This window comes from Delphinus delphis, chromosome 15 (genome assembly GCF_949987515.2).
Source record: "Delphinus delphis chromosome 15, mDelDel1.2, whole genome shotgun sequence".
NCBI lineage: Eukaryota > Metazoa > Chordata > Mammalia > Artiodactyla > Delphinidae > Delphinus > Delphinus delphis.
Window position 1 is genome coordinate 87,906,555 of NC_082697.1, and position 69,401 is coordinate 87,975,955.

A 69,401-nucleotide genomic window follows, 5' to 3' on the forward strand; every position below is an offset into this window, starting at 1 on the left:
ATAAAAAGAAAGATGTATAATGACCAGTGGAGTTCATCCCAGGAATGCAGGGAAGATTTAACATTTGCAGTCAATGCAATCAACCATATTAACAACATAAATTTGACGAAATCCAATATCCATTCCCAGTAAGACCTTTCAGCAAACTAGGAAAAAAAAGGAACTTCTCAACCTGATAAACAATATCTATTTACAAAATAAATGTAAATAAATTTACAGCTGGGTTCACACATCACAGTGGAAGGTGGAATTCTTTCCCCTCAAGGATACCCACTCGTGCCACTTCCATTCAACGTTGCACTGGAGGTTCTACCCAGTGCAAAAGAGCAAGGAAATAAGGCACATCCAGATTGCAAGCCACGAGACAAAACTCGTAATTTATTCACCGAAGGCATGGCCATCCACGCAGAAGATCTGATGGAAACTACAAAAAGCTAGTAAGTGAGTTTAGCAAGGTTTTGGAATTCAAGATCAATATACGAGAATTAATTGTATTTCTGTAGACTACCGACAAGCAATCAGACCTTTAAAATTTAAAAATACAATTCGTAGTAGTATCAAAAATATGAACTACTGAAGATGTCGATTTTCCCGCAATTGATCTATGGCTTCAACACTATACTAATCCCTCCCAGCAGGTTTCTCGTAGCAATTCACAAACTGATTCTAAAATTTATTTGGCATTTCAAAGGCTCTAGAATAGCCCAACCAACTTTGAAAAAGAAAAGCAAAGTTGTGAGACTAACACTCCACACCTTCCATATGTATTTTAAAGCTATAGCCATAGATACAGTGTGGTATTTGTGCCGAATAGACGAGCAGATCAATGGAACAGAACGAGAGTTTAGAAATAGACCCATACACGGACAACTGATTTCCAACAGAGACATCAAAATAATCCCACAGGGAGAGGGAATTAATGGTGCTGAAATGACCCTATGGGGAAAATAAACTTTAACACATTCCTGATGCCATACCCAAAGCTTTATTCAAGATGGAGCGTATAACTATGTGTAAAGTATAATACTGTGAGCTTCCAGACCAAAGTGTAATATAAGACGTTTATAACCTGGGGTTACAGGATGGGCAGTGGGGAAGGTTCCTGGATGAGGCAGCCTGGGCACAAGCATGAGTTAGCAAGGCTGAGAGCAAAGGCGCCCAAGGGGAGGGCCTGACGTTTGGCCCTTCACGGGGAGCGGAGAGCCGGGCAGCCAGGCGCACTCAGCTCGGAAGCTGGCCCTCGGCTCTGGGTGGGCGGGCAGGACGCGGTCATGGTCTCTTGAGGCAGAGAGAGGGGAAGGGGCCTCTTTTATTTACTGCAGTTGTAGAAATGCTAAAAAATGAAGAATTATTTTTTTAAAATGGAGTAACTGGCCAAACAGGGCTGTGAGTTTTAAGAGTAGTTTTAATGCTTACATTTAACAATGTTAAATACCGACTGCAAAGCATCATCTCATTTGGAGATAATATAGAAAGTGTACCTGCAGCCCTTTGCAGACGTAAGGCCTGAAGCCCCGACATCCCGCCATGGCTCAGGCCCTGCGCTCGATCCTGCCTGTCAGAGGCTGCCTGGAAGCCCTGGGGAGGGTCTTGGCCCCATTTGGAGCGTCCTGCGTGAGGCTGGCAGCCACAGGCAGACAGAAGGCACTGGGGCCTCGACCGAGCGGGGCAGGAAACAGGCTGCGTGGGGAGGTCTTGGGGAGGAAGGCGTCTGCTGAGCTTTCTGTCAGGCTCCTCAGGGACGATCCCAGGATGCACGTGCTCTCGGGCCATTTGGAAAGTTCTCGTGGCCTGACCCCGTGTTTGTGACGCGTCCTGGATGTCCTCAGCACCAGCAGACCCGCGCCTGAGCGCTGGGCACACGCTCCCACCTGGGAGGCAGCAGAGACTTGCGTCTGGAGTGAGGGGCCATCAGTCTGGGGATGTTACGGACATGATTTTCCTGAGGTTCCGTGAGCAAGTGCCCAGTGCTTGGTCCTGCTCCAAGTTATGCCTCCACCAGTGTTAGAAGGCATTTGACATTTCCTTTTGATTTATGCACTAACCTTTACAACCATCAGCTCTGATCATGTTCATCAGCTGTGGCTGCCCCTCCTCTGAGAGCACGTCTCACCTCGTCCCGCTGAGCGGCTCCAGCAAATGGGGCTCACCACGGAGACCCCAGTGGGACCCCCACCAGCCACCCCACAGAGGAGCTGGTCCTGCAAGACCTGGGGAGCTCCCAGGCACCTTTGCTTTGCATACACGTTTCCTGGCACAAAAAGGACCGGAAAAGATGTTGATGTGACACACACTCACGAGTGTACACTGGAATGTGCACACACAGTGTACACTCGTTCACACCCACACGTGCACACTCACCAGGGCTCACAGAAGCGCAGCTGAGAAACACACACACATGGCCCGTGCACGCCCAGCGTTCAGACACACACAGAGCACCCCAGGTGGGGAACCCTCTCTGCTCCCAGTGGCCAGGGCCCAGGGCAGACAGGACTTCCCATCACACCTGGTGGACGCAGCGATCCCACTGACGGTGCCCTTGGCCTGGACCAGTATCTGAGGGAGGCGACGTGCTGAGCCCCTGACCTGCCCCCGCAAATTGCACCAGGCCTTCCTCCCGTGTCCCTCCTCTGGCTGAAATGCCAGGCTCCCTGCGTGTGGATGGAGTCCAGGCTCCAGTGCCCCAGAACCAGTGGCGTGGCCTCCTCAGGCTTCTCGCGGGGAGCAGGCCCTCCTGTCCCCGTCACCTGAGTGAGGCTCTGTAATCCAGGATGCCCGTAGTGGGTGGGGCGGGGGCAGGCGGTGTCACCCTCAGGAGCCTGGCCTCTCGTGCCTCGGGCTTTGCTGTGCCCGCCACGTCTCCCGCACCGAGAGGCCCCGGGACTTGCGGTCTGTGGCTCCCCATCTACATTTGAAGGGATGGAGACGGGTGTGAAGCAATTAATGGCAGGAGTGGTTACGGATCCCCTCACCCTCTGGAGCCCAGTGCTTTTCGTGAGCGTCTGAAGAGACAGCTGGTCTGAACTCTCTCTTCTTGCCCCCAGTTCAGGGATGAACAGTGTGGTCTCTTGGATCGTGGGGCCCTGGGCTTGGCAGGGCGGGGGGCACACGTCGGCTGCCCCAGTGGACGGCGGGCTCCTGGGCGAGAAGTGTGGACGGAAAACCACCACCTGATGGGCAACAGGGTGAGGGCCGGGCAGGAGCCCGGGAAGGGAGCGCCCGTCCTCCCACCTCCCCACTCGCATCCCACACAGAGCCAAGCAAAGTCGGACGGGGAGCTCCAAAGTTCCCACCCCATTTCCGCTTTTTGAAAACGGCACAGCCGCGCAACCTCTCTCAGTTTATTATAAATCTAATACTGTGAGTTTCAGCTGAGTGAACTCACGTCTCGTTTGGACTCTGGGCCTGAAGTCACCTAAAGCTGGGGAAACGTAATTGCACAGCCGCACGTGAGGACAGTTAATTTGTCCTCAGCGGCAGCCTGACGAGCTGTGTCTTCGGTTCTGGGGAACCGGCTTCTCCAGAAAGGCAAGGCCCATTTACATAAGATGCGCTTGGTATTTTTAACGGGATGAAAACAGCAGTTTTGCAAATGTTTATGGACTGTTAATTTGTCCTTCCTGGGTTCCTCCTGAAGCCACGCCTGGGCGCCTCACACCAGGCTGGCCCCGTGGTGGGGGCGAGAGCAGTGCTGACGCCCCCTGGCGGGGGGCGGAAGGTTGGTCGGCTCGGGGTGGGCAGTGCTGACGCCCCCGACGGGGGTGGGGGGGGGGTGGGGGGTGGGGGAGGTTAGTCTGCTCGGGGCGGGCAGTGCTGACGCCTCCTGGCGGGGGGCGGAAGGTTGGTCTGCTCGAGGCCACGCCCTCGAAGTCCCAGATTCGGGTCCCTGGCACTTGCTCAGGCCTCGAACGCTAGTGGACGCAGTGAGTGGCTGGAGGGGGCCCGGAGTGTGGTTACCTCTAACCTCCTGGCCAGAGGGCGTTACCTCCTCCTCAGCCAGGCATCCTGGGCACTTGGAGTGGGGAGGGGGTCCCAGGACCTGCCCCCCTGAACCTCAGTTTCCCATCTGTGAAATAGAGCTGTGTGTCTGCCTGTCCCTGCTCACAGGGCTGCTGGAGCTGGCAGGACAAGGCCACTCGTGTTTCCATGTAGGCTTGGCAGTCGAGGGCCCTGGAGAGGGGAGCCACCCCTGTGGGGTGGCCCTGTGGGGATGAGGGGATGCTGCCAGAGGGGGCATCCACCCTCCCCTTGGTTGTCATTACCCTGTCCTCCCCTCACCCCTGCAGCACCCAGCTTGGGTGGAGGCCCCTCGCTCGGCCGGCTGCTCTGAACAGGGACACCCCACGGTCTGTGGGCGGGAGGCCGCACAGCCCGGGTACCTGCTCTGCACAGTGGCAGTTCGCACGCGTCGCCCACACGCGGGCCCCCGACTTCGCTAATGGAAACCTGGTGATCCATGACGCGTGTGGCAGACATCTGCTTGGGGTAATGTGCTGGTGATGTACGTATCGGTGGTCAATCAGCGGATTTGCAAGAGAGGCATAAAGTGTTTAATTATAATTGCGTTGGGCAGGTGTGGCTGGTGGAGGCGACATTTGAATAGGTCAGGCCAGCCCTCGCCCCGCTGTGTTGTTGGGGATTAAATGCCATTCACTCTGAGGGCTGGGAGGCTTTCTGAAGTCGCAAGGTGTCACACGCTGGCAAATTGAAAATGTCCCTTTGCTTCTAAAAACGTGATTGATATCCTTTGCAAAACAAATGCTACACCTCACAGTACCCAGGTCTCGCGGCCCGCTGCCGCCCCGTGGCTGCGGCCGCCGTGGGCCTTTGCCCAGGAACGTGTGCAGGGAGGCCGACCCGAGGCCTCCTTCCTCTCCAAGGCTGGTGCGTCCTGCTCAGGGCAAAGGGTCTTTCCATCTCCGTGAGGCTTGATCTCTGGAGTCAGGGCTCGGCACCTCACACGAGTAACCCCCCTCTTCTCAAAACCACCCAGAAGGAACACGTGGGGTTTCTATTCACAGGGCCGGTGAAGGAAGGAATTCTGTGATTTAATGAAATGCCCAGCCTTCTCTGAATCAGCGTGTATTTTGCGTGATTCGGCCTGTCTAGCTGCTGCCTGCCTTCATCTACCCCCAGCCCCAGTTTCTCCGAGTCCAATAAAGCAAGACTTTCGTTCCCGGTCGAGACAGCCGGCCTCCTTGGGTGTGTTTTTGCCGTTTACAAAATTAGCCAATCATTGTCACCTAGTGAATCAGATTGGGTGTAATCCATACTAATGTTCAAATTAAGTCATGGAAAGCAATTAACTCTGCAGAAAAGGGCTGGTGAAAAATGATAAGGTTGGTCAAATAGTTGCACTGCACATAATTGTGCTTTTTAAATGCCCATCTCTACACGGTAATTAAATCATTTACATTTCAGATGGGTGCACCCACCTCCATTGCTTGTAATTGTGCAGCCCCTAACCATACACCTCACAGTGCAGCAGGAATTTACCAGCCGCCTGCCTCGGAATGTCTGCTTTCTCGGGAAACCAGCTGGATGGAACATGCCAGAACAGGGCTTACTCCGTGCTCAGAAGAATCAAGAAAAGTGCGCTTTGCCCCCATGCTGTCCCAGATTTGGACCTCCCTCCCTTCGCCCTCCCGCCCTTCCTTCCTTCCTTCTTTCGTTTATAAAAAAAGTACACAGAAGTTTTAAAACAATCATCAAATATTCTGCCCACAACACGAGATGCATTTGTCACTTCCAATCACATTACCCATAACAGGGACGCAGTCAAAAGCCTTGGGCAACATTCACGGGATTGATTAATAGCTGACTCGACCATCTGCACTGTATTATTATTGCTTTCAGCTCTGAAGGAAGATGCCCACCAGCTTCACTGACTGGACACTTAGCTCATCGGCAGCTTCGTGCGCATCCGTCTATGAAGCAAACGCTCCAACGTTACCTTGACTCTAAGTGAATGTGACCCTGAACCCACGTTCTTCGTCCTCAAGCAGGATCACCGGGTGAGTCTAGAGCAAACCCTTAAGTCGACAAACGGGAACCCGATGGGTTTCATCTGAAGGGATAAAGCCACAATATGGAAATGAGTGCCTTTCATCAGATCGCCTTCTTTCCCTCCAACCTAGGCTGGTTTCAGCGTTGAGCCTGAGTCTGTGGAAGTTTGTGGGATGTGGCAGACCCTCACTTCTCCACTTGAGGTGGGCCCAAACCACTCAGAAGACCCCAGACTGATTGGCTGCCAGCCCCGGAGGCGGAGCAGCCTCAGCCCCTCTCACATCGTCCAAAGGTGAAGGTTCATTTGCTGGGCCTCCAGCCGAGGGTATCTGCCCTCCTGCGCGTAGGGCGACCTGAGCCCGGGAAAGGGGTCGGGGATGGAGAGGATGTAGTCGATGCTGAACTTGATGTCCCTGTGTGCCTCCCTCCCCAGGGCGGCGGGGCTGGCTGGGGTTGGGGCCTCGCGGCGGGGGACGGGGTTCCCCCTCGCAGTGGCCGGCTCAGGGGGACCCCGGGGCGCTTCCGCTTCTGCCGCGCGCGTCCCCCTCGCCTCCTCGAGTTTGGGGCCGCGCCGCCGCCGCCTCCGCCTGTAGTTGCCGTTCTCGAAAAGGTCCAGTAGCGACTCGCAGCCGCCGGCGAAGGTCCAGTAGTTGCCTTTGCCCTTCTCGTGGCCATGGGTCCGCGGCACCTGTGCGAGCGAGGGGCTCAGCGCCCGGCTGGCTCCCAGATGCGACCCGCCCGCCGCGAGCGCTCACTTAGGGCCGCTTAGGGTGAGCCCTGGGCAGCCCTGGAACGACGCGCCCGGACCTGGGGCTTGGGGGTGTCGCCCGGTGAGCCGGTACACCCCCGCTCCCCCCGCCAATCAGGGATGACTTGGTCCAGGTGTCGCAAGACCTGGGACCCTCAGGGGCCGCTCGGGCGCGGGGGAGGGAAGGGGCTCACCTTGACGAAGCAGCTGTTGAGGGACAGGTTGTGGCGGATGGAGTTCTGCCAGGCGCGCTGGTTGGCGCGGTAATAGGGGAACTTGCGCATGATGAAGTCGTAGATGCCCGACAGGGTCACCTTGCCTGTCGGGCTCTGCTGAATGGCCATGGCGATCAGCGCGATGTAGCTGCAAACAGGGGCGCTCAGGCCAGGCGGGCGCCGGAGGGGGGACCCCGGAGCGAGTCTGGAGCCTCCCCCGCCTGCCCTTCCCGGCCGGACCCGCTCTGCTCTGCCTTCCCCCAGGGCGCTGAGAACTCCCAGCGCCGCTCTGCGCAGACCCCAGAAGCTCTGCCTCACACCTGGGGGTTCCCCGGGGAGGGTGGAGAACCTTCCCGTCTACCTCCAGACGTGCGGAGGAGAAGAGACCCCTCCCTCATCCCAGGCGGGTCTTGGCCCCCTCGCGGAGGAAGGCCGATGTCCCCTGCGGCCCCGCCCCGGCTCCGCGGTCACCTGTACGCCGGCCTCGTGAGCCGCTTCTCCTCGTCCGAGCTGCCCGCGGGGTAGTCGTCGGCGTCGTAATTGAAGCAATTGTAGGGATACTGCGAGCTGTCAAACATCGTGGTGCGCCGGACGCCTGCGGGGCCGCCGCTGCTGCCGCCTCCTCCGCGCCGCGCTCCAGGTCTGCGCGGAGGTTCTCGCTGGCGCGGCGCAGCAGCGTCTGAACTGCCGGCTGCTCTCCTCCTGAGCTGGGAGCCCGGGTTTCTGGGGTCCCCCCGCCCGCCCCCACCCCGTCCTCTCGCATCCAATCCCGGAGCGGGGGAGGCCCCAGTCACCGGTAGAGCGTCCGAGGGGAGCGGAGTGGGCTCGCGGTGGGCCTCTGACCGGCGGCAGGAGGAGGGAGCCGCGCGCTGGGTGGACCGACGGGCGGGGCGCCCACCGTCACCACTCTGGCCTGATGCACCTCGCGCTTCCCGCGCTGGCCCCAGACTTCAGGGCAGAGCTCGCTGGGTCCCCCAAGCCTGGGCGCACCCCGAGGCATGTAGGTTCTTCCCTGGCTCCTGGATCCCCATAGTGGGTGGGCTCCTGCGCTGCCAGGAGCCAGGCCACAGAGAGGGCGGGGGCTATCGCCCCTCCCCACCAGGCTCTGCACCTCCAGCCTGCAGCCCCAGAGCAGCAGTGGTCCAGGGTGTGTCCTGCCTGGACACTGGATCAGAGCCAGGCCAGAGACACAGGGTCCAACACATCCTCCAGCGCCCTGTGTCCCCGACGCACTGTCTCTCACTGTCCCCTCCTCCAGGGGCCCGGTGCGGGGCTCTGAGCCCAGTGACCACCTGCCCTGTACCCGGCACCTGCGGCCTGGGGTGAAGAGCTTGCTCTTCTCATCAGCCAAGCCTCTGCGTCACCGGCCCCTTCTGGGGGGAGTGGGCCGCTGGTGGGCGCACGTGGGAGAGAAGACGGGGAGGACGCTTTAGGAAGAAGTGAGGTGGGATCTTAAGGGGGCCCCTTTGTTTCAAGTTGGACGTGCCACCCAAAGGCATTTCCGTGAATAATCTGCAAAATTCCGGCCATGAGCCCTGTCTGTGAGTCTGCCCAAGGCCAGGACACCTGGATCGTCTTCCAGAAGATTTCGCCTTCAAAGCTGCACCTGTAGCTCTGAAATGACCTGTGCTCAGTCCAGCCCATTGGCCCAGGAGGGCCTGCTGCTGCCCACCTTGCTGAAGAAGAGTGGTCGCCTGCTGGGGTGGGGCGTGTCCAGGACCTGGGGCCACCGGGGCAGCTACACCAGCGCCCTTCCTGCTCTGGCTCCTGTCCGGGTGGGATCTGAGGTGCACTCGGGCTCAGATGCATTCATTGGCTCCAGCTTCCTCTCTGCCAGGTGTCAAAATTTAAAATGCTGGAACGTGGGAACGTAAACCGGTACAGCCTTTGGGAAAACATTTTGGTTGTTTCTTTAAAAACTAAACTTGCAACTACCATGTGACCCAGCAGTTGCACTCTTGGGCGTTTATCCCAAGTGAAGACTCAACTTCACACAAGCACTTGTGACACGTGTTCATAGTGGCTTTATTCCTCTTTTCCCCAAACTGGAATCAGCCCAGATGTCCTTCAACAGGGAAGCATTGGACAAGCTGCGGTCCAGCCACATCACGGACACCGCCAGCAGCACAGAGGGACCAGCGGCTGATATAGCTGAGACCTGGGTGAAGCTCTGACAGAGGCAGGTCTGCACAGTGAAAGTAGCAGGACTCCTACCCTCACAGCAGTAAAACCAGCGCTCTGCACAATCATGACACTACTTGAATCTGTCAGAGAACTAAGGTTTCAGGGCAACCGGCTCAAGCCCAGGGGAACAGGCCCGGCAGAGGAGAGCGGGTCTGAACGCCCACTTACCTGCAGCAGGTGGGGGGACAGGATGGTGAGTTGCTGAAGCCATGCGAGTGCTGGCGGGAGAGCCCAGAGCCCTGGACAGGACAGGTGGAAGCACGTTCTGCTCTCTCGTGGACCGGCTCTCTCGCGGACCTCACTGGATGCACGGGAGGAAGAGAGCGAGCAGGGGACCGTCTGGAAAGGTCTCCTGCGGGCCAGGCCTGGGGGTGTGGAATCGCACAGCTCCCTCCCGGAACAAAACAGAGTCTGCCCAGGGAAGGTGGCAGCCAGCTGTCGCCCTGTCCCAGAGGTGCTGCAGGTCCTGAGACAGGGAGGGGCCTCTGAAGCATTGAGGAGCGGATGGTGGAGGAAACAGCTCCATTTGTTCACTGGTTTAATTGAATAGAAAATGAAGTCTGGTTGGTTAGAAAACCTTCCGAACATGTTTTGGTTTCTCAGGCTTCTGAAGCCTGCTTGACTTACTTCTGAAAATAACATTAATTTGGGGCCCGGCAGTGAGAAGGAAGGTTTCTCTGGTCTTTAAGCCAAAAATTCCCTCCCAATACCACTAATACTGGCGGCACCAGCTGCAGTCATAGGCCAGCAGTGTTCTAAGGTTCTTTTCGCTTTTTATGCTCACTCACTTCTCAGGGCCATCCTGTGAGTCAGGCCTTTTGTTTAGTCCCCTTTACCCAGACGGAGAGGGCAAACAGCTCACCCGAAATCACAGCACTCGTGTGGGGTAGAGCAGGATTTGAACCCAGGCCCTTCAGGAAAGGATGTGACCGCAGTTCCAGGGCTCGGGAGGTGGCCTGCGGGAGCTCGCACGCCTGTCCACCGGGAGGCCTATACGCAAACGTGGGAGACCAGCCAGAGGGGGCTGCAGCCTCTTTGGGGACAGTCCTGGACCCCAGCAGCCCTCACGCAGCATGTCTGATGCAGAAACATCACAAACGGTACAAGAGGAGGGTGTGGGGGCAGACGGGACTCACGTGATCGCTATAGTGTCTTATAAGTTACTCATACGCTTTTTTTTGGTTACATCTTTATTGGCGTATAATTGCTTTACAATGGTGTGTTAGTTTCTGCTTTATAGCAAAGTGAATCAGTTATACATGTACATATGTCCCCATGTCTCTTGCCTCTTGCGTCTCCCTCCCTCCCAACTCATACGCTTTTGTGTTTTGTAGTTAAAAGCTGTGTTTGTTAGAGAAAGTTTATAAAGTAGAGAAAGGTGAAAAAATAAAAATCCTCACACGTGGCAGCTCTCCCCCTTCATAATAGGCCCAGAGAGAGGGGCAGGAGCCCAGGGTGTCCTGTAGACCAGGTTTGGCCGTGACCGGCTACCACTCACGTATCCTATTGGCCTCAAAGAGAATTTGGGCACCAGGCGGCGGGGGCTCACCCGGCGTGAATAGCAGGGAACCCTCGACCCCAACGGCGGGACTGCGTGGGGTCTGCAGAGGTTCAGAAAGGCTGGAACGATGGACCGGGCCAGCCTGGATGCAGGGCCGGGAGGGCTGTGCCTCTGTGGAAGCTGACCGTTTCCGTGTCAGGGGAGCAGGCCAGGGCGGAGGGGGCCGAACCAGGCAGAGCTGCCGGCCCGTACGTGCTGGAGCTGTGCTCCTTTGTGTCCTCACGTGGCTCCCAGTCTAGTGAGAAGTGGACACTGGCCAGATGACCTCAGAAACACATGATCTGACATGGGGGGGGGGCGTCCATGGGAGAACGCACTTCAGTCACCCAGGCTAAAGGCTAGGAAACCTTCCAGGATGAGATGTTTCTGCAGCACTTGGAATAAGAATGAGTGAAGTAAGGGTGGAGCGGGGGCAGACAGCTCCAGGGTGGAAGGCTGCGCCAAGACCCAGGGGCACCATGGAGATGGTGCTTCTAGAAGCTTCCGGAAGGCCAGAGCACTTCAACCCTCCACATGAATTCCATATTCTTCTTCTCTGGTGTTGGAAGTATGTATCAGTGTACAGAACTTGTATTCAGCACTCACTGAAGAACGACCCACTGACTCTATAGGTATTTTGGGGCCCAGGCACTGTGCTAGGTCCTGGAAAACAGGGGACCAAGGTCGACAGCCCCCTCACCCGGGCTCCGAGCCTGGCCTGGGGGGGCTGGTGGGGCCACCCTGAGCCCCTGGACCCTGAAAGGACAGGCTGGCCTGGTTGGGGCCCGGGTAGCCACTGGCAGGCCTTGCTGCTGCTCTCGCTGGCTGAGGGACCCATCTGCCAGGCAGCTGAGGGTCTTCGTACCCCCTCTGCTTCTGAGGTGTTGGACTCCGATCCTGAGGACCTAGGGGGCTTCTGAGGCCACACTCTGGTCATCTCTGCCCTGGGGAGGCTGGTCTTGCTTTTCTCAGGTTCTCCTCTAGATGGTGCAAGGGGACCAGACATGGGCTGTGTCCCCAGCGCAGGCCTCCCAGGGGCCCCCAGGACGGCAGTGACCACAGGAATACATGCAGCTGAGTGTAGCTGGGGTGCTGCGACCTACAGCAGGGACGGGACCGAGCACAGGCCTTGGGCAGGGCTGGCTGCCTGGAGCCGCCACAGCAGCCCAGCGGGGCTGCCCTGGGCCTGGTGTGCACCCCACAGACGCTGCACTGCAGCCGGCCCCGAGGCCCCCCCAGCCGGTGTCCTCTCCCCGCTTATCCCATCAAAGCCGAGAGGCCAGGAGCTGCCCCTCCCCTTGGGGACGGGATGGACACTGTTCCCAGGCCCCGGCCAGCCCACACCCCGGTTCCCGAAAGCCAGCTCCGAGAAGAGTAAGAAAGACCCCTCTGTGCGGGTGGGGACCCCTCCCACAGGGGCTTTGGAGCTCTGCTCTCCTGATGAAGGTGAGGTTCCTTCAAGCTCCCTCCGGTCCCCCAGGCCAAGGCTCCTGAGGCGTCTCTGCTCACCTGCTTTTGTCATGGTCCCTCTGGGTGGGGAGGACATTGACTTGAGGGAGAGTTTCCTGCGAGGGCTGAGCAGGACCTCGGAGGGTGGCCTGGGGGCCGCTGCGTCGGCCTCCTAGGGAGCCTGCGCCTCTGGGCGTGGCGTCTGGGGGACTGGCCCCAGGAGTGTGCACATCTGATTTGCTCCCAGGTGGGGAGGCGGCGGGGAGGGCCAGGGCCCTCTGCCAGCCCCCTCCTCGGGCCTCCCTGCCCTCCATCCGTCTCAGGCTTGTGGGTGGGGCCCGGAGTGAGGGTGAGCCCACCACCTGAATCCCCAGAGCCCCACTGACACACTCCGTCCCTCGGGCCCACAGGGCAGGGGTCGTGCACGCGCCCCCATCTATATAGTGATTTATTTGTTCATTTACTTGTTTGAATTCAGGAAGTGGTCTCTGCCCTCAGAGGGGCTGCCTCCTGCCTCTTGATTCTCCACAACCAGGCCCCAGGCCGACTGAAGGAGGATTTTTGTTTTGATTTCCCCCCAGTTTGTCTTTTTAATCATGTTTGAATTCTTAACCCTTTCTCCTCAGCCCTGTGGCAGGTGCTGTCCTACTGTGGACCAAGCAGGCTGCCTAACTCTTGTGGGGAAGCAGCCTTTCACCTGGAGGAATTTAACCGAAAACCTTTTCTTTCGTCCTGTTCCAGGCTTCCTCCACCACCCTCGCCCCCTCAGCCCCTCCCTCTGCAGATCTGGGTCCCGAACACCACACGCTCCTGCGTTCATTCAGGAAAGTCCCTTTACCTGTCTGGGCCTCGGTTTAGATGGTGAAAACGGGCACAATGGAATTCGGATTTTACGGCACAGCTGTCGTGAGCAGCACACGGGACAAGGCAGGAGGGCCCTGGGCTGGTGGCGTGCGGTCTCGCGGGGCTCACAGCTCAGGCCCTGGCCCCATCTCTCCTCCCATCCAGCCCCTTTACCTGCTGTTTGAATTTGTATCAAAGTAATAGATAAACACAGTTTTAAAAGTCAAACAACAGGTCAGATCATGGACAAGAGCAGACCCCTGCCCACCTCACCCCTGCTCCCGAAGCAAAGACCCAGAGAAATCACTTCTGTAAGTCTCCCTGGCTGTGCTGTCTCTTGTCTCGTTTGCGCATCACCTCCGTGTTTCTAAATGACAGGCTTTTTCAGTTTTACAAAATCCCTGCCAACTTCCTACCTGAGAGAGGACCAGCCCCTCCCAGTTCAGCTGCATCACATTTTCCTTTGGGGAAACACGCTGACTGCTGACGGCCATGTCTGTGAACCTCATCCCGGCCGAGCCAGACTGTGCTGGACTGCGCTTCCTTCCTTGTGTGACTGTCTCCCGGAGGTAGCCTGTCTCACAGCTGCCGCTCTAGGCCTGTCCTCACCCTGACGAGGCCACGGCCTTCCCCACAGAAGGACCGGCTCCTCTTGGCTTCCGTTTCCCTGGGGACTCTGTACTCCGCGCCGTTTGGCAACTTTCATCATCACGCCAGGGGTCCCACCCCCCCTCCCATTTTCCCTTTTCTGGACTCATTCCTGGTCCCACACCCCGCGGCAGCGTCCTTGGGGCCTCGAGGTGTGCGTGCACAGTCTGTTTGCTTCATGTCTGTCTGTCTCTCCCAGGCTCACCTCCCGGCTTCCCACTGGTGTCTCAGCCGCTGCCCCAGCTCTGGAGCCTCTGAGAGCACTGCTTGCTGTGTGCTAGGGGGACGAGACCCTGTGCTACCCGAGAGGTGTCAGTCAGGCTCCTCCGAAGCCCCTCCCAGCGAGGCCTTGACTCCCGTGTCTGGCTTTGCATCACCCAATTTTAGCAAGAATCCTGTTAGCTCAGTTGGACGAGAGACCCCTGGCCCGCCATCACCGAGAACCCTGGTTTAGCCAGAACCCCGATGCAGTGATTTCCCATCCCCCACCTCACCTGCTCCTTGGCTGTCAATCCCTACCTTCCAGGCTGCATTGGGAATTCGGCCAGTTCTGTACTGAGGCCTTTTTTTGTCCCCATTGCAATGGTGCTGAACGAACCTGTCTCCATGGCTTTAACTGCTGTCCAGCTCCGGGCCTCTTGGGCAGCTCTGCAGAGCTCGGAACCTCCTTTGTGACACTGCTTGGCCTTTGAGGGGAAGCCGATGTCACCTAACGTGTGCCTCTTTGGCGTAACGATTATTTTGAGGAAAAATAGAGCAGAAATTGCCCTTTTGGGAGGGACGTTCGCACTGTTAAGGAAATCTCCCCCTGTACGTGTCTCTCTCTCTGTACCTGAACGGGGATGGCTCTGGATCAGGAGAGACTCTTACTGGGGAGAAGCCCAGATTGAAATCCACGTAACCACCACACCCCGCTTTCTGCTCTTCTTCGTCACCCCCATAACTGGCTTCCCCCACATCCTTCTTCTTTTGTCTTTAGCTCAGGGAATTCGGAGGGACTGAGAAGCTCTGTGTCAGCAACGCGGGGCAAAGACCACATGTGTGTTTCTGATCGTGCCCTGGGTGCCGCACCAGGACGCCACAGACGGCGCAGCTGAAACACAGACTCTTCTCTCTGTTCTGGGGTTGTATCTGGTGAGGCCTCTCTCCCGGCTTGCAGACGGCCGTGTCCTCCCTGCATCCGCACGTGGTCTCCCCTCCTGTGCGCACGGGGAGATCTGTGGGGTGACAGCTGAGGGAACCCCCAGTAAAAGGCACAGGGGCTGTGATTTCTCTGCTTCATGAACCGGGGTTCACGCGAGTCCTCACGTGAGTCCTCCAGGGTCGGGCCCCGCCCACAAGCCCCAGCCTCCGGGCCAGGAGGAGGCCAGTGTCCCCTCCCTCCAGCAGGGCGTTGGGGGGCTGGCTCTCCCAGGCCACCCCTGGCTCAGCCCCTCCCTCGCCGTCCCTGTGGCCAGTCCAGCCACCACTGTCCTGGCTCCTGCTGGGTAAACACGGTGCCCACGTGATGCCAGGCCTGTAGAGACTCTGGGGCGCACCTTCAGGGATCTCCACTCAGCTCCCCGGGAGCAGCTGCAGCAGCAGCGGGACAGGCCACACCAAGGCCCACCTCAGGCCTTGCGTCAAGCCCCTCCTTCCAGCCCGGACGCCGGGCCACGCCTGGTTCTGGGACTCACTCTTTTGGAGGGCGGGTGGGCAAGCAGCTAAGCACCACGGAGTGAGGGACCCAGACCCCAGCGAGGCCCCAGCACACACTTGCTGAATCTTTATTGCACCTTTACCACATTGCAAACTCTTCCACGAAGATGCCGTGAAAGTAACCAGCTGCCCGGCCACATGACTGTGTCACACACGTGCACAGGCTTCCGAAGCAAGTCAGAAGGTGCCCCGAGGCAGCCTGGGCAGCCAGGTAACGATTGGTCCTTCACGTCGCCCGAAAGCTACGCGGTGTTCATCTGTCGACGGGAGTCCGTGACAGCCTCAGGAGCCCCAGACACCTCAGCCCCGGGCAGGGAGGAGAGTTTTTACTGTACGTTCGGTCCAGAGGGGGAGCCCTTCGCAGGGGCACTTGGCCCTGCCGGGTGGCCCTCCGTGTGACTTGCTGGGTGGTCGGGGTCTGCATAGATGTCTCTATTTATGTACATTTACACCAGGTATAAATACAAAATAGTAAGTAAAGGCTTCCTTTCCATACAAAAGGGTGGTGGGCCGCCGCCAGGCCGCCTCTGTCCACGGGGGCGGAGTGCGCTCCCGCCGGCCCGCCCTGGTCTGGAAAGTGAGGACACGCGTCCCCGGGCAGCCCGTCCGCTCCTGCGTTGGCCCGTGTGCCCCGGCAGCTGGCCTGGCCACGGCTCGCGGTCACTACCTCCCGGCAGAGGCTCTGTGCTCGGGGCTGAGGTCGTCCTCCACGACACCGGGCAGCCCGTTCTTCTCCACGCAGTCCCTGACCGCCTGCAGCACGACGCGCAGCCGCCGGTCCAGAGCCTCCAGGTGCGGCCGGTACAGGACGGGGGCCACGCGGTCCCTACGCAGGGACTCGGCCATCAGCAGACTCAGCTTGTACTCCTCCTTAGCCAGGAGCTGCAGCCGCAGGTACGTGGACCTCCTGATCCTGCGGGGAGAATGACGTCAGGCCGGCACCGGGAGGAAGAGCCTGGCCATCGCTGCAGCCGCCCCGAGCGCGGTGCCGGCCCAGCCCCTGGCCCACTCCAGCCCCGGCCTCTCAGAAGCACGTGGTGAGGGTCCTGCCTCCAGGAGGGGCCCGGGTGGGCCCAGCGGTGTCCAACGGGCCCCGTTACTCCCAGCAGACGGTAGCGGGGAGGGAGGCAGCCCCGGCTTGGCCTGCTCGTTGTCTGGGCCAGGCGACACAGAGCTGCCCTGGGGCCGAGCAGGTGTTTAGCCCCACAGCCTGTTTCCCCATCTGCTAAAGGAGGGGCCGGGCTGGGAGCCCCGAGAAAGGTGGCAGAGTGGGAGCCCGGGGCTTCGGTGTCTCCCGCTGCAAGGTGGGCTATTACGGTGACACGGAGCTGGGTCCCGGGAGGAGCTCTGGGAACTGCCGGGGTGGGGACAGGAAGGCTCGGCCTGATCTGCGGCCGCGGCTGCGGCAGCATCCGGCCTCCTGTGCAGTGACAGGGCCAGCCCAGGGGTGGGGCCCTCGGGGAGGGGCAGAGCCGCACCTGCAGCACTGCTGTAAAGGCACCAGGATGGAAAGCTCGTCGTGGGAGTATTTTCCAAACCTGCGGGAAGAAGAACAGAGCTGTGGAGAGGCCACTCGCAGGGGGACACCGTGCGCAGAGCCCAGGCACTGGGACGGGAGCATCAGAGCAGGCGGTGCCCGCGTGGGCCCTGCCTGGTGTTGCGGGGGCCTGGCCCCTGCTGTCCAGCCCCGGGTGCAGGGCCTGGGACGAGGCAGGTGCCTGAAAGCGGCCTGACCTTCTGGCCACTGGACTGAGCAGAGGTTCGAAGGGGTGAGTCCGGGCAGGCTGAGCGGAGAAGGCTCGAGGGCGGGTCAGCCAGAGTCTAGCTGCAGGGGCGTCTTCTACAGCTGGGAACGCGTGACCCACAGACGTAACTGCCCAGGTGCCCAGAGCTGATTCCCTGAGGCGTCTGAGAACTTGCAGCTCTGAGCGCTGGAGTGGTCTGTCCCCTGCACACACACCCACTGCAGGCCTCAGTCTCCCCAGCTCACAGGCTCACGGGAGTCCTGGCCAGAACCCTGTGTCACATAGGGGGGCCTTTGGGGGCTAGGCCGTCCCTCCCCACAGAGCGCCTGCTCCCCCAGGTCTGGGTGGGGACACGGCCAGCCCTTCGCTGCGTCTGGAAGGACTCACCCTCTCCCATTGTCCAAGTGGATGATAAACGTTTTGTTCCCAAACTTCTCGAAGGTCTCGTAGTGATGGCGGTCCATGTTTCCTGTAGGGACAAGCCTGCTGGGAGCCTGTGTGCAGCTCAGAGGCGTCCCCTCCCTCCCCCGTCTGGCCTCCAAGCTGGCAGAACCGAGTACAAGCAGGACCACGGTGGCTGGATCTGTGTCAGGCGTTCCCAGGGCAGGCCGGTGGCCCCGGACATACCCATGAGGAAGTCGAAGATGGTCATGTCCATGACGTCCAGGATGCGGTGGCTACTGTCGTAGGGGGGCGTCTGCTTCACCTCCTCGCAGTAGTCAGGGTCTACTTCCCACCTGCAGGGGAGCCGGCATGAGAAGGGCGGGCTCCCCAGTAGACAGGAGGACCCAACCAACCTCTGGGGCTGTCCAGCTCAGTACACCGGGTTCACGGGGCAGCAACAGGCACCGGGTGAGAAAAGGTGTCACCGCAGAACAGAGTGTGGGCAGATGATACCGACCAGCGGCGGGCTGAGGCTACATTAACAGGAGCATGGGGCTGGGAGGTGATGGAGCTATAGCACGCGGATGCCACGTATTGGGGGGGCCTGGACAGCACACTTGCAAGGACGTCTCCGTGGCTGTAGGGACTGTGTCTCTCTTGCAAGAAGAGCAGAGGTCTGAAGCCTCGTCTTAACACGGACAGATCCCAGCGGCCAGTGAGCACCCAGTTCCCAAGTGAGGGGCCCTTTCTGATCATCTGCTCCCACACACTTGGCCCTGCCATTCCTCACACCGAGCTTGTTCCCTGCTGCAGGTCGGGCGGAAGCCAGCCCTCTGGAGACCCCGGGGAGTCAGGATCCTGGAGCCCCCGCCCAACGTGCCCCCGACTCACTCTGCCTTCTTGCGCTTGTGGTATGAGCGTCGCCAGGGGTTCCGCCAGGTCTTCCTCTTGGCCAGGGCCAGGTCAGGCAGAAAGGCGGCCAGCGAGCCCTCGATCTGGTCTGGCCGCCCGCACAGGGCGTGCTCCGTGGAGCAGTAGTAAGAGCACTCCCCGTAGAAGCAGATGTTGTTGGCTGTGGGTGGGGGACACGCAGGCAGTGGGGCCACTCGGGCAGCGTCCCCGTGCCGGCCCCTCCCGGACATCCACCCTGGGCCTGCGTGTCTGCGCCACATCCGACTCGTCCCTCCCCTGGGCAGGGCTCACCCACACTCTCACACCTGACCTCAGCCGCCTGCTCCAACCCCGCATCACAGACCCTGGGGCCACACAGCTCGGGACTCAGAGCTCGGACCTGAACCCGAGCTCTTCCTCGTTACCCTCGAAACTAAGTCTGGAGTCTGTGGGGATTCTGTCCAGTGGCTTGAAAAAGGCCCTCATACCAAGAAAAAAAAGTGAGACTCAGCCGGCGGGGAGAGGCTTGCAAACCGTAAGCTAGTAAGCATCCAGTATTTGCACACAGAAGAGTTCTTACGTCTCAGTAATGAGAAGATGAACAGCCCCATCAATAAATGGGCAAAGGAGTTTGAAGGGTATTTCTCCAAAGAAAATATAGAAATGGCCAACAAGGACACGAAAAGATGCTCGACAGCGTTAGTCACCAGGGAAATGCAAACCAAGTCCACAGTTTCTCAACCAGGAGGATAGTTTTGATCAAACGAACAGATAATAACTAGCGTGCTGAGGGTGTGGAGAAGCTGGATCCCTAACACAGTGCTGGTGGGAATGTCAAATGGTGCAGCTGCTGCGAGAAACAGTCAGAAAGTTGGACCCAGAACTACCGCATGACCCGGCCATCCCACTCCCAGGCACACGCCCGAGAGGAATGAAGACACATCCACACACACACTTGCACACAGATGTTCACAGCAGGCCACTCCGGCAGTCAGAGCGGAACCAAGCCACGTGCTCGTCAAGGGATGGGCGGATAAACACAGCGCGGTTCATCCATGAAGTGGAGCAGTATTGAGCCACAGAAGGAATGAAGTGCAACACCCGCTGCCACGTGGATGAACCGTGAGCGTTACGCCCAGCGGATGAAGCCAGACACCGCTCACGTGAAACGCCGGGAACAGGCAAACCCACGGGGAGACACTGGCAGCTGTCGGGCAGAGCGGGGGTGACTTTGAATAGGGACGGGGTTTCTGCGGGGTGAGCAAATGTCCTGGAATCAGATAGTAGGGACTTGCACAGCACTGAGAACGGTACTAAAAACCACTGAGCGGCACACTTCAAATGCTGGCTTGACGACGTGTGGATTATACCCCCATAGAGAAGAGTGATTTGAGAAGCATTGGGCGGGGAGCAGGCTGCAGCCACTCCTCAGTGCTGGGCGCGGTGGGTCTGTCCATGCAGTTACCGACCGAACCATGTCCTCAGGGTCAACCACTTCCTTCCTTTGCTGGGGAAACAAACCCTGAGCCTGGGGTGTGCAGACATACAGGGCCAGGGCCCCAGGCACCACTGCAGGCCCCCTTCCCTCCAGGGCCAGGGGTCCCCCCTTCTGCTGCACAGCCTGCCCGAGTGACACTTGTGACCTTCTCTGGCTACAGACAGCAGTCACACCCCCTGGAATGGAAGCGCAGGCTCGGTGGCTCCTCCGAACACGCAGAGTCCCAGGCAGGTCGGGACACGGGGATGGGAGACAGCTCCCACACACCCCCTGCTTCCCACCCCCCAGGATCTCGCAGCTGCTGCTGAGTCATGACTGTCAGGCGATCAGAGAAAGATCAGCCTGAGATCTCGTCTGTGGAGACACAGTTCAATCTCAGCCCATTGTCAGGAGGAAAATACTTTTCTGAGCCCTGGAATCGGTCCCTCTAACAGCCTAGACTGGCTTTAGATGGACTCATGTGAAAAGACAGGCAGTCCCTTGGGCCCACGGCCTCTTCTTCATCAGAGACCCAAATCCAGTCTCTAAAGGGACGTGCAGGGTGGGGCTCCGATAGCCCGTAGCCTCTAGCTTCTCAGCTGTGCAGCCTCGGGGGAGGCCCTTCACCTCTCTGTGCCTCGGTCTCCCCTGAACGGGGGCTGCAGCAGTTTTGAGGCTGAGTGTTAAGCTTGTGACCCGAGGGAGGAGTGAGGGGCCGGTCATGGCAGTGCCCTGTGTGTGGAGAGGAGGGCGCTCGAGGAGGCAGTCCTGGCTCATCTTATAATGACACTCCAGACAGACAGCTGGGGGTGGCCGGGGCCAGATAGCCAGGAGGGCCTGCCTGCTCCAGCCCCAGAGGACTTGGATGAGATGCACTGCCTGTGCAGGGAGCCTCGTCTCTGCGAGGATCAGTGTCGATCGGAGGACCAACACCCGCCAGCCTGAGGGTCCCGGACGGTCCAGGTGCGCCGTTCTCTGAATGTTTCAGGGGTTTGCCGGCTGGAGGCTGCCAAGATGTCACGTGGGGCAGGGCTTCTGGGGGGGGGGGGCGCTGAGGATGCCCGGGTGCAGTTCTGGGAACCCCTCTGGCCCTCAGTGGGACTCTGAGTGGGCACTGACCACAGTGTGTGGACAGAGGCCCAGTGACCACCCAGCCAGACCGCAGCCGGCATGGCAGGGAAAGTGCCGATTTAAAAGTGGGGCTGAGTGGCTGGAAGGGGGCAGGAGAGGCTCCTGGGGGGTTCACACGGGGCCCCTGTGAACAGAACTTGCACAGGAGGACGCGGGCTGATCTCAGGATATGAGGCACGTCCATAGGAATCTGCCAGGAAAGCACGAGGAACGTGTTCCGTAGAAGACGTGGGCTCCAGCCGCTGGCCTCCGCGCAGCCCCACGGTGGCAGGCACTCGGCTGTCCCACAGTCCAACGTAGCCCTGCACCTCCGGCCGCACACTGCTGCCCCGGGCCTGCCGGCAGGAGGGCCGCCTCCACCTCTCACCCCGCGGGCTCCCTGCCCCCACTCAGGCCCCTGGAGGCGGAAGGGAGCTGGCGTGGATTAAAGTCTACAGGGAAGCTCGGCATCTACGGTGAGTTTGGCCTCCGATGGGTGCAGAAGTGCAAGCAGAGCCAGAGTGGTCCAAATGAATCCCGACAGATTTCATTTTCCAAGACGAGGTCAAAGCTGGCTGCTTAAGAGAAAAGCGCCCCTCCCCCAGGGCTTTCAGGAGGAGGTCTGGCTGGCAGAGCAGGGCGGTGGGGACACAGACAGTCTGGTCAGAGAGGTGGGTGTCAGGAGCGGCAGACCAAGCTGAGCCTGCGGCCAGCTGCTCCGAGGACAGCGTTCAGGAGTGCGACCCAGGTGGGGAGCTCGGGCGCCAAGCAGGATTCTCGGAGAAACCCGCGGGGCCTGGGAGAGCAGCTGGGAGCTGGGAACCCGAGTGGGTCCAGCTGTCGGGACCGACCACAGTCAGAGTGACGGCTCTGCTCGGGGTGAGGACAGGTGTCAGCATGAGGCTGCGTACTCGGGGACAACCAGGGAGACCGACAGTCATGATTCGTGTGGAGGACAGGATGGGACGCCAGCATCTCAGCTCACCTGCTTAGGCTAACAGCTGACTCCATCTTCTGGTTGTAGAAAGGACTCCCCACCCAAAGCCCAGGCTAAGGCTGCCTTTCGCCAGGAGAACACGGAGCGGGCATCAACTCGGAGGCCCCTCTGCCCCAGAGGAAGTGGAATCCAGCGCAGAAATCCCTTGATTTGTGCCCCTTTCTCAAGAGTTCAAACTTCAATCCCTCCCTTTCCTTGTGGCAGGTTACATCATCCCTTCCGCTCAGGGCCCTCAACTGTCGGGGCAGAGCTCAGAAATGAAAGAGAAAATGCGGGGACAGGCAACAGTGTGGGTGACTCTCAAAATAACCACGTCGAGGGAAAGACAAAGAACAGGCCCAAGGCCGCCCAGCCTCCACTGTCAGAAGCAACCCAAGGCACAGATGGAAGGTGGCCCCAGGCCGTCTGGGGGGACGCAGGGGCGGGAGGGGACTCTGGGGGACGGACACGGTCACCATCTCGACCGTGGGGATAGTTCAGACTCCAAACGTCAGTTAAACCATTTAAAAATGGGGATGTGGAAACGATGGGCCACCCCAGGGCCTGAGCGAGGAATCCCACGCAGGTGCTCGGCGAGGCTGGGGCGCCTGCCGCTGTGGCTGCGTCACCTGAACCTTCCCACCTGTGCCATGACAGAGGCAGGGGCACACGCCCCTGGACGGGCCTGTCCCACCCATCCACGCGGCTCGGGCACAGGCAAGGCGACCCGGAAAGCCCTCAGAGACCCCTCCCGACGCACAGGCTCTCACTTTGCCCTTTGGTTTCTGGTCACATGCGTGAGACACTGACACAAAATGGAATGAGAACCCTCCTGCCTCGGGCGGGTGGGTGGGTTTCTGCCCTACTTTCCTCTCTTTACGGGCTCTGAGAGGAGGAGCCAGACGAGGCTCTCGGTGAGCAACGGATGACAAACATGGAGCTTCATGAAATTAAGGACGTGTGGCCTCAGTTCTGATGAATTTGTGAATGCAGCTGAGAAGCGTGCCGAGTATGTCAATCCGAACGTCAGTCTACAAGAAAGGAGTTTCTAGGCTGGGCTTTTATTCGCCAGCAGGTCTTCAGACACAGATAATCCAGGGCTTATGTGGCTTCTGTCGGCATGAACTAACTGGGGTGGGTGCCAGGCATGGCGGAGGCATTCCTGCAGGGGAGCGGGGGGCGAGGTCCACTCTCTGTGGATCTCGGTGTCCCAGCTGGGTCACCCCACTCTGCTTTGCCAGCATCATTGGGACAACTCAAAATGTTCCAAGATGAAATACAAGAGAGTTCTCCATGGCTCAAGCCTAGTGAGCGTGGGCGCCTGGAACAGCTCAGCGCAGGGCCTGGCGCAAAGGAAGTGCTTGGGAAAGGGATGGGCGGATCGTGGAGGCCCAAGTACCACAACCGAAACAGGCTGGGGCAGGTAACTCAGCAGAGCGTGACTTACGTTTATGTGTGCACTTAAGGTTTATAATATGAAGTCTGGAAGGTTTTCATAAATGTCAGCACCTCCTGGTACATGGAGCGTGCAGGGTACCCGAGTGCAAGGGGAACCAGGGTCAACCCTCCAGGGGACCAGGTGAAGTCGCTGCTCCCCGCCGGCACTTGGTGGAGGAGGGGGGCGCAGCACGGCCCCTGCCACCATGGGAGGGTCTTGCTGGGGTGTTTTAAATCTGGGGGAGTCCAAAGGACGGAGTTCCCCTCTGGCCGGACCACCTGGAGGAGAACCCCGAAGAGGTGACGAATTTCCTTTTGCCTTTGGTAGAAACAACATCTATGCCAGCCCGGGGGGCGGAGTCAGGAACGATCAAGACGTTTAGACTTAGGGTGTGTGGCACGCGGTGCAGGGGCAGGTTACCTGGGGAATGAGGTTACCTGGGGAAATGAAGAAGGTTCTCCACAGCTTCTTGTCCCGCGTGACGTCCCGGATCTCCTTGGTCATGTTGACCATCCTACCAGCCACGGGAGGGACCCGGCGGAAGTCCAGGATCCTGGCAGAAGGACAGGGAAAGGAGTCCTCACCTCCGTACCCTCCAGCCGCTCCCACCGGAGCTGAGTGGACACCTCACTCTCCTCCGTTAGGCCCAGACCCCTCACGTCGGCTGCCCACCCTCCTCCCCAGCAGCAAGGGGCCTGTGAGGCCACAAAGAATTTGCGTTCTGCTGGCAGAGCTGCCCTGAAACAGGTGATCACGGAGGGAAGGGGCCCCGTTTTGCGAGACTCATGACCTTTGGTCTCGCCAGAGAGGCTGATGCCCTGTGAGTGTCCTCTTTTCTCCCCTTTATTCCCGACGGCCGGCTCTCTACCCTGGGTCACCTGGGCAACTCCTGTCGGCCAGGCACACGGCAGGGCACGGCCATGGGGTGACAATGCCACGAGGGTGCCGGCGGGAGGGCTCACCTGTCCAGGTGGAAGGCAGCGATCTCTGCATTGTGCCTCTCGTAATCGGAGAAATAGAAGAAGTCAGGGGGTGTCTCCTGCTCCCTCATTTGCCTGGAGAAAATGGAGCAAAACAGAAGTTTATCAAAGAGAAGTCGTCCCAGTGGAAGGGGGCGTGTGGCTCGTACCAACTCCGGGGAGCTGACTGTCGAATTCCCAAGGATTCTGGGAACAAGTCATTAAATGTAGTCATTGTTAAAAATTAAATTATATAGGGAATTCCCCGGTGGTCCAATGGTTAGGACTCCAAGCTTTCACTGCCGAGGGTGCGGGTTCAATCTCTGGTTGGGGAAGTAAGATCCCACAAGGTGTGTGGCACGGCCAAAAAAAAATAAAAAATAAATAAAATTATATAAACCTACAGCTAAATAAGTTGCATTTAAGAATAACCACTTAGGGCTTCCCTGGTGGTGCAGTGGTTGAGAGTCCGCCTGCCGATGCAGGGGACGCGGGTTCGTGCCCCGGTCCGGGAAGATCCCACGTGCCGCGGAGCGGCTGGGCCCGTGAGCCATGGCCGCTGAGCCTGTGCGTCCGGAGCCTGTGCTCCGCAACGGGAGAGGCCGCAGCAGTGAGAGGCCCGCTTACCGCAAAAAAAAAAATAAATAAAATAACCACTTAGATCTCACGATGTCCCAGCTATTTCCTGAGCTGAGGCTGCTCCTCTTGTCTGCAGGTGGAAACCCGTGCTGGGACACCTGTTCCCAGCCCACCTCTGCGACCTCGTGCTGGGAGCCTGCAGCCTGGAAGTGTCTGCACTGCGGAAATCGGCAGACTCTGCCCATCAGGCTGTAATAACCACAGGGGCTGGTTATTAAACGATGAGCAACACCCCCCACCACCGCCCACCATATGCAGATTCTCGTGAGAGGCTGCTGGTGAGGATGGCCAGGCAGCAGAGGACCCGTCCTGAGCAAGCGACTTCCCCGGGTGTGAGCCGGGGCCCGGGTCAGGTTGTGCAAACTGACCCCAGCCTGCTGTCGCTGCCCGGCCACTGCCTGCACAGAGGGCTCCCCGGGGGTGTGCAGGAGGCCACGTGCAGGACTCTGCTGAAGGGTGGACGTCACCCTGCAGACATCAGTGCTTAGCAGGCGGCTGGGGGCAAACACGGTGAGGGCCAGGCTTTGACCTCACATTTTGGGGCGTTTGCCCACTGTCCAAAGTCATGTGGGAGCAGACACACTCCCTGCATGAGATCCAGGTCCGTTCCATGCCCTGCCTCCACCGCTGGGGACAATTTCCCCAGGAGGCCACCTGGCGGCACCCAGGGAGGAAACCCAACCTTCAGCTTAATAAGAATTTACCAAATGCCAGCGATCTTCTCTGAGCTGGGAAACAGGTCGGGTGAGAGTCGAGGGCCTCCCATGGTCTGGCCCACACCTCCCACTCTAGGCGGAGGCTGTCCAGTACAGGCGTGAATGCGCCAGGGACAGGAGACTCACCGCATTTCCCCAGGTAACTCTCCCAGCCTGGCTTCCCTGAGTCCTCACTCCCCAAAAGGCAGCTCGAGTTGGCCAGAGACTGCCTGACCCCGAGCATCTGGACCCAACCGCCAGCCGACATCACTGCTAAGCACACAGGCACACGCACAGGTATTGAGTACTGGAGAGCCACCCTCAGGAAACAGAGGCCACGCGAGGAGGACCAGACCCAGGCCTCAGTCCAGTGGGCTGCACATCCACTGGAGGTTCCCTCGCCCCCTGTGCTCTCAGAGCTCCTGACGGGACTCGCCCCTTTCCCCGTGCTTCCCCAAATGTCACCTGAATCAGCCTTTCCAGAACCAGCCTGTGACTCTGGGAACAGACCAGTGCTCACGATTCCAGCTGGTGTAACTCTGGCCTGGGCAGGACTCTGACTGGGGACCACCCTGGCCTTGCACCAGTCCCTTTGTGAGCCACTTAGGGACACCCTGCAGACGGCTGCTGGTGACCGAGGCACAGGCCACCTAGTCACCCGGCGGAGCTGGAGGTGGCTGGCGTGCATTTCCCAGTCACAGACCCTGCAGGGGGCTGGCACCCAGGGCGGGGACTGCTCGGCACCTGGGAGAAGGGAAGGCCACGCTGGCCAGGGCTCCTGAGACATAAGGAAACCAAGTTCAGGCTTCCTGGTGGGATCTCCTGACTTCTAAATGCTGGCAAGTAAATTTCCTTTTTTAAAAAACACTGTGGGTCGAATTAAATATGTGCGCCTCCCTCACTGGAAGCCACCCCTGCCCTGGTCTGCAGCGGCTGGAGGACTGCGTATTTCTGAGACTGAAGGTGGTGGCTGACTTAACTGAGAATCCCTGGCTGAGCCTAGCACTGTCTACACAACACTGGTTCTACGGACTTTGACGTTTAAACTGGAAAAGAGCTGGTGCAGGTTTAAGTCAGATTTCTTCCCTGCAGACCCCAGAACAGCCCTCCCCGCAAGGCAGCGTCTCCCAATTGCACAGCCTGCAAACTCCACCCGATACATCCCCGGCCTTTTATTTTTTCAGTCTGTCGTGGAATTAAGAATTATTTCGTTGTAAAATACATCAGAACTCACCACCAGCTCCTGGGGCAGAGTCCCTCAAAGAGAGCCCTACAAAAATGTGTGAAGCTGTGGGCCCTCAGAGTCCCCGGGCCACGCCCGGGGCTGGCGGCACAGCTCTCGCCTGTGCTGCCGGAGGATCGGCCACTCTCGCCCCACCCAGGGGCTCCGGGTCACCGACTCTGCTTCTCAGCGTGGCCTGCACTGCCCTCCCCAGCCCAGCAGGACTCTCCTCGGTGATGGACATGCCCTACACCTCACAGGCACACCCAGATGTTGGACACAGGACCCGACTTTCACATTTTATTTTAATTAACTTACACATAAACAGGCACATGTGGCTGGTGGCTACTGTCCTGGACAGTGCAGAGCTAGAGGACGGCCTTTCTGAGGCCTCTCTGCTCCCTCCGACTGTCCCTCTGCCCGTATACCCTCACGCCTGGGTCCTCCTCTGCCCTCTGTCTCCCAGGCTCTGCCTCTCCACTCAGCTCATGGCTCCCCTGACCCAACGGGGCTCTCTGTCTGCCCCCCAGTGGACCTTCCTTCTTCCCTCTCTCGGCCAGGCCATCATCACCATCACCAGTGCTTCAGCCTTTGTTCCCTCTCCCTCACCCTGGCCCACCCCTCTGAGCAGGTCACACACGTGGAATGCAGGTGGCTCTGAGCCCTGCTGCTCTGGGAAAAGCCCAGCCACTTCCTGAAGGCACTGTGACCAGGCTCCAGAACAGTTCCTGGTACCTTCCCATCTCCCGCCTTGGGGTTTTCCGGTGACCTCTGTCCCCGGGCCATTCACAGGAAGGCAGCTCTGCTCACCTCCTGGCGTCCTTACCAGCCAGTTCACGGCTGGGAGAACTCAGGGAGTCTTGGAGTTTCCATTTATCTGCTGTGGGGAGGATGCTGGCCCATCTCAGGGCGCAGGTGCTGAGCAAGGGATAACCTGGGAGCGTCTGTGGGATGCCAGGGGCCAGCGGCACCGGTCCCACTGTAGAGACTGGGATTCTTTCCTTGCACTGAGTAGGGAGAAGGTGGACCATGGTCCCCTCCATGGGGGGCCGGCCACCTTCCTGCCACTTCCTGGGCTGCACTGGGAAACAGCAGGTACTTTGGAAAACTACTGAACCCAAAGCACCAGGCAGGAGACTGGACTTGGCTGAGCTGGGTCACCTGGCAGCCTCTCCTTCCTCCAGGTGTCCCGGCGGAAGGTGTGCTCAGGTACAGGAGGGCAGGTGTGGGGTGCGGCACGCCCCAGGCTTCTTCCTGGGAGGGGGGCATGGAGATGTGAAAAGGAGAGGCTATCGGACCCTCTGGAGCTGGCTGAGTACCCAGGGCTCGCCCTGACGAGGGGCGGAGAGCCCAGGGGCCAGGGACCAGCACTTCCTGGAAGGGCACCTGCAGCCCAGGAGTCACGGCCCTCCCCCACCCTGGCCTCGGGACTGCAAGGCAGGGAAATGAAAAGGTGTTAAGGCTGATGACTTCCTGGTCAAACAGCAGCTGAGGAACGAGGCAAACCACGGATTCAGGTGTCTGTTGAAGTGAAAGATGGCCTTGGCAACGGCGACTGGGGTTGAAAAGGGAAGAAAGGTAGAAACTGGTGGAAGTGGGAAGGCCAGGGTCCGAGGAAGGTTCGGGTCCGCTCCTCCTGTCAGGAAGGCCCTGGAACTTCACACTCCACCTGGCTCAGACAGTCAGATGGAGCCCCAAGGCCACCAGAAAGCAGGCCCTGGAGGGCGGTCCCTGATACCCTCAAAGCCCAGACCCGCTAAACCCTAGTGAGAGGCTGCTTGGGACCAGTTCTCAGGGCCTCCTGCATGTCCCTCTCTCCTTCCTCTCCAGAGCTGACCACACCCAAACCCCCTTCCTTTAGAGGGACTTCCCTTAGCTCGGAAGGAAGCACAATACTACGTGATGGTGGTTATTCACACTAAAGTGAGAAGGACTGCTATGTTGGCCTCTCCCAGGAAGTCTGTGCTCTGAATCCCCAGAACCTGTGAATAGGCTGCCTTAAATGGCAAGAGGGACTTTGCAGATGTGATTTAGTTCAGGACCTTGAGATGAGGAGATGGCCTGGATTATCTGCATGGGCCTATGTCATCAAAAGGGTCCTCATTAGAGGGAAGCACAGGGAGATCTGAAGCCAGAAGAGGCTACACTGGCGGCCCTGAAGATGGAGGCTTGGGGCGGGGGGGGAATCTGTTTCCTTCTCTAGCTTCTAGAGGCGCCTGCATTCCTCGGCAGAAAGCCAACTCCAGAGCCTCCAGAAGCCCGCAGCCCCCAGATCCATTTTACATTTCGGACCTCCAGGACCGTAAGAGACCAAGCTTGTGTTGCTTTAAGCCACTAAATTTGTGGTAATTTTTTACCACAGGAGCAGGGAAGGCGTATGGAATCTTTGGCAACACGAAAGCAGCACAAAGGACACAGTGATTTAGCAACCTTGGAGAGGTTGTGAAATTCCGTCTGTTTCCTCCAGATCTGGTCACGCTGAAATGCATTACACTTTTAAGAAGTGACGCAGAACGTTTTGAGAGAAGCACCTCTGTTTTCACATAAGCTGAGGGGGCAGAATCCGACGTGCATCGTGGGCCCTCCCTGGGCTGCACGATTTGTGCTTGGGGCGCCCCTCAAGGCTCTGATCTTTGCCCCTGTTTTGATGACACAGACGTCTGAGGTTGGGAAAGGGCGAGTGACGTCTGCAGAGTCACATGGCTGGAAATGGCCGGCCCTGGGTCAGGACCCGGGTGTCTGACCCAGTCCTAGGCTCTTTCTTTAGGCCCCAAAGTCAGACATGGCTCCGGGTGTGGGTCTCGAAAGCCTGCATTTCCTCTGGGATCAGAACCGCCTCTGGGCACAGCGAGGCCGGAAGACGCTGGCTGCCAGCCGCCAGGTCAGGTGCCTAGGCTCACAGGAGACAAGGGGCTGCAGCCCCAGAGGTTCGGCTGCAAGAACCGTCCCCATGTCCCCAAGAAAGGTCCTGGTTCCTGGTGGGAGGAAGGGCCCACCAGTGCGTCCAGTTCCTGCCAGACGCTTGGCCCAGCTCCCAGCAGGTCTGCACCGCTGCACCCCTCTTAACAGCTGTCAGACCCCTTGTCCCTCCCACAGACCAACAGCCCCCCTGCTGACCTCACTGCTACTGCCAACATCTCAGCATTCTTTCACTTGTGGGAAAACAGAAAACTTTTGCTCTGATTGAAAGCAGAATAAGTTGGCAGCTTATGACCAAACCCACGAAGGGATAAAAGCCAACATTTATCCAGCTCTTACTCTGAGCTAAGCGCCCTGCTAAGCGCTTTCCGCGCGTTCACTCTCTGCGTCCTCACGACCCCTGTGAAGTGTCCCCGTCCTACAGACAAGGACACAGCCAGGGAGAGGTTTCAGCTCACCAACAGAGGGGTCCCGATACAGGGCCCAGCGCTGAGGTCCAATGCTCTGCGTTAGTCCTAGGGGACCCCCGGATTGAGATGGGGGGACTGGGGTGGGGAGTGGGCTGGACCATATTCTCTTCACTGGACACCTGGGGAGGACAACTGGTGGGGAAGGGTCTGCTCACACAGGCCTGCCCGGGCTGCCACCCACTCCAGGCTGACGGAGCAGGTGCGCCCTTGGTGCCTCTGTGAAGTGGGGCAGGTAAGACGGCTCAGGGGTGACGCCGCCAGGGGGAGCAGAGCCCCGCCGTGCCCCTGCTGCTGGCTGCCCCACCAACCCGTGCCGAGTTGCACACGGCGAGCCAAGGCCAGTTGAACGGGGATGCGGGAGCCGGGAGAGAGAACGGCAAACCATTGGGTGAAACTTTGGAAAAAGGGCAACGGTGCAATTTGCCCAGGGCACACACAGCTGTCACAAGGCTTTCCGTGTCCTTGTCAGAGCTAAGGGCCCCCGAGATCCCTGAGCCCAGATGGGAAACAGGCCCAGAGAGAGGTGGGCCACACATACACCTCTTGTGTGTCGTGCAGAAGGACCGGCATCCCAGGCCCAGCAAGAGAGGCAGAACGAACGAGAGCGTCTCCAAGGCCACGTGAGAATCGCGAAAGGTACCCCTTCAGGTGTCACTGCAGGTACCCGCTCGGCCCCGGAGATGCTCACAGACGGACGGCGGTGCTCCCGGGGGTCCTCCCCTGGGTCCCCGTGCACCCAGCCTCCTCTGACCCTCTTCTATCCATTATTCAGTAAGCTACTGATGACAGCAAACCCTCCTGTAGAACTTTCTAGCACCTGGCTCTGCTGTCAACGCTCCACTCACACTGACGCACGCAGGTCAGGACTCTGGGAGGCAGGCAGTGTGACTAGACCCACCTCACAGGTGAGGCACTGTAGCCAGGTCACGTGCTGGGAAGCGGCAAAGCCGGGCGAGGCACCTGGACCGGAGATCCTGGCGGCGTCTGTATCCCCACTGCCTCCTCCTAGTTCCAGGAGCTGGGGGCCCAGGAGGCGCGTGGATGGGTGTCCTGCAGCTGCTGCAACAGATGCCCACAGACGTGCTTCACACAACAGGAGTTCACCCCTCACGGTTCTGAGGACCGGGGTCCAAAATCAGGGCGTGGGCGGGTCACACTCCCCCCAGGAGCTCTGGGGGTGGCGGATCCCTCCAGCCTCTTCCAGCTTCCTCAGCCTCAGCTCTGCCTCCATCACCGTATCCCTCCTCTGGTTTCTCTGTGTCCAAACCAAGGACACACGTGACTGCATTTCGGGCCCATCCAGGGGTCCAAGGTGACCACCTCGCCCCAAGGTCCTGACTCCATCACTTCTGCAAAGACCCTTGTCCTAACCAGGTGGCCTGATGTCCTGGGGGCAGAGGCCACCGCAGAGACGAGGCTCTGGCTCCCGTCCCCGGGCCAACCTCAGGGGCAAAACAGCCAACGAGACAGACGCTTGCTCGTTCCTCCAAAACGCGCAGTGGATCCGGACTCACCCGGTGCAGGCGAGGAGGCAGAAATCAGCCTTTCTTTCTCAGACAATCTTCCCATCACTCACACAGCAGCAAGCGAGCACCTTGTCATTAAGGAGATATACTAAGCTGTTTAGTATCAGGTTTTCGGCTGGTAGACATTCTGGAAGGGAGAGGAGCCCGCCCCCTGGCAGTTACCTCGGCGAGACCTTTCCGTCAGTATCTCCTGCCAGTTGTGGCAACGCTTGTCCTGGCCCCTGCGGGGGTGGGGATCTGTTTGGTAAAACACGCTCTTCCTACTGAGAACCTCCAGCACCTGTTGTCCGCTCCTACCAACCTATTTTCTTTGGGGGGAGGATTTCCCTGAAGGCTATGGGCCTCATAATGACCACACCCAGGGACGGGTTCCCCCAGCATCTTGTTACTCGCCCACAGACCTGCCCATGCCTCGACCGGCCACGCCGTGAGCCACAGCCAGAGCATCAGGACCAATCAGCGATTTGCCACGATCAGGTGATCACGAGGGGCCTTCACACCCGCTGACACCCTCCCCTTGGGTCTCCAAGAGACATGGCGACAGCTCTTCAAAGTAGGACACAGGGGACAAGTTGCTCACTTATGGTTGGGTGGAAAAATTAACTCAGAAGACACTCAAACCTCTTATGGTCAATTTCATGAAAACCAATTAAAAAACAATTCAAAGATCTGTAACTGCAAAGAAAGTCTGAAGTCGTTTCCATTTAAAAATAATTGCAGTGACTCAGGCTTGCGTTCCAAAGCAAAGGGTCGGGGAGGGGTGGGGGGTGGGGGGGGAAGCGATTTGCTTGAAAGTTTAAGATCTATTGTGTTTTAAATACTTTTCTGTCTGCTCATCTGGAATTTGGGGACGTGACTAAGGAATGACATTAGAGTGCAAATGAATATGCTCTGTCCCTGGCAACCATGAACACAGGCCCCTAGTTCTTCTTTCCGTACTTAAGCCTCCGTTGCTCATCTTTTTATTCAAGGTAAAGAAAGATGCTCAAAGCTACTAAACCGTGTATTAAATATTTAGCACCAAGGCTACTGCTGTGATGTTGTTTTTCCCGCTGAAGGAAAAACAAAGTCAATCCCGAGCGTAGGGTCGATTCCAGCTTATTTTCGAGGCTTTTTAAGGAGATGTCAGGTCTGCAAAATTTCCTCTTACGGTGTAAAAAACAACCAGCTGACCAAAGTGCTCTTGAGATGCCCGACTCGGTTTCTTCTCTGGCACGTGGGAATGAAGACCAGAGTTTCTTTCCTTCTTCTCACCTTCTGCCCCTTTCACGATAGCCCAGTGACGGCCCCCAGAGACCCTAACACCAGGGAGAATCTCCACGCTGCCGCTCAGGAGGATGTTTTCGGAAAAAATGACTCGCTTGCATTGATTTGAGCAAAGGGGATAATCTTTTCCAGAAGCTTCCAAGGAAACATTTGTCATGGTCAGCTGGGGCGGGCGTCCTGACGAGGCTGGGGGGACCGGGAGACGGCACAGCCCCCCACCTGCTCGACAGCGGCCAGAACTGCGCCCTCTGCAGGTTGTACTAACTTCTTACCTTTACCCACTTCCCTGCCTGCCTCCAGTAGTTTCCTTTTTCTTTTCTTTCGTCAAGCAAAGGAATCCCAGCTGCAGGAACAGCCGTGGTCGCCCGAGTCAGGGAGCTGTGGCCGCTGGTGAAACAGCAGGGTGTTTGGGGAGCCTCAGTGGCTGTGCCCTGGCCACTCGAGCCCATGCACAGTGGCGGCCCAGCATAACGGCCAGGCCAGCCACAGGGAGCCACCCGGGAAGCTGGGGCGGGCGGTCCCCTTGGCCACGCAGCTCTGCGGGCAGCCATTCCCTCCCTGGGCCTCTGGGTCCTGTCTGAACGGGCTAGGATGACGAGCCCCCGGGGCTGCAGTGGGGACCAACTCAATGAATCCTCCCGGCGCTCAAGCATGCCAGCGCCCTGGGCACGTGAGAGGCGGTGGTGCTGCGCTGCCTCGGACCCTTGGGAGCCTCTGACTGGGCAGCATCAGGCCAGCCCTGCCTGGGGGCCTAGGAGCTCAGTTGGTCGGGGCAACCATGTCCTCCACATGGGGACACGGGGACGCTTGGACCCCGGGGAGAAGGCTTGCAGTGGACCCTGGAAGCGAAGCAAAGATTGGAGCGGGAGAAGCCCCTTCTCCAGAGACCCTTCCCCGAGGCCCGGCACCATGCTCCTCAGGCAACAACCCCCCACGTCTCAGGTGAGCCCCTCTGTCCCCCAGAGTCTTCTCCTGCCCTCTCGTTTCCTCAAGACACTCACTCTCAGTGATGGTGGATCTCGAAGGTGGACAGCTGACTCCCCAATGTGCTGTCGGGCAGAGAGCCCAGGGTGGCCGTGCAGGCTCAGCTGGGGTCCTGGCTGCTCTGCCCCGAGCCTCCACTGGGCCAACAGCTCTGCTCTGCTGCTGACAAGCTCGGGAGCGTCTCTCAAAAGCCTGTAATGGGTTGTTACTCGTTTTTCAATTAATAAAGTCCACGGCTTTCTGACTATAAAAATAACCCATGAAATTGGAGACAACCTAAGTGCCCTACAACTGGGGGCCTGTAAGGCGATCAACCACGTGAGACATGGTGTCTGTTCATCACTCCCAGTGGCACGGGGAGGGCGCCGTGGAGACGCACCAAAGACCAAGGACTGGACCTGGAATAGCTGCTGGAGAGCCCCCTGCACGCTCAGACCCTCACAGGCCAACCGCAGGACCCGTCCACCCACCCCCGTCACAGGGCCTGTGCTGGCCGAGGAGGCCCCCCTGGGCCTGGTGCACTGGGCTCTGCAGCTCTGGACGTTTTCTGTTTGCACCACCCGCAGAGGCCAGGATGGCCCTCAGAGGTCCCGCTCCTTCCTGCAGGGGCCACGTGGGGACACCAGGTGCTGCTCTGAGCCCGCGGGAGCCCCGCACAGCGTCCCTGTACACGGGCTGTACACGTTAACTGCAGGAGTTTGGAGCCCGAAGCTCCCCTGAGTCCACTAGGCCCTGTGCGTATTGGAGACATAGATGGGTCACACCCAGGGCTCAGTGGGGAGTCAACTGAGGTTGTGGACAAACTGCAGGGCACTGGGCAGCCCCGGATATGGAGCGCAGGTGGGGCCCTCCCCCAAGGTAAGTGCAGGAAGGGGACTCTGGGCGCCAGCAACCAGCTGAGGTGATGAGACCAGGCCAGCGGGGTGCAGAGCTCCAGAACGACCCGGCGACGCCATCTGTACTTAAATCCCACAGTGGCTCAGAGAGGGAACGGCCAGCCCGGCTGCCCTGCTGTGTTCCTAGTGTGGCCCCTGTCACCGGCAAGGACGCCGAGGCCCAGGGGAGCTCAGGGCCCACAGGAGGTGGCACCTGCCTCTCTCAGCCGAGGAGGCAGCTCTGTGGCTCGCAGCCCAGCCCCCGCTGTACAGGATCCATACGGCATGTCTGACGGGAGCATCAAGAGATTAAATATAGGAGAGGCGCTGTCTGACTCATATATAAATCGGTCCCAGAGACCAACACGCAGTGCAGGGTCATGGACAACAAAACTGCATTTTACACGTTAATCTGGGATAGCCGCTGAGCATGCAAGGCCGCAGCGGCACCTGTGCTGCAGCAACAACGTGGCCATGGCTCCCGCTCTGGTGGCCAGGAGCCTCTTTAAATCCTCTCCTTGTAAAAGTGATGAGTGGCAATAGCGTGCAATGGTTTCATGCTTTGATAACGAGGCACCGAGCCCCAGGTCCACGGACGCGGTGGCCACGGGGGACCACGGAGAATGCCACCGTAGACCCTCTGCCTGCCAGCCCCGGAGGGAGGGGGGAGGGAGGAGGTGTCAGGGGAGAGCCAGCCCCTCCAGTCGCCTCCCACATAACTGTTCCAGGGACAGATGACCTCACAGAGTCAAGCCCCTTGCGACTCCTGCCCTGTGTTGCCCCAGAGAAGCTCGCCCCACGAGGTTGTAGCAAGTGGGCTCCCCCGGGCCTGTGCTCACGACAGCTGGATGCGGTCCTAGTGAGGAGGCGCCCCAGCGAGGGGCAGGGCCTGCTCAGGGCCAGGCGGTGGGTCTGGACCACCGTGTCACTAACCCAGAGGCAGTGCAAGCACTGGGAAGACAGCCGAGAGGGCGCCCGTCTGAGCGCCGCACCCCGCTGGACGCGCTGGTCATCGGGAGGCCCTGGCGGGGCCTGGAGGGCAGGCGGTTCAGTGAGGCTGCCCGCTCGCGCCCCTGGGCCCCAGCGCGGGCCTGAGCAGGGCTCAGCAGGCTGAGGTGCAAGTCACCAGGGGAGGCCCTGCCCTCCAGCACTTCCTGTTCTCAGGCCCGCGCTGCCCCCCGCGGGCCAGGCTGGGGGTGGGGGGCGGCTCGCGTTTCTGCGGTGAGAAGGGCTGGCTGGCCAGAAGGGGTTTCTGCAGCTGCCTCTGTGTGTGCACCTCGGCTACAAGGAGCTCTTGGGCCTCAAAGAGCTGCTCAGGGATGGTTTCTCCCGGAGATGCGCGCAGGCACACACACACACACACACACACACACACACACACACACACACACCCCTGTTCTTTGCAAAAGTAATGCAGGTACTTAGAGCCTCTTCACATGCGATGCCTCTGGGAGGAGTGGGCAGCATGGGCGCCTCCCCAGCAGAGATCCCGGGTCCAGGGTCCCCGGACGGCCGAACCTCGGCCTGACAGTGCCTGAGAGGCCTGGGACCTGACGTCCAAGACACTGGAACCAAGCCCTGGCCGGCCTCCCATGCCCGATTCACGTTTAAACCCCCTGAGCCTCAATTTCCTCCTCCTTGAAGGAGGGCTGGTGATAAAATTAAACATGACGTGTCAGCTACAGGGGCACTGGCTTCGCCGGCCAGAGTGGAGGCTGTCAAACCCTAACAGACCTGAGAAGGTGAGGGAACGGGTCTCACTGGCGTGGACAGCGTGGCCGAGCGTGGTAGCCTCAGGGAGACCAGCCGTGGCACGAACAAGGAGCGCGTGGTGGGCACAGGCGGCCATGTGTCCCTGCAGGGCGGGCAGCAGCCCCCGGACGGACGTGCAGACACAGGCCCCTCCGCCTGCAAAGCCACACATGCGGCTGTCCCTCCAGACCAAGGCTCCCAGAGCAGGACAGAGGGGAGCTGCTGCCCGCAAACAAAGGGAGTGAGGCCCCAGGGGCCAGAAGTGGGGTTAGGCCTGGCCTGGTCCAGAGGCACAGGGCATTCACGGCCTGCGACCTGTCCAGGCTCCGTGTACGGCCATCACAGACACTGGCATCAAGCCTGGGTGCCACACCCTGCCCTGGAATGAGCTGCTGGAGTGTAGACCACAGGATGGCTGCCCTGGACGGCGGCTCTACTGAAGCCAAGCTGAACAGAGCCCGACCCTGCCACCCAGCACTGCGCTCCCGGCACCGCCCTGCCCCCAGATGAGCCCTCAGAAGTACGAGAGCGGTCAGGGCAGCTCCACTAACAACATTCTTTAACTGAAACCGCCCACAAGTCCATCAACAGGAGAGGGATGAAGAAACCGGAGGTTTTCACACAATGGAACGTGACTTGGCCACGAGAACGAGCCACGGGAGAGGCATCTCTCAGACGGAAATAGGGACTTGGCAGGTGGGGTTCATTAAGAAAAGGTCATAGTGGATCAGGCTGGCCCTGAGTCCAGTGACTGGTGTCCTTATAAGAAGAGGGAATTTGGACACAGACCCGCAGGAGAGGCCATGCGACAACAGAGGCAGAAAAGGGAGTGACCTGGCCACAAGCCACAGAACGCCAAGGATCGACAGCCACGCCCAGAAGCCGGAAGAGGCAGGAAGGACCCTCCAGAAGCCTTCGGGGAGGCGGTCCTGCGACACTGTGGTTTCTGCCTCTGGCCTCCGGGACTGAGGCAGAAGAGCTTCCTGACTCTCTAAGCTGCCCGGGTCATGATGCTGCCCGACGGCAGCCTGGGACACTCACACGGTGTGGACGCACAGGGTTAGAGCTCAGCTGTTGTTATAAATTAAGGAACCAGAAATGAACCCACACGTTAACGACATCAAAGACGATGATGACCACTGCTCTGAGATCTGAGTAGGGACAGTGCAGTGGTCACTCCAGCCACATCTACTGCTGGCCAGTGCCCTTGGGTGCCCTCGGGTGCCCTCAGGCACTCTGAGCCTCAGTCTCCTTGTCCACAAGGTCTGGGGGGTAACAGTGGCCTCCCTGTCTGGGTCCGTGAGGCACTGTGTCTGGCGTGGCGCCCTTTCCTGCACCCACGACCTCAGTCCCATCTGCCTGCAGGCTGTGGGGGTGGTGCCTTCTTTGGGGGCGCCTTCCACTGTCGCCCCAGCTCCTCAGCCCTGCATGACAAGTGCTCAGTGAGCCAGACTCGACCCATTTCAGACTCACTGAGCCTGGCCCGTGGGGTTTTTCTCTTCTGCTTTGCAAGTGATGCCGGGTCTGTGGAACACCAGCGACCGGCTCGTCTGTACTGGAGGTGTCGTCTTGCTGTTGGAGCTATTTTCCCCTCAAAGCTACCACGGGGGCAGGTGTGCTTTCCTTCCCTCCCTGCGTCTGAACACGCTTTGGATCCCAAAACACACACGGCACAGAGGGCGCTGTAGCTCCGGATTCCAAACGCCCAGGAGGCGGCCCGGCTGTTTTGGTGAAAACGGACCGTTAAAGCAGCCTCGTCAGGCCGCGGGGAGCGTCGGGTCGCCTGCTGGCAAGTGACCTGACCAGAAGCGCGGCTGCAGCTCCGTTTCCAGCCTGCATTCAGCTGCTGTGCCCTAAATAGCCACTGCTCAAGCGCACCGAATAGTCATCATCCCTCGAATGTCTGCAAGTCACAACTGCAAACTCCAGCACACCAGACAATCGAGAGCAAGGGCTGACTCGGGGAGGGGACCGCAGTGGCTCCGGGAGCCCCACCGGTGCTGAGTTTACCGTCTTCCTTACTGGAGATACAGAGGTCCCATAGGGCAGGGGCCCGAAGCCTCCTGTAATCCAGCCTCATGCAGCGTAAGGCAACCAAGGCCCAGAGAGGGGAGGGAGTGTTGCAAGGTCGCACAGCAAGGATACTCTCTACGGCTAGGCCTCACCTTCTAGGTGCCTCCACGTGCACCTGCTCCCTGCCTGGACCCCCACCCCCCACCCCGCACGGCCCCGCAGGCCACTGGCACCTAGGTTGGAAGGCTTCACTCTCTCAGCCCCGACCACGTCCGTCACTGTGCCCAGGGGGTCTTCCTCTCTCAAGTGTCTCTAAGAGCCACGCTCATCCCCCATCCTCACGCCTCCTCAGGCGCAGATGCCAGCACCTCCCATCCGACACCCGATTAGCCCTCCCACCCTCCCCGTATAACGTGGCTGACTGACACTCCTGGAAAAAAATCCCAACATCCAGGCCCAGATGCCCTGCAGAGTCTGGCCGCTGCCCCTCTCCAGCTGCCTGGACCCGTCTCCCCTCGAGTTCTGTGCTCAAACACAGAACCGTCCCACAGAACTTCCTGTGATGCTGGGCGTGTCCAACACGGCACCACCAGTTATGTGCAGCCACTGGCGCCTCAGGTGTGGCTGGTGTGCCGAGAGACTAGGTTGTAACTTCATCTCACTTAAATGAACCTCAGTATAAACGGCCCCGTGAGGTACTCCTCTGCACAACAGCACTGGTCCTCCAGACTGTAGAAGCCGCCCGGTCCTGGACTGTGCTGCCTCCTCCAGGCTGTCCTCCTGAGCGTCGCACTTGTACTCAGGCCTCAGCTGGAGGTCACTTCTGAGAAACTTCCAGCTGCCTCCCAAGTGCTCACCAGCCCTCAGTCTCCCGTCTGCCGTCAGTGGCTCGTTCTCTTGTTCGTTCTGCAGATGTACGTGTGGCACCCACCGAGGACCAGGCCCTGCGCAGTGGAGCAGACACACCGCTCTCCATCCCACCCTAAGCAGCAGCAGTGCCGGGCCTGAGTCACGCCCGCATTCCCTGCACCTGGCAGGAGGCCAGGCCGGGCTCAGTGCTCGTGGGGTGACTGAACGCGTACCTCTGCCAGCAGGTGGTCACAGCTAGTGTTACGGGCACACCTGGACGCTTCCTTTCCAAGAAGCAGGTTGAATCCTGTTGCAAAGCCCGTACACTCTGGTGCATCTGCCCAGCCCCACCCCAACTTGCCAAATACCAGCTCCTCCTGGCTTCCTTCTATAAACTTGGTGCCCTGTCTCCTAAGCCAATCCAACAGAGTTTAGACCTCAAACCTCTTCCTGCAATGCCTTTGTTGACAGATGGATAAACTGAGTCCCAGTAAGGGGGAATGAATTTACTGGAGGTCACGCAACAACGGCCTTGCCAGGCCTGTTGTCTCTGTGGATACACCAATGCTTCTGAACTTCAGCCACACACAATCACCTGCACCACTATTACCTAGCATGTACATTTTTCGATATTACAATTTAAATACTACACCAAAAGCACGAGCTACAACAACATAATAGTTAAACCCAACATCCTCAAAATGAGAGACTTGTGCCTCAAAGGACACCACGTATGTGATAAGGGTCTTATATCCAAAATATATAAAGAATTCTTACAATTTACTAATGGAAAGGCAACGAACTAAACAACAGCAAAAGATATGAACAGACATTTCTCCAAAGAAGATCTAAATGACAAACAAGGACATGAAAAGACACTCGACACCACTCGTCAGTAGACAACTATGAATCAGAACCTCAAGGAGGCACCACGTCACACACCCACCAAGATGGCGAGGACCGAAAAGGCGGATAAAGACAAGTACTGACGAGCAGCACGTGGAGGTGGCTGGTGGGACCACACGATGCGTAGCCGCCGAGGAAAAGCGTCTGCAGCTCTTCAAACCGTCACACTTAGTTATTATGTGACCCAGCAATTCCACTCCCAGGCATGCAGCCGGGAGAAATGAAAACATGTCCACCCCAAAACCTGCACGTGAATGTTCATACAGCCAATAAGTGGAAATAACTCCAACGCCCGTTAACCGACGAAAGTACAAGCAAAATGTGGCCCACCCACGCTGGGGAGTGTTGTTCGGCCACAGAAAGGAAGGGAGCTCTGACCCCGGCCACAACGTGGATGAACCTTGAACACATGATGCTCAGTGAGAGACGCAGACACAAAGAATCAGATAGTGTGTGATTCTGTTTACATGAAACTCCAAGCTGGCCAAGTCCACAGAGGCAGAGAGTAGCCCAGCGGCTGTCCAGGCCTGGAGGGAGGGCAGCATCGGACAGGCTTTTTCTGGAGTAACGAAAAGGTTCTAGAATTGTGGTGACGGATGCACAGTTCCGTGAATATACTGAAAGCTACTGAACTGTAGACTTTAAGTGGCTGAATTATGAAATATGTAAATTACATCTTGATAAAGGTGTTAAAAAATCTTACTTTAACACTAAAGCAAGAATACTCAGCAACTCATGGGCTAATGCCCTATTTAAATATTTTTCAATGTCTATTAAAAATATATACCCATTAAACTTTAAATGGTGGGGCTTCCCTGGTTAAGAATCCGCCTGCCAATGCAGGGGACACAGGTTCGAACCCTGGCCCGGGAAGATCCCACATGCCGCGGAACAACTAGGCCCGCGCACCACAACTACCGAAGCCCGCACCCTAGAGCCCGTGAGCCACAACTACTGAAGCCCGCACGCGCCTAGAGCCCGCGCACAGCAACGAAGACCCAACGCAACCAAAAATAAAAATAAATAAAATAAATAAATTAAAAAAACCCACAACTTTAAATGGTCGTGCACAAACCACGTAAATTACACTTTGCGGGCCCCCCAGGCTCTACCTCCACCTCAGGGCTGTTCCTCTCTAGACCCTCTCAGCATACATCCTTTAAGATCTCAGAGGAAAAATACTACCACCTAATTAATTCAGAATCTTCAACTTACATAGCTCTGGGCGCATCTGGAGACGACTTACTGGACTGTGGACAATACACCACCGAGACGGGGGGGCCTGTGTGGCCGACAGGGCGACAAAGACATTGTGGTTTTCAGCTATCGTCCTGGCTTCCTGCCAGGGAGGGGTCCAGGCCCACCTGTCACCTGGCCGTCAATGCAACATCTGAGCTCGACCCCGCCTGGCACACCCTCCTCCCCGCACAGTTCCATACTCACTGTTGCGACATCAAGAGGCCTGGAAGGGGCCCCTCTACTCAAGCTCCAATCTGAGAGGGCACAGAGGAGCCCACGGTGGCCAGAAAGTTCTATGACGAGCCCCCTCCCCTCCAGAACCTTCCCCAAGGAGCCCACATGCAGCCTAGGCCTCACCTCGCCCACATCACCCCTCATGAACGTTGGGGTTCTGTCCTGTGTGAACCAGGCTGGCCGTCCGCCCTGGTCACGGATAGCTGCTCCTTCTGGGGGGGCCCATGCCCTGGAGCTTTGCCGCAGTCCCCACCCAGCCCAGCAGCCCCACATGACCTGAATGGCCTCACGGGCTTTTGGGGGTGCAACCCATGCTTTAAAAACAATGAACCGTCTCAGCAGTGCAAAAAAGGCCCTGTTTGGTAAGGTAGATAGCTAGTGGGAAGCAGCCGCATAGCACAGGGAGATCAGCTCGGTGCTGTGTGATCGCCTGGAGGGGTGGGAGGGAGGGAGACGCAAGAGGGAAGAGAGACGGGAACATATGTATACGTATAACTGATTCACTTTGTTATAAAGCAGAAACTAACACACCATTGTAAAGCAATTATACGCCAATAAAGATGTTAAAAAAAAAAAAAAGGCCCTGTTTGAAACTAGCCAAAGATGGCAAACAACTGGGCCCATGCGGGACAAGCAAGCCCCAGGACCATCAGAGTGGACATCACAGACCACAGCTGCTCATTTCCGGGGTAGTCCCTTCTCCACCAGCCCCACAGTTTTCAGGGGCCACTGAGGGGTTCGTTTTGATTTTGGTAGCAGTTTCTGTTTCATCTAGAATAGGGATCGGGGTCAAATCAGCTGACCCACTAGTTTTAGAAACAAAGTTCCACGGGCATGGCTGTGCGCATTCACAGACATAGAGTCTGGCTGCTCTCGGGCGAGGAGAGCAGAGCTGAGAGGCTGAGACACAGATCACACGACCTGCGCACTCCCGACCACAGCCCCTCGCGCCTGACCCCCACCGGCCCGGCACTTACTTCATGGGTTTGAACAGTGCTTGCCCGTAGTTCTGGAAGGTCATGATGAGCTTGAGTTGTGTGCCCCCCGACTTCATGGCTGCAACAGGAGGGAAAGAATACAGGGTCACCTGCTGCCTTGGGGCAGGCCCGTGAGCTTGATGATGCACTGCTCCAGGCTCTGGGGGGACCCCCGGGTAGCGGTGGCCTGAGGCTGTGGGGTTAGGTCAGGGTATGGGTGCAAATGTGAGGGTCGTGGCGGTGGAGTGGGGAGGGTCCGGGACCAAGGCCCGGGGCAGGCAGATGTTTCAGGGTCAGGAAGCACCAACCAGGGGCTGGAGGAGCCGTGCTGAGGAGGGTGGACGGGGCCTGGGAAAATGGGCCGACGGCAGAGGTGGCGGGAGGTTGCCACACTGGAGGGTTGGGTGTGCGGTGGCCCCAGCTGGCGCCCTAGACGGTGTCTCCGCTTGCCCCGACCTCGGCCCCCTCTGTTGAAGGGGGCTCACCACACCCACCCAGCCTCCCCCATGGGGCTGGGGGCAGGGCTGAGACCCACTCGTCGGTGCCTCAGGGGACTCAGGTGAGCACGGGGACGCCAGCAGGGCCACTGACGTTGTGCCCTTGTCCTCGGCCAGTTCATCTGTGAAGTAGGACCAATGTCTGTCCTTAGGGGTCACGGTCAGGACGCTGGTCCAGCTGTTTTCACAGCCCCTGCCTTGATTTAAGGGTCAGAAGAAGTGAGGCCTGGCCCAAGGACGGCTCAAGATTGGAGAATGTGACACCAGGAGCCGCTGGGTTCTCTGTTCTCCCCGCCCACCCCAGAGCCATGGAGAAAGGCAAGAGCGTGTCCATTTACAGGCACTGAGGGGCCAGCCCCATGGGCACCTGCCCCATGTAAGCCTGTGCCCCGGCCTGGGTCCTCGGCCCAACTTGGGGGTGCAGCCCAGACTTCAGGCCATGACACAGGCCCCAGGATGTTTGAGAAGCAACAGCTTCCGGCCTGGACTATGCCTGACGCCGTGATTTGCTACCCTCCAGCTCACCCTTATGGGGCAGTTCTGAACGGGGAGCCTTGACGGAGCTGTTCTGAGGGAAAGCATTGGGGGCCTCGCAGGACCTGTTCTCATCGCCACACCACTTCTGGGCTCACGTTCCAAGACTGAAGTGACCATCTGGGTCAAGACACAGCCCAGAGCTGGGGGCGGAGATGTGCTGACCATGGGCAAGGCTGCCCTCCCGGAGGCCTGTCCCCCGATTTGCAGGGTGGGGTCAGGAGACGGGCTGGATTTCTAGCTCTTCTTCCACTTTAAGCTCAAAAGGACGGACGGCGCTGTTGAACCCTGACTCCCAAGGCAGGTTCCCGGCTCCCATGGGGCCTCCGAGGGCTGCATCCCCCCAGGCCACAGCAGTGCCAGGGGCAGGGCCTCCAGCAGCAGACAGCTCTTGTCCAGGGACCCCGGTCTGCAAGCCCACCCAGTGGCTCTGCTAAGCTAAGGGCCCAGTCAGAGGCTGCTGTCTCAGCAGCTGGGTGTCCAACAAAAACGACCAGCTGGATGTGGGGGCAGACACCCCTGGGGACGCCTGCAGCCTGGCCGGGCCAGCCCTCCCCTGCTCCCCGCCCAGCAGAAGCCTGGGCCTGGACACTTGCAGCCATGCTCCCGGGGGCTCCACTGGGCTCCAGGTGAGAAGATGTCCTGCTTCCTCAGGAAGAGGGGCCTCCTCTCAAGTGTGAACTTGCTGGGAGCACCTCCAGGCACAAAGCCGCACACAGTGGGGCTGAGCGTCCGGCGGAGGCCTTCAGCAGGCTCCAGCTTGCCCAGTGCTGGCCGCCCCACGCGGAGGTAACGAGCGGGGACGCTGCCTAGCCTCTGCTCCCACCTCTTCCTCACCAACACCTCTCGACAGCCCTGGGAGGCAGGTTTCACGGGTCCACACTCGTCTTCAAAATCTCTGGGGCAGAAGTGTTCAGGGGTTTTGAAGACTTCAGATGACAAGAGTTGCAGGTGGTGTATCCATCCCACAGATCCTGTAGCCCTGAGCGGGTCGGGGGAGAACCCCGGAATTAAATGCACTCCATGGGTACATTCACTCCAAGTGAGAAAAACAAGGGTTTAACAGTCTCTCATTTTAGGCTTTGCCTCCATGTCCGTTCACGTTGGGTCGGGTTTTGCTGTCAAATGGGTTATGATTTCAGATTTGCAAGCTGGAGATTACAGGGTCGAGGATATGACCACATCTGTGACCCACAGGAGACACGGGGAGGCCCACAGAAGTTAACCCATCTGCCCAGAGTCACGCTGCCTCGTGACTGGGGGAGCCGGGACACACCAGGCCTGCTGTTCGCTGTGGGTGATGATACCCGGCGTCCCACCAAGTCAACCTTCCCATACTCGTCAGGCACCTGTGAATGCCAGCCTGGGCTCTGACCGGCCCACGGCCCCAAGGAACATGCTGGGTTAGGACCACCTAGGCCAGGGTAGTCCAGCGGGTGAGATCAGCTCAAACAGCCCACAGGACACAGATGGGCAGGCACTCACCCCAGGTCACCCTGCCAGGCGCAGAGCAAGCCAGAACTCCGGGACGTCAGGCAGCCTAGGCGCCACCGCCCAGGACAGTCGGACCAAAGGGGGTGGGGGTGCCCCAAGGCCAGGCCCCCGGGAGAATGGGGGCTCCTCCTGGTGCCCAGGGCGGGCAAAGCTGCCTGTGAGCCCCCGAGGGCTGTCCTCAGCCTCCGGCGGCTCCCTGGGCTCCTGGGCTCTGCTCTCTGCACAGGGCAACGTCCAGTGAGAGCTGGGAGGCTGTCTGTCCCCTGAGGGCTATGGCGAGCCTGGCTGGCATGTGGGATCCTTGCAGCCCTGTCTCTAACCAAGACCCTGCACAAAGCCTGAGTTAATACTGTACAAGCCTGGGTGCACTGTCCATCTTCTTGAAATAAGATGCAACGTGCCCGAGCCCACTTGACAGATGGGAGACTGGGGCGGACAGCAGCCTGCAAGCATGAATGCTGCACTTCCCTAAACCCCAACTTTAAAATGCTGTTGTCATTTTCCCGAAAGGCCCACGCTCCCTGCCGCCTTCCATCATGGAAGCCTTCGCCCCATTCAAGACCTGGTCCTCCCAGGTGGAGGTCGCCGCCTCGTAATCACTCTCGACTTTATCTGTCCATCGGCATGTGCAGGTCAGGACGCAGCAGAAGCTTGTTGAGGCTGGATTCACCCCCAACTCCCATGGCCCAGAAAGGGGCCCTGGGATGCAGGAGGTGCTCAAGAGAATCCACTGAACGATGACAAACGGTCATCGCATTGGATGTTTCTCGAACAACCTCGTCTGCTCAGGAGAGAAGGGGACACCCCGGCTGTGGCCCCTCCCTTGCAGTCCTCTTCGTCCGCACAGATTGCCTTCCAGCACAGGAGGGGGGCTGGGCGGGGCTGGGGGCCGGGAGGCACTCAGATTCCTCCTGGGCAGCAGGAAGGAGGGGAGACCACCGTCGTGCCCCGGCGAGTTCTCTCTCAGGGTGAACGACCATGTGCCAGGGAGAAGGGTGCTGCCACGCAGCTCAGCACCGGGCGGAGCACCACAGCCTCTCAAGCGCTCTGGAGACCCGGGCGCCAGCCCCACAGGCGACTCCCGGCTCCCCGGCATCAGCCCAGGTTGGCAGAGCCCCTTCAGCCTCAGGGTGGCCCAGACACCAGTAAGACAGTGCCTGGAACCCCTGCCCCCAGCACGCATGCTCCTGGGGCCTCCCTCCACCCTTCGCGCCTCCCGGGACTGTCCCTCCCACCCAGGGCCTCTGCCCACCCGCTCTGCCCTTGGAGCTATTAGTGACTCATCGGGACCTTCACAAACAGTCGCCTACAGGCCTGAGAACAATGGCGTCAAACCTCCACGCTCAGAAACCACTGCCGGCACACTTTCCTGGAACCAGTAACTGGATGCCCTGAAACTTCTGATTCAGCAGATCCCAAAGAACTCAGAGGCGTCTCCTCCAAACTACTCCGCGTATGGGGCTCTGCCCTGGGTAGAGCTGAGCCCTAGTCACTCCCCGCCCACACGAACCCCAGGAGCACCAGGTGGGCTCTGAGGCAGAGCCTCCCCAGACAACCAGAAGATGCCGAGCTCTCCAAGGCGTCTCCCTGCAGCTGCCAGGGGGGCCTCTTCTTAACCCGCGGGGGGGACCCGTGGGGCACCCCCCGCAGCAGAACAACAGGACTGGGGGCGGCGTATTGCCCCGCCATGCTCATCTTGCAACAGCAGAAGACGGCCTCCTGCTGCCCCCAAATACTGAGAGCATCGAAGGCCTGCAGGCGCCTCCTCTGGGAAGGCTGCCAGTATAACTCGCCCGCGAGGTGAGGCTCCAGCAAGGAGAGCTGGCCGGGCAGGGAGGTCACCTACCGACACTGGTGATCTTCTGGGCGCCGAGGTCACGCAGCAGGGCCTCCACAGCTGGGTTGTGTCGAGAGTACAACTCATAGCGGTTGATGCCGATGTGGAATTTGAGCCAGTTGGGATAGGAGTCCACGGCCGTGTCCCCTGTGGGTAGGAATTCATCCTCAGGACCTTCGTGTGGCCTGCACAAATGAAGGTGACCCAGGTCAACAGGGAAAGAACAGAACAGCAAGGTCTCGAGATGGATGGGGGAGTTGGCATCGATGCCAAGGTTTTCACTTTGGAGCCAAGCAAACATGGATTTACTCAGAGGTGCCTCTACTCAAACAGGGCCCTGCGACGTCCGCACTTTCTCTGTGGCCGTTGTTCCACCAGCTAATAATATATTTGAAGGCCTGTAATTCTCACTTACCCTTGGGAGACGCCACAGACAGCTCTAACTAAAGCAGACCAAACCCAGACCGTCAGCGCGAAGCCCCGCCGCCGCCGCGTCTGGCCCAGGGTCACTGAAACACCTGACAAGCATGATGTCAGCCTGGGGTGCGAGGGGCTGCCGGCTTCCTGGGGGCAGATGAGCCCAGTCTGGCGGAAGCCTTCGCTGGGTGCTCTGCCTTGGGACAGCAATGACTCAAGAGGCTAAATTTGATTTTCAGGAAGCAGCCGTGGGTGGGGAGAGAGGAAAGTGGCACTCACTCCAGCCGAGGCCCAAATCGAGGACCTGCTGCCAACGTGGCCCATCCTTGTCTCTTGAGCCAAAGGGCCAGTCTGGGGGAGGACAGGCCCTGTTTGCCGCTGGAGGGAAAAGCGGAACTTGTCTAAGCGCTAATTCACCTGCAAGTGAGGCCTTTTCAGCCCCAAGTTCTGCCCCGCAATGGACACGATGGGTTACGAGAAGCTGCCCAAGGGCCCCATCACTGACCACTGGCTCTGGGCTCTGTCTCTCCTACAAAGAGGCCCAGGCCTAGCACACTGCTCTGCCTCTCAAATTTCTGAGCGTTTCCGTGAACCTGGCCAGCAGACAAAGCTCAGAGGCCACTAAACACCTTGGTGTGTTTAGACAGACAACACTGGGTCTGGTCCAACTGCAAAGGAGAAAGGATTTTATGAGATGTTTTGGAAACCTGGCCTTTCCCCTCTGTTGCCTGTGTAACCTTTGCAGGTACTTATTTATCGTGACCTTGCTGTTGGTTAATGTTTCACCGCCCAGGGCAGCAGCATCTGCTTATTTTGATCTGTGTGGCTGAGGAGGGCCTTGCGGGGAGGGGTTAAAGCAGGACAGTTTAAAGAGATGCTCCTGGGGGATGCTACTCGCCCTTTAGGAAGCTGTCACCCCCTTGCAGCCCGGGCAGGGGGAGAACCCCTTGGTTATGCCTCATGGGGGCCAGCGTGCCCCTCTGCTAATGTTTTCTCAGGGACTGGTTTACAAGTCCCTGAGGACTTGAGGGACTCATGAGGCCTCTCCAGACCTCCCCGACACGTCCAGCAGAGCGGCGTTGCCAAAAGCACCTGCAGGCAGCGGCTTCCCAAGGAAGCGCCTTCACTCACTGCCTGAGTCCCTTTGTGAGCCAGTGACCAGGGCCTTGCAGGCCAGCACTGCTTTCCTGTAAATGCAGAACTCACTCTTCCTGGCTCCTGCCTGCCATGTCTGCCTTCCAGGTCAGTGGCCACAGGAAACAGCTCCCAAAGCACCCAGCAGCCCTTCTCAGGGAGGCAGTCATTCTGGAGACAAAGGCAGTGCCCAGAGCCTGCACGCTGCCCGCCCCACAAAGCTCCCCTTCCTGGGGCCTCTGCCTTGGGGTCCACGCCCTCTGCGAGTCTCTGACCCTGAGCCTCTTTACACAGCGCCTTGGATGTGCAAGGATCTTTATTCTCAAGGGGCGCTTGGCTGCCTTGGGTGTCGGGCCTGCCAGCACCCACCTCAGCAGCTGCAGCCCCACTCACCAGTCTGGGTTCTCCGCCGCCGCCGCCGCCGCCGCCTTGGGGTTGAACCTGATGTCGCTGTTCACGTTGAAGAGGACATCGTCCTCCGTTAGCGGCGGAATGGCTGCCTGGTACAGTGGGTGCTGGAACAGCCTGGCCAGGAGGGAGCCGTCCCCGCTCGGGCCGGGGGGCGGCACAGGTCCACGCGTCCCGTGGCCTCTGAGCAGCGGCCGGTGACCGGGGTCTAAGGGTCGCAGGGCGCCGGGATCCTGCCCCGGCAAGGCGCCCTCGACCGGTTCGGCTGCGGGTGGCAGTTTCTCAAGCGAGTGGGACGTGAGGTTGGAGGAAGGGTCGGAGCTGAAGTCCTGCAGGATGCGCAGTGTGTGCTTGTTGGGCCAGCCCGCGTCGCCGGCGGCGGAGGCTGCTGCCGGGGGCTCCCCCGGGCGTCCGCGCGCCTGGGCCCAGCCGGGTGCCGCCGCCTCGGCCGCGGGCTGCGCGCAGGAGCAGCCGGGTTCCCCCGAGGGCTGCGCTCCGCTCCGCTCCAGCTTGGGCAGCAGATCCAGCACGATGTGCAGCGCGCAGGCCACCAGGAACGCCATCAGGATGAGCACGCGGAATCTGCGCACCAGGATCATCTTCATGGCCCGGCGGGCGAGCGGGGCCTGGAACTCCGGGCGCCCCCAGAGCGCGCTCCGCCCGTGCCCTTCTAGTCTTGGCTTGGCACGAACGCGGTGCCGCGGCGCGGATCAAGGTCCATCTGGCGTCGGCCAGCTACTCGTCCCGGGGCTGTCCCACGCGTAGGGCGCCCACCGCCAAAGCGCCCGCTCGCCGGGCCATTTCGGGGCCGCTCCCTCTCGCCTCTCCGGAGCGGCCGCGCCCTCAGCCGGCCGGGCCCAGCGGCCCTCGTCCGCGAAGCTGGGGGCGCAGCTCGGGGAGGCCCCGCGCACGTAGCGGCCCGCTTGGGTCTCCGGGACCGCGGCCGCGCTCATCAGGCGCGCAGGGGCCGGACACTTAGGCCCATCTCGGCCAAGGCGCGGCGGCCTGGGGTGGGGGGTGGAGGCGACCGCGCGGCGCAATCCGATCCGAGGCTCGGCGAAGTCTCTTGCGCTGCTCCGTGGGCCGCGCTAGGCGCCGAGCCGGCCGGGCGGAGAAGGGGCGGCTCCTTCGGGCAGGGCTCGGTTCTCTCACGCTGCGGCCCGCAGGCGGGGACCTGGCGGGGAATGAGGGCGCAGGGCCGCGGGGACCGAGGAGGGGGCGGGAGCGGGGGGGGGGTGGCGCACGGAGCGTCCGGCGAAGTCCCCGGGCAGGTGCACCGGCCGTCTCCGGAGCGCAGCCCCCGCACAGCCGAGCCTCTCCCCGGGCGGTCAGATATCCGAGCGCCGCGGAGCCGCCCCCCGCGTCAGCGCCCGCAGATTGGCGGAGCCGCAGCCCCGCGAGCCCGGGCCTACGCTGCTCCCTCTGTTTTCTCCTCCCCTCGGCCGCGCCCCGCGATGCTCTGCAGCTCCCGGCCCGCTGAAGAGAGGGCGCTTTCTTCCCGCGGTTTGCCCAGAGAAGACAGAGAGCAAAGCAGACGGCGCTGATCCCGCGCTGCGGGTTCTGCCGAGAAGGGCTCCCCGGCCTGGCTGCCGCGCCCAGGACCTCGGCCCACTCGGGGCAGGCCTCCGCCAGCTGCAACCTCTCGGCTCCTCCCCGATAAGCCGAGGGCCAGAACCCAGGCCAAGTCCCTCCCCGGAGGCGCTGGGCGTCTGCGCCGCCGGATGAGCTCCCTCTGGGCGGCGACCTTATGCCCCACGCCCCCGCCTTGGGCGGGTGCCGCGCCCTAGGCTGCCGGCGAAGGGGAGGAGGAGGGGGTGTTGGGGTCGCCACCGCGGGAGACGATGAGAGGAGCGGAGTGTTGGCCCAAATCCGGAGGGGAGGCCCGCACCGGGGCGAGGCTCCTGCACGCTGGAGCCCCATCCCACCTCGAGGGGACCACGCCTGCGCCTTAACTACGGCGGCGCCGGTGCCCCAGTTAGAATTCGCTTGGCACAGAGAGGTGCCCGGTGTGTGCGGGAGGCGGCACCTCCCTCGCTTTGGGCGGGACGTGTGTGTGTGTGTGTGTGTGTGTGTGTGTGTGTGTGTATCAATTGGCCTCGCCAGATGCGCAGAATTGGCCACCTACAGCCAGGGGCGTGGTACTTCTGTGCCCACACAGCTTCTGGACCCCCAGCCCGCAATAGGGAATTTTTAAAAAAATTAATTAATTTTATTTATTTATTTTTGACTGCGTTAGGTCTTTGTTGCTGCGCGCGGGCTTTCTCCAGTTACAGAGAGCGGGGGCTACTCTTTGTTGTGGTGCGTGGGCTTCTCATTGCGGTGGCTTCTTTTGTTGCCGAGTTCGGGGCTCTAGGCGCACGTGCTTCAGGAGTTGTGGCTCACGGGCTTAGTTGCTCCGTGGCATGTGAGGTCTTCGCAGACCAGGGCTGGAACCCGTGTCCCCTGCGTTGGCAGGCGGATTCTTAACCACTGTGCCACCAGGGAAGCCCCCCAGTAGGGAATACTAATGTGCATTTCGGCCTAAAGTCATAGTTGGGAAGGTAAGTGAACCTGGCCAAAGGAGACGTCACAAACACACCTACCACCAGGCTCACTGCCCCCTGCCCTTCAGGGGCTGAAGTTTCCAAGGACGAAGCCTCTCTGGCAGGACTGAGGGGAGCCAGTCTATGGTGGGAGCCCCGGGGTGGGACCCCTAGTCTCCCATTGACTCACTGTACTGCCTTCTCAGGACTGCAGTTTTCTCTTGCATGGATTCAGGGTCCATTTTCCCTGAGACTCACCATCGAATGTCAGTGCCTGGCCCACTGCCTGACATTCAGAAGGCGCCCATTAGATACTTGGGGTGAAGGAGGGGAGTCCCAGCCCAGCAAGTCAGTGAAATAGATGTTTCTGAGGCCATCTGAAGTAAGTGAAGGGCTGGGCCCTCCTGGAACTGGATCTGGAGGATGTGTTGGGGCCAGGGCTGGGGGTGGGTGGGGACGAGAGAATGAAGGTGGACTTGACTGGAAATGGAGCATTTGGGGGCATTTTCATCCCCTGGAGATGGAGCTCCTCCCTCCCTCCCTCTCACACTGACAGCACCATTTGTGTGCAGAAGAGGTAACTTTGGACAAGGGTTACTCAGAGAGGCCAAGGAGATGCTGTGCAAACTGAGATGGAGGTCGAGAAGCACCAACCCCCATCTGGGGGAGGGGGAACCCGGCAGGAAGGAGCTTAGGTCTGTGGTCACCACGGCGTCTGCCTCGGCCTGGGGGTTCTATGGGCTCCAGCGCCCCACCCACCCACCCAGGCCTCCCATGTTCAGTGTCCATGGGGTGGGCGGATCCCATGGACCGTGGACATTAAGAGTGGGGGCCTCACTGGGGCCCCCTGTGCACTTAGGTTACCTCTCCCCCACCCCCATCATTCTCTTGGGAAATATATTATTTGGACCCCACCCTTAGGTGGCTCCCGTGCACAGTTCTTGCTTTATCTCAACTATCACCTTGGAAAATCATTGTCTCACTAGCCTCACCCCACTTCCTCTCATCCCGCCACTCTAATTATTTTCCCAGCAACGCCATCACCGTGTGAAGATACTGTACCGTCTTCTGTTCTCATTTACGGTTCGTATCCCCTAAAATGCACATGCTCCACAAAGATCAGTGCCTTGTTCACACCCGTGCCCTGCTCAGACGTAGTGCGTGTGTCAAAGAAGGGACCACAAGCCACCATCCAACTTGGGGTCAGGTGTCAACAGGCGAAGGTGACGTGAAAAAGCCTTTGAAAACAGAGCACTCCCCACAGGAGGTCAGAGTATGGAAAACTCTTGGCCAGGTCTTTCTGCCTAACGGTTCCTTATATTTTGCTCTGAGAAGTAATCTGATTTGACTTAATGGACTCATCCAAGGAAATACGCACACACACACACAGACGTGCACAGACACACACATACGCATGCACACACAGAGAGGCACAGCCACAGACAGATACACACACACACACTCAGAGACACACACACAGGTACACACACATGCCCGCAAATGCACAGGGTCCGAGGCTCCCTTAGGCCTCTGCTGTACTGTCCCTGGGCAGAGGCCAGGACAGGTGGGTTACTCCCGGAAGGGCACCAGGAGGTTAGATGCGGCCGCATCCAAGGCTGAGGAGTAGTAGCAATGGGAGCTTTTTCCTCCCAAAGGCTGGCGCTCCAGTAAACCAGTGTTAAATATGTCAGCTGCTGCCAGGAATTACGTAGAAAAATAAAGTTGGTACCACAGAGAGGGAATAATGCATGTTCTGGGTGAGGGGACTGCTACTTACACGGGACGGCCCCTGCGAAAAGGACATTTGACGAGAAAGCTGCATGGGAGGGAACAAGCAACGTGGAGGCCTGTGGGGCTGGAGTCCTCGGCAGGACCGGCCCTGGTCCTGAGTGGGGTCACCTGGATGCCGAGCCTGGTGTTTGTTGAGGATCCTGGACAGGAGCCACTTTCTCCACTGTGTGACCTCACCTGGGCTTATGCAAGGAAATCCGACGTGAGGCCCCGGCTCGAGGCTCAGCAGCTGCCCTGCAAGGACAGGAGGAGGACACTGGGGCTGCAGGGGTGGGTGCACCTCACAGGAGGTGCTGGGACTGGGCCAGAGGACAAATGGGGGTTCCCAGTGAGGAGTGTTCCAGGCAGAGAGAGGTGAGGTCCCTGGGGACAGACACAGGGGACACGCCACCTGCCTCTTCCCCGTCTAGGGCCCCTGGTTCTCCCACGTGCCAGGGGCTCCTTCCACCCACAATCTCCCCAGGGTTTGGGAAGCCACCAGTGGGCCTGGCTCAGGGGGCTCTGTTAGTCTTTTCAAGCAGAAAGGGCTGCCGGTGGCAACTGGAGACAGGAGAACAGGGCAGTGGCTGCCTTTGTGCAGAAGGGGAGAAGTGCACACACTCGCTTGTGGGTGTCATGGGAGGGGTGCGGGACCACACTGAAGCCTAATCCAGTGTCACCTGTGAAGTGGCACCTGGAAACCTGGGACAGGCTGGGAAGAGACTTGCGCCGTGAAGTTCGAGCGTGCGTTGGGGCGGGAGGGGGACGACCGTCCCAGGACCTGTGGGCCGACAGCTGCAGGGTGACAGTTGTCCTGCAGGGCTGGGCAACATTCCAGGAGGGCCCAGGACCCTCCTTCCTGAGTTGGGGGGGTAGAAAGGGGAGCAGCATAGCCTGCAAGCTGCCATACCTCCTCCTTCTGGGACACCAAGCCTGCCTTCCCCACTGCAGCCCCTCTGTACCGGGCCGGCCCGTGTCCAGCCTGGAGTGGAGGAAGGAGACCTGGAGGGACCCGCCCACCAGCTCAGGTCCCAGTCCCACCCCTGTGTTTTCCTAAGGATGACTCATCCCAGACCCACCAGGGAGGCTCCTGGGCTGTTTACCACAGGCCAGCCCTGGCCGCAGGCTATTCTGGGAGCTGGGGGTTGGGCTAGCTGGGCTGGTGGAGGAGGTTTGTCTCTGGGCAGTGGGCGGGGGTGGGGGGGTGGGGTGGTGCGGGCATCCACGTGTGCTCAGGTGTCACGGGGTTTGGGGTTTTAACCCTTGTCAGGGGGAACTAGAAAACATGGAAAGATTCTTGCCCTCCCCCGCCTGCCTGGGACTTGGGGCCGTTGGGGTAATGGGCCTGGAGAGAGGGATTTACACTGACCACTAGCAGGCGGGACGCCTCCGTAGGACAGCGGGACAATAAGACCAGTGTTATCTGTGCTGGGCTTGGGGGGGACTCTGAGGAGCGGCGCAGTGGGGTTAGCATCCTGTGGACGAACCCGGCCCCACTGGCCCCGCCAGCCAGCCCACTGAGTGCCTCCTGCTGAGGCTGTGGCCCATTCATTCTCCTGTCCTCTTCCTCACAGACACAGCCTGAGGGGTCTTTGGAAAATAGAGCCCCTTTGTTCTAATTAAAAATGACAGATCAAGATGCCAAAAAAATGAGCAAATTAAACAATAAAAAAGCTTGACTTTACTTTGCACATTTTGTATCACTCAAGTACATAATATGTTATTTTCTATCATATATGGAATAGCCACCAAAAACTGACCATCCACTGACTACAAGGAAAATTGTCAAGAAATTCCAAAGGAAGAAAATCTACAGTCTGTTCACTGAGTATGTGTGTGTGTCTTGTGTGTACGCGCACAGACACATGTACATACGGATACATCAGCATATATAATCTACAGTGGGTTCATGGAGTATGTACGTATATCTACCATATGCATATATACAGATACTTACGCATACATCATCTACGGTCTGTTCACTGAGCACAGTGCAGTTTAATAAAAAAGAGCTAAGCTTTAAAAATATTTCTACCTGGAAATTAATACCACAAATAAAAGCACTGCTCTATATAATTTGGGGGTTATGAAGGAAACCAAAAGGCAAATTAGACCATTTAAAAATGAACACAGGGCTTCCCTGGTGGCGCAGTGGTTGAGAGTCCGCCTGCCGATGCAGGGGACGCGGGTTCGTGCCCCGGTCCGGGAAGCGTGATCCATGGCCGCTGAGCCTCTGCTCTACAACGAGACAGGCCACAACAGTGAGAGGCCCGTGTACCGCAAAAAAAGAAAAAAAAAAAGAACACAAATGAGAACGGCACCTATTAAAACCTGTAGGATGCCACCAAAGGGGTACTCAGAGGAAACTTGGAGTGATAACCGCATTTGTTAAAAAATGATAATGACTAAAAGTAAGCGAACTAAGCTTTCAGTTAGAGAAACTAGGAAAAGAACAGTAAAATAAGCCCAAATAAAGAAGGAATGGATCCCTACAGAAGAAACCAAAAACAAATTCCATAGCAAACAAACAACCGTGGAGACGGCAAACAAAACAAGAAGGCATTTCCTTGAAAAGACCAGTGGAAGAGTCAAAACGCTGTGAAAGCTGATGGAGAGAAAAGAGAAGAGAAAGAGGCCTCTAAGCTAAGGGGCGGTGTGGCTAGAGGAGTGAGTTCTGGTCCTGCAAATCTCTGGCCTCAGGAAAAGCAGGGGAGAAGGCGGAGTGGTAAGAATCTGGTGGTGTAAGATCTCCCTGCCCAGGGAGCATGGTGGGGTGGGGCGGGGGAGCTCCACGAGGGCCCCGTAGGGTGGGGGGTCTGGCAGATTGAGAAGAAGGGGACAGTTACCGGGCAGAGCGTCCAGAGCGCCTGGGGCAGAAATGGACCTCGTGAGGGCGTCCTGGTGCAGGTCTTGGGGGTCTGGGTGCTGGCTGGGCACTGTTTGCTGTATTGGCCCAGCTGTGGTGTCCAGCTGGCACCATAGTGCACTCTGTCCTCTGAACACACAATATCACAACGCAGGCGCCTTCAGATCCAAACGGAAAGGCATGCAGGAGTATTTGGGGTGCTGCTTTGAGACCGCCTGAATCATCCAGGGCCATGGCCCCCAGGATGGGAGGGTCTGGGCAGGATGAGGACACAGTAATTAGAGACGTTATTAATTTAGTTGTCTCTTTCCTTTCAGTAATTGAGGGATAATAGATGTCCACTGCTAACCTGAACAGCAAAAGCCAAAACTGATAAGACTTACTAAATATTTTTGTCTCCAAGTTACCAGTGACACCATTTCGTCTTTTCTGGGGTGTAGGGGAATAATTTTAGAAGGAGGCATTTTGTAAAATTAAAAGGCATTCACCAAACATTATGCATGGATGTAATTTACAGGTTTAATGATTAGAGATGAAAATGCAGATATCAGACAAATAAGATTTGATATTGAAAGGCAAATGCAAGATTCAAGTGAGAGAAGAAATTACAGCAGAAATTCTTATTCAGAGCTACCAAATTTCTGGATCTGGAGCAAAAACCTCATGCTGACAAGCCCCATGGTGGGATGTCAGGTTCTCCCCGGGGGAACAGCCTGCTGTGGGGTCCATTGACCGCGCCCCAGCTTCAGGTCCACCCTGGTGGCCCCATCCAACAGCCCTGTTGCCACAGTGATGGCTTCCAGTAATCAGCCCTTTCTGAGAACTCCATCTCCTCTGCCAACCCATGAAGACTCCACGTCTCCTCTGGTGTCGCGGGGCAAGCCCCAGGCTCTGCCCTTGGAGGGGCATGGCCAGAGGGGTCGCCTCACAGCCCTGGCCAGGGAGGACCCCCCGAGTTAGGGTTTCACGTCCAACCCAGACAAAACCCGCTGTTCTTTATGGTACCATAGAAACAGACACAGGACAGAGCTCAGCTCGTCCTCCTGGCAAATGGGAGATTGCTGGCATTTCTGGCCCTGCCTGCCAATGCGTCTGGGGGCAAAGGGCACAGGAGCACAGCTCTGCCACTTGTCACTCAGAGGGACAGTGGCCTGTGCTCCCGAGACTGCTTGCAGGACCACAGGGGAGGGTTTAGGAAGGGTCAGACAGTGAACACGGTAAAAGTTCAGGGGTGTAAAATGGTTTCACATAAATAATCTGGGAACAGCTGCCTGGTATGTTCTTTGCATTGGAAAGTATGCTTTGAGATGAGTATTCAGGATTTTATAGGCCATTGCTTGCCTGAGCCCCAGGCTGGCTTCTGGCTTTGCAGGAAAGTGATGTCATGTTTTACGAGTGGCAGATGGCTTTTATCACAGCTCTGCATCATCGCCTTGGTGACAGGGCTGTGCGCTGCCCTGGGACGGGGTACCGCATGGCTGCACGCGGGCCGGCTCTGCAGATCGGGCCTTGAGCAGGGGCCCCTGGACGAGGCCTGGCCAAGTGCGTTCCTCTCTGTAGCTTCCCGGCAGCAAGGACAGCACCCGTGCCCCCTGCCCCACCCCCTCAGGGATGGCGTCCACTCCAGGGCCCACGGAGGCCTCTGGCCTCCTTTACCCCCGCTTTGCTCTGCAGTCACCTGCACAACCTTCCTTGGCCAAACCCCGTTCTCTTTATCAGGAGACAACAAAAGCAGCTCTTCTTCTTCATCGGCGCCCCTCTAGTCCAGGCCCTCCTCGAGGGGGAAAGGCCAAAGTCTCACTCCCCTCTGCTCGCTCCCGCCGGGCGCGAGGGCGACGGACGCCTGCCTCCCAAGGGCTCCGTAAGCTTGACCTGCCCCAGCCTCCCAAGCGCTGCAACAGAATTTGGAAAGAAGGACTGAGTTCACTCCAGGGAAATCACTGCGTTTGATCCAAAGGGACAACAGCTTCAACTTCCCCTCAAAGCTTTGGCTCGTCTCCACTCTCTCCAGAGATTAAAGGAAAACTTGGGCCCACCAGAGGGGGCCCAGCACCCAGGACCCCAGCTGGGCCTCCAGAATGAGGAGTCAGAGGAAGGCTCAGAAGCATCGGCCAGGGCAGGTGAGGCAGGGCGGAGCCCCGGGTAAAGAGTGGGCCAAAGCCAGGGGCAGAGGGACTGAGGCGGCAGAGATGTGAGTAGGGGGTCCAGAACCTTCTCTAAAGGATCCCAACAGCTCAAGCCCATGTCTCTGGCTCACAGGAGGGAGGAGAAGCGGGCGTCAAGCTGTGATCTGAGTAAGCACAGCAGGGACCCTGTGGCTCCCAGGACACACTCCCCACCCCACCCCTGTCCCTCTGAGCAGAGCTCACTACAGGCTGCTGTGGTCAGACAGGATCTGACCGTGGTCCATGCTGGTGCCATGCAGAGTGGTCTTTATTTTCTCAGAGGAGCCAGGGAGGGGCCCCTGAGAGGCTGTGGGGACGCTGAGTTCTCTTTAGAAACCCGCCCCCCCACTGGCCCTAGGCCTCAGGGGACTTGGAGGGGATGGGACCCCTCCCTGGGACTCAGCCTCTGCAATGGTCTGTGTTCCCCCATCGTGTCTGACTCTCAGCCTGGCCTCTCACTTCAGAAGGCAGGTGTGGAGGAGACCTGAACGATGTTTTCAGACGCCTCAGCAGTTTGGACTAAAAATAGGGTTAATGAGAAGTGTAGAAGCAGGTGCCGAAGGCGGGACAAACACTCGCGCCCACAATGATGCGAAGCGACGGTGACTTCCCAGAAATCCCACCCTGCAGTCCTGGAGCCTTCGGCCCCAGTGCTGACATCCCCTACCCAATCCATATCCTTCACTCTGCAGAATGGTTGGGGCAGCCCCCAGGATTGGGGTTCCCCCAGCAGCCTCCCAAGGCCCCGCATTGCCTACAGTGGGGTGTGGCCTCCCCGGAACACAGGAATCTGGAATTGCTCCCCCGGACTCCGGGCACAAGGCCAGCACTACCAGGCAGCAGGGGGCCAGGTGTGACTGGGGGGACGTTGCTCAATCCCGAGTCCCCGGGAAGTGACCTCCTGGACAGTCACTAGGCTCCCGAAGGGCTGACGCCGCCCTTGGAGGCCTGGGGGCCTGGAGCCACGTTCCGCTGTGAACCCAATCCAGTGTCTTAGGACCAAGAACAAAGTGACCATCTGGGGTGTGGCTAATGTTATTTTAAATACCTATGGAACCCACTGATCTAAAAACAAAACCGTTTTCTGAAAGCACTGAGCTCAGAGCAGAGTTTTCCTTCCCCTCCCACCAGGGCGCCCGGCTCCGCCTCCCTCATGGTCGCTGCCGGGGGCGGGAGGGGTGGGGTGGGCTGGGGGCCTGTGTCCACCTCCCTTCAGCTCCCTCCGTCCACACAGGTCTCAGGGTGGTCAGGCGACTTTATCAGAAACACCACAGCCGGGGCGGCTTAAGTAACATCTATTTCTCAGTCAGGAGGCTGGACGTCGAGATCAAGGCGCCGGCATATTTGGCATCTGGTGACACCTCACTTTCTGGCCACTAGCTGGCTGCCTTCTCACTGTATCCTTGCTCCACCCCCGGGACCTCATCACCCCCCAAAGGCCCACCTCCTGCAATAGTCACGTTGGGCATCAGGTTTCAATACATGAATTTTGGCAGGGACCCAAATGTTCAGTCTACAGCAGAAGTGGTGCAGGACCTGCCTGGGTCTCATCTCATCCCAGAGTCCAAATCCACTGGCAGAACAGAAGGGGAACTGACCCCTGCCTGGACCAGCCACCCGCCCGTCCGCCCTCCCTGTGAACAGCAGAACAGGGTGGGAGGTGCCTGGAACACAAAGGAGCGCCTGGTGGGCAGCACAGGGCTTGGGAAGAGCTGGGAGGGGAGGCTGGAGGGGAGGGGACAGCCAGCAAGGTCCTCTCCCAGCAGAGAGACCCTGAGAGACCCTGGAGGGCCCCTGCCAGCCCAGCTATTGGCCCAGCCTCTGTCCACCTGAGGCCCGACCTCCACCCTCTGCCCCTACCCTGCATGCCCGGCCCGGCCCAAGGAGAGCACGGCCACTGCACTCATGCTCACACCATCTGCAACCCCCTGGCCATTTCTTCATCCACGTGGGGGCCATCCAGCTGGCCGCCAGGCCTCGGTGCTCAAAGCAGTGTCTGCTGCAGCCATGATGCAGCGGCTCCTGGGCGAATTATTCCCAGTGCCTGGATCACCTCCCTTCTGCCAGGAGGACCTGAAGAACCAAGGATGCTTGGCTTCCTAGCCTCGTCGGGCTCTGCCCCAGCCCTCCATGCAAGCCCAACACAGGAAGTCGGGGTGTCTGGAGCGGAAGAGGGCGCAGTCTGTGACACGGAACATTTTAGCCTCTGCGGGTGTAGCTGGTGGGAGGCTGGGCCCAATAACACTTTATTATGGACACTGAAATTTAAATTTCATATAATTTGCACGTCAAGAAATATTCTTCTTTATATTTTTCCCCAACCACTTAAAAATACAAAAATCATTTCAGTTTGCTGGTAAGTGAAGATGGAGGCAGAACAGGGCCTCAGATCTGCAGTTTTCTGCCCTGGCCTTAGATGGTTCTTTTTAAAGAGACCCTTTGAAAGAGACCCTTTCGTTTCCATATTTTAAATACAGAATATTTTATAAAGTTTCCATTTATACACTTTTTTTTAAAATGTTACTCTAGGACCACAATTGCCACTTGGTTTGGAATTCGTAGATTCTGTCCTAGACTTCTGGGCCTGAGGCCCCGCCCCAGGCAGCCCGTCCCAAGAGCCCTGGGGAGGCAGCTCCTGAGACCACGCAGTCCCCGGCTCACACGTATACGTGGGGCAGGGCACCCCCCCGCATCCACCCTCCCGCAGCTCGTTCCATCCGAAGGACCCAGGATGCCTGGAACCTCGCAGCAACCCCCGAGGCCAAGGGGGCGTCCACCAGCTGAGGGAGGCCAGCGGTTGCCCAGGCTCCAAGTGAGGTTCAGAAACCTCGGTTTTCCGGGTCAGCCTCTGCTCGCTCTGGACCTTGTATATAGAGGTGTGCACACACCTCAGAAGCACAGGGCCTGGGCTGGGGGCCGGTACACAGCCATACGCAGGTGTGGGGACCAGAAGACAGTCCCAGGCCTTGGTCCCGGGTCCTTGCAGACTTCCGTCTGATTCAGGAGCCCAGTGGGGCCTCGGGAGCGCGGGGAAGGGTCAGTGTGTCCCACATCGCAAATTTCAAATGGACACCAAAGCAAGGCTGGGAGGATGGTAGGTATTATGACCATGCCTGAGTGTCCCACTGACACACGGCCTCCCATGGGTCCTGGAGGATCCCCGGCTTTCTCGGTCCCTGTGCAGGGGGATGGGTGCAGCTTGGGGGCAGGGAAGTGGGGGGTCGTTCCCCGAATACCCCCAGATATGTGGTAGGGACACACTGGCTTCTGGCCAGCATAGGAGGGGTGAGACCCCCGATCCCCTGGGGCGGGATCTGCACAACGTTTCCAGGCAGAGAACCGCCACAAAAGACCGGACACAGAGGTTAGGCCTGAAGCACTTTTCCAGCCTCCCCCCACAAAGAGAAAAAGAGGCAGAAACTTTCTCTCTAGGCCAAGGATAAATTAGCTGAGGGCAAACACAGCACAATGATCATTTATCATCTTGAGCCAGAGAGGGTACTGGGAATCCTGTCCTGGCCTCAGGACTCAAGGTCAGAGCTTCTGCTTTCCCTCATTATTTCTATTTTTAAAAACTGTGCTCAGGCCTCTTGCAAAAATAGCAAGAGGTGAGGACATGTCAGGCGCTAACATGCCCCCCTTTGTCAGAAAACCGCAGGGATGCAGGAAAAACCGGCCAGGATCTGGGCAAGTGGCATCAAGTCGTCCACCACCAGGGTTGGTGGTCCCCCTGCTGGCTGCACAAGTGAGTAAACTGAGGTCCCCCAGGGCAGGCACACACCAGGGTCAGTCCAGGAGTAAGGCCCTGGAGCCATGGGTACTGGTCCCTCTGAAACGCTGGCCCAGGCGGCCAGAAGGCCCAGGTCCTGGGGTCCTGATGGCAGGGGAGCAGCGAGAGCACGGCTGCCCCCCTGTAGGGCCCCAACCTCTCTGCTCTGCCCATAGGGGAGGGCCTTCCCAAGCGGTGCCTGAGAGCTTAGATGCTGGACGTTCAGTCCCATCACAAGGAAATTAGGATGTGCCCCTTTGGGAAGAGCTGAGGGACAAGGGACATACATGTGTGCGCACACAGACGTGGGTGAGCGCGCACATGTGTACATGTATTCGCGTGTGGATGTGTGTGGACACACACGTGTGCGATGCGTGTACATGTGTGTTTGTGTGTTCGCGTGCGTGTTAGTATGCGTGTGCGTGGCACAGCCCCCTTCCAGGCCTGGAGGAGCAGGGATTCCTGCAAAGGCCAGGAAGCCCCCACTCTTCCCCACCCAGAAGGCTAGGCATCGGCCCCCATCTGGGAGCAGCTGCGCGGAGGTGAGTAAACCCAGGGCAGCGAGTCCTGCTGTACCTGACGTTAGAATCACCAGAGCAGGTCCAAGTCCGCTGGGCCCTGCGAGTCTGGAAAGGGTCACCCTCAGTTGACGCTCCGGGGCCACACTCCACCTCTCCTCTTCTGTCTCCATCTAGAATGCAGCACCTGGCTCCAGGCCTGGAGCCAGACAGGTGGCCCTGGAAAGAGAACAGAGAAGCAGCAGCAGGACAGCCGTCTGCTCTGTCCTCCCGCCAGCCCCCCGAAGGCCCCCGACCCACCAACTCGGAGCCACGTTGGCAGGCTGGGGCTCCTTGGAAAGGACCCTCTGGGGCTGACCGGGGACCTGCCCTTACACAGAGGCCTTGTTTAACCTTCTGATCTACTCACCCCTTCGTTAACTGAGCACACATCCCAAAGTGCCCACAGGGAGCCAGGCTCTGCCCTCAGCCCTCGCGTGTGGTGCGTCCAGGGCGAAGAGTAGGAGGGACGGGGCTCCCGCTCATCGCCAGGGACCAGCGGCATCGCACAACTTCTCTGGGGGTGAGGGGGAGCCCCAGGGTCGCTTTCCCAAAGGCCTCATGACCCGCCTGCAGGACAAAGGCTGCTTCCCACACCAGAGCCCTGGGGAGTTGGTATGCAGACAGCCTGGGCCAACACGGCCTTGCAGAGCAAGGGGTGGCTGCAGGGCAGGCTGACGGGGGAGATGGCTGTGTGGACCCCTGACAAAGGGAAAGGCACTGCACCATAAAGTGGTCCAAAGCCGGTGCTACTTACCAAATTGCCCAGGACCCAGCACCATAATATGACAGCATTTCGCTTCTCATGTTTTCTGTGGTCAGGGGATCTGGTGGCCTGGCTGTGTCTTCAGCCTTGAGGGCTGTCAGGGGGTGGGTTAGGGGTGCCATGGGTGCCCCCAGTCCATGTCGCGTGGGCCCCTCTGCCTCTTCATTGGCTGCTCACAGCAGGGCAGCAGCCTTTCTAGAGGGAGAGAGAGAGAGAGAGAGAGAGAGAGAGAGAGAGAGAGAGGTCAGAGTCCTTATTCCCTGATCTCTGAGGAAGAGCCCTCTATCCCCACACTCTCCCATTAGAACCTAGACCTGGGTCCTGGCTACACACACAGGGAGGGGGTTGCACAAGGGTGGCTACTGTCTGGGATGATAACACTGAGACATTACACCTTAAGGGGAGGGGACCCCACCTGACCCCAGAGCTGGGCCTGTCCCTTGTGCCAAGTGTCCTGCCTGCCATGGCTCAGTTCTGAGGACCCACCCAGGTCTCCACCGAGTACAAGTGTTGCACAACTTTTTTGAAAGTCAAGACCCTTAAAGCTAGGGACTTCCCTGGTGGCGCAGTGGTTAAGAATCCGCCTGCCAGTGTAGGGGACACAGGTTCGACCTCTGGTCCGGGAAGATCCCACGTGCCGCGGAGCAGCTAAGCCCGTGCGCCACGACTACTGAGCCTGTGCTCTAGAGCCCGCAAGCCACAACTACTGAAGCCCGTGTGCCTAGAGCCCGTGCTCCGCAACAGGAGAAGCCACCACAACGAGAAGCACGCACACCGCAAGGAAGAGTAGCCCCCGCTGTCAGCAACAAGAGAAAGCCCGTGCGCAGCAATGAAGACCTAGCGCAGCAAAAAATAAATAAATAAAATATAAATAAATTTATATAAAAGAAAAGACCCTTAAAGCTATTCATCCCATCCACCCAGAAGGAAATTACTCAGCTGAAGGACAAACAAATAAAAACATAATAGCAACAAAAAAAAGGCTTCCAGGGCTTCCCTGGTGGTGCAGTGGTTGAGAATCTGCCTGCCAATGCAGGGGACACGGGTTCGAGCCCTGGTCTGGGAAGATCCCACATGCCGCGGAGCAACCGGGCCCATGAGCCACAACTACTGAGCCTGCGCATCCGGAGCCTGTGCTCTGCAACAAGAGAGGCCACGATGGTGAGAGGCCCGCGCACCACGATGAAGAGTGGCCCCCGCTCGCTGCAACTGGAGAAAGCCCTCGCACAGAAACGAAGACCCGACGCAGCCAAAAAAAAAAAAAAAAAAAAAAAGGCTTCCATTCCGAAACATATTTGTGACATTACGTGTAAAATATACACGTGGAGGAAAAGAACATTTCAGCATTCAAGGGATGGGAGGTGAATCATGGCTGATGAAGCTACTGGAATATGATTGAGTTACGACAGGTTTCAGCATGACTTAGACCCTGAGAAAATAGTGCCAATTATGTGTTAAAACAAGGTGGTTTGTGCACTGAGACAGAGGCCACGTGGAATGTCCACATTAGTGCTGAAAATGGTAGTAGGTGTGAGCAAATGTGAAAAAGAATGTGTTAAGGTAACAGGATTAAGGGTGTGTGTTTTCCTCAAATTTCTCTTTAACAGAATGATCCAGGTTTTGCTAACACAGAGGAGATGAGAGGTCAGGGCAGGGGGTCCTTGCTGAGCCGGAAGAGCCTGGGGGGGTTGGGGCCCAGGCGCGTGGGAGGTGGAACAGGTGGGTCTGAGGAGGGAGAGGTGGGGAGAGGGTCCGGGTGAGTCCCCGCCTCTGGGAATCTCTCACTCGGGCTCATCGTAATTAAAGAAAGGAAGATTAATGGTGTTAACATTCTCCCAAAATGACGATGGAGAAACTAAGTACTGAAAAAAACATTTAAGCTAATGGGAAGTGAGGTGTGTGCATATAAATATTTTCCCCCTGGTCAGTTGTGATCAAGGAAGGCAGTGCCTCGGGCTTTTGTGACAAGATACGTCCCTCCCCCACAGTCCTGGCCGGCTGTCACTCAAGCTGGGGCTTGACAGTGAGAAGCAATTGCCCACCGGCTCATTTTATGGCTCATTAAGCAAGCACAGCAGATGCCTAGTCCTGCTTTCGGCCTTGAGAGTTTGAATGTCTGCGCTGCTAATGATGCTGGACTGAGCAAAGGTCAGAGCGAACATTTGTGGGATCCGAATCTGCAGAGTCAGGGGCCTGTTTCTCTCCTGCAATCCTGTGGGTGTGACTAAGAGCCAAGCTGGAACCCACACAACGAGGAAAGCGCACGACTACCTAAGGCACTGGGGAGGGAGTGGCGGGAGTCTCCAAGGGACAGACACACCCGTGTCCTGGGCATCAGGACAGGAGCGGCCCGACTTCAGGAGTCTTTTTTTCAACCAAGGCCACATTTAAGGATTTCCTAGGAGGCGGGGTCTTCCCCTGAGGCAGGGAGCAGCTCAAGTCCATTTTCCCTTGGAAATAGTCCTCTTGATTTTTAACATACAAGTGGTTTAGATTCAATGATTTTATACTTGTTAAAAAAACATATGTGGGCCTGTAAATAAAAGTGGATAAAGGGATTAGTCTCCAAAATTTACAAACAGCTCATTTGGCTCGATATAAAAAAAAACACACAACCCAATCAAAAAATGGGCAGATGACCTAAATAGACATTTCTCCAAAGGAGACATACAGATGGCCAAGAAGCACATGAAAAGATGCTCAACATTGCTAATTATCAGAGAAATGCAAATCAAAACTACAATGAGATATCACCCCACACCAGTCAGAATGGGCATCATCAAAAAAGTCTACAAACAACAAACAAATGCTGGAGAGGGTGTGGAGAAAAGGGAGCCCTCCTACACTGTTGATGGGAATGTAAATTGGTGCAGCCACTATGGAGGACAGTACAGAGGTTCCTTAGGAAACTAAAAATAGAGCTACAGTAGGATCCAGCAATCCCACTGCTGGGCATGTATCCAGAGAAAAACATGGTTCGAAAGGATACATGCACCCCAATGTTCATAGCAGCGCTGTTACAATAGCCAAGACATGGAAGCAGCCTAAATGTCCATTGAGAGATGAATGGATAAAGAATATGTGGTACATATATACAGTGAAATATTATTCAGCCATTAAAAAGAATGACATAATGCCATTTGCAGCAACATAGGTGCACCTGAAGATTATCCTACTAAGTGAAGTAAGTCAGACAGAGAAAGACAAATGTCATATGATATTGCTTATATGCAGAACCTTTAAAAAATGATACAAATGAACTTATTTACAAAACAGAAACTGACTCACAGACTTAGAGAACGAACTTATAGTTACTGGGGAGAAGGGTGGGAGGGAGGGATAGATTGGGAGGTTGGGATTGACACGTACACACTGCTATTTATAAAATAGATAACCAACAACGACCTACTGTATAGCACAGGGAACGCTGCTGAATATTCTGTAATAACCTAAATGGGAAAAGAATTTGAAAAAGAATAGATACATGTATATGTATAACTGAATCACTTTGCTGTACACCTGAAACTAACACAACATTGTTAATCAACTATGCTCAGATATAAAATAAAAAAAAAATAAAGTTCAGCCCTTGATTAATTGAGTGAATAAATAAATAACAAAAAATATGAGGATATGTAAATAAAAGTGGATAAAACATCAAAATGCAGCTGCTGAAGGAGTTGCAAGGGGTAGGGGACCTGGAATCCCTCGACCCTGGTCTTGGAGGGGCCAGGGACACCCCTACAGCTCTGCAGGATCTGAGGAACCCCACTGGAGACCCTGGATCATTTAGAGTGGGAGCAGCCAGGCCGGCCACGCAGGCGGCTCCACAGGGGTGCTCCCTGCAAGTAGACTCCAGTTTGGGAGGCTGACTGGTCTGGCTAGGAGCATGGTACCCACGACCAAGAGGACTGTGCTGCTTGAGAGATCCCTGAACCACGGACAATGTGTGGCCAGAGAGACAGCTGTCGGTGGTGGGTGGTGAATGAGTGATTCTCACACACAGACCGGAGGGCGGCACCTGAGGCCACGGAGAGATCCTCTAGAACTTGCTTCTTTTCACCAGTGCTTGCTCCTATCAGGGAGGCTAGGACACCTCTGCCTGCCCCCAGAGTCCAAGGGAAAGGTGGCCAGTCACAGAGATCCCACTGGTCTGGCCCCCCGGGCTCCGGGAACTGAAGAGTCCAGGAACTGAATAGCCCCACTGATGCCTGCAGTGCAGCGGGGGCTAGATGGCCACATCCACGGAGATGCTGCGCACACCACCCCCTGCCCCGTGCTGGCGTCATGGGGACCCACGTGGCCGCGGAGACTGTGTCCGAGCAGCCGGTCCACAAGACGACACTTGGACTGGGAAGACTGTGTGAAGCTGGTGATGACGTGACATGAAACCATCTGCTTTCAAGAAGAGAGAGTGGGGAACGGTGGGCGCCATCAGAAGCGGCTGTGCGTTTGCAGGCTGCTTGGGGACTTTACCGCAAACATTTCTGTGGCAGAGCAGGCCAGGGTGGGAGTGAGGACCTGTAGGCTTGACTTAACCCTTCCTGGAATGCCCACCAGAACTCCTGGCATATGAAGCTCGTTCTGAGCCCCGCAGTTTGAAAACCCCCACTTGTCCTCCGGGCTGGAGGGCAGCTGCTGTGGCCCTGGATGTTCACCCCAGCAACTGTCCTGAGGACCGCTCACCCTCCAGGGTGGCGCTGAGAGCACCCCCTCAGGGCCTTGAGCAGCCCTCCACGGTGGCGGGGGGCAACCCTGCTAGCATCTGGCTGGGGGACGTTCAGCCTGTCTGGGGTAGAGGGTACAGCAGTGGTGAGAGCTGAGGCCGGAAGCTCGTCCTTCCTGCTGGCGTTTCTCTCGAGTAAGCGGGCTCAGGAGGTGCAGGGGGAAGACGGCAGGGTCATGAGAGGCACTTGGCAACTGGCCAGAAGCAATATCTGGCCCTCATCCGTCCAGCTCCTCAGAGAAGCAGATTCTGTCTGGGGGGCAAAGGAAGTTGTCTGGTCACAGGCTGGATGTCCTGATGGCCACGTCTGCTAGGCTCTGGTGCCCAGAGTCCCTCCACAATTTAACCTCACAGCTCAGGAATCCACTGTCGTCTCTTACCAGGATGGAAAAGCACCGTTTCCTCTAAGAAAGCCTACCGTTCAGACCCATGATTTTTATCAGATGGTTAAATTGGGAGCTGACGAGGAACTGTTGGTCCACCTCAGCTTTACTGCTGAGACCTGGCCCCTGGGTGTCACACCGTGAACCAAGGATGACAGGACGTGAGGGCAGACCCTCAGGTCTGCAGACACAACAGCCTCTGCTCAGAGCTTGTAGGAGAGGATCCTTGTCGTGGACCCAAAGCTAAGGAGAGCTCTCTGCGGGCCGCAGTGGGAATCGGGATGTTGGGCCAGTGACCGTGACGCTGCTCCCTGAGCCCCGAGGAACTGCCTTCCTAAAAGCTGAATTGGACGCGAATGAAACCAGTACTGTGTGGCCAGGTGAGGGTTGCGTCCAGGCCCCGACAGACGCCCACAGGATCAGCACCACTGGCCCCAGGAGAGGTTCTGGGAAGTGTGGCTCTCCTGTTCTGACCGGAGGGTTCCTTCCGTCAACACCCATTGTGTATGTGTCCCTCTGGACCTTCCTTCAAGGTAAATGTCAGCATCTTGTGGGGCCAGCCAACAAAAACAGCAGCTGAGGGAAATGTCCCTGAGACTCTTCCCTGAGGAAACCCTCAATGCTTTCAGTGGGTACTTTATTCAAGCTTGAACGCTGTGCTGCCCTTGACAATGGGATT

At 58.3% G+C, this 69,401-nt stretch overlaps 2 protein-coding genes across 2 annotated transcripts; both read right to left on the bottom strand.

Moving 5' to 3' along the window:
* Nucleotides 1-6,283: 6,283 nt before the first annotated feature.
* On the bottom strand, nucleotides 6,284-7,547 carry FOXL3 (forkhead box L3). Its single transcript, XM_060033227.1, has 3 exons — nucleotides 7,441-7,547; nucleotides 6,949-7,117; nucleotides 6,284-6,694 (listed from the first exon to the last, which is right to left on the bottom strand). Exons 1-3 carry the CDS (start codon nucleotides 7,545-7,547, stop codon nucleotides 6,284-6,286), a joined length of 687 nt encoding a protein of 228 aa, XP_059889210.1.
* A 7,838-nt stretch (nucleotides 7,548-15,385) lies between these two features.
* On the bottom strand, nucleotides 15,386-50,374 carry FAM20C (FAM20C golgi associated secretory pathway kinase). Its single transcript, XM_060032604.1, has 10 exons — nucleotides 49,184-50,374; nucleotides 47,249-47,424; nucleotides 42,878-42,956; nucleotides 24,315-24,407; nucleotides 23,790-23,905; nucleotides 18,352-18,532; nucleotides 17,704-17,813; nucleotides 17,464-17,545; nucleotides 16,810-16,869; nucleotides 15,386-16,244 (listed from the first exon to the last, which is right to left on the bottom strand). Exons 1-10 carry the CDS (start codon nucleotides 49,801-49,803, stop codon nucleotides 15,995-15,997), a joined length of 1,767 nt encoding a protein of 588 aa, XP_059888587.1. The 5' UTR covers nucleotides 49,804-50,374; the 3' UTR covers nucleotides 15,386-15,994.
* Nucleotides 50,375-69,401: the final 19,027 nt, after the last annotated feature.

Coding starts and splice junctions, on each gene's coding strand:
- FOXL3 (XM_060033227.1), bottom strand. CDS start 7,547: ATGTTTGACAGCTCGCAGTATCCCTACAATTGCTTCAATTACGACGCC. Junction 7,118..7,440: donor CTCACGAGGCCGGCGTACAG/GTGACCGCGGAG, acceptor CCCTGTTTGCAG/CTACATCGCGCTGATCGCCA. Junction 6,695..6,948: donor TCAACAGCTGCTTCGTCAAG/GTGAGCCCCTTC, acceptor TCGCTCGCACAG/GTGCCGCGGACCCATGGCCA.
- FAM20C (XM_060032604.1), bottom strand. CDS start 49,803: ATGAAGATGATCCTGGTGCGCAGATTCCGCGTGCTCATCCTGATGGCG. Junction 17,814..18,351: donor CACAAGCGCAAGAAGGCAGA/GTGAGTCGGGGG, acceptor GCTCCCCTGCAG/GTGGGAAGTAGACCCTGACT. Junction 17,546..17,703: donor CATCTTCGACTTCCTCATGG/GTATGTCCGGGG, acceptor TTGTCCCTACAG/GAAACATGGACCGCCATCAC.